The sequence below is a fragment of the Capsicum annuum genome, chromosome 3 (assembly GCF_002878395.1).
Source record: "Capsicum annuum cultivar UCD-10X-F1 chromosome 3, UCD10Xv1.1, whole genome shotgun sequence".
In the NCBI taxonomy this organism is placed as follows: Eukaryota; Viridiplantae; Streptophyta; class Magnoliopsida; order Solanales; family Solanaceae; genus Capsicum; species Capsicum annuum.
Genome location: NC_061113.1, coordinates 116,661,856 through 116,721,927, shown reverse-complemented (window position 1 = coordinate 116,721,927; position 60,072 = coordinate 116,661,856). Strand labels below are relative to the sequence as shown.

The window sequence follows — 60,072 nt, the reverse complement described above, 5'->3', positions numbered from 1 at the left end:
TGAGAAAACATGTCATGCCTCAGTCGTGCAAAACATTAGGAAAGGCAATATTAGGAGAGTAAAAATTTGCAGGAACCTTAATGTGTGTAAAATTTGCTCCAGCTTCATTAGCAACAGCCTTGGTGATACAATGCTAAGTGTGTATCAAGAGATTCCAACCAACATAAGAACAACAAGATGAACAACAAAGTGCTAGTGAATCGAAAATGGCCACACACGGCTTCACTAGGCTTGCAACACTTGTTTGAACTAGAAAAGTGAGTTTAACAACAAGAACAACAAAAACAATATTGCTAGTAAATCGAAAGAGCCCCACACGGCTTCACTAGACTTTTATATTCATCAACACAATGTTAACAAGATTTACAAAGAAAGAGATAGAAACTTGACACAATATTCATTAATCTAAGAACCCTAACAAGAGAAAGGACCCTAAGACTAATAAATATCAATACCAAGTTCTTACTTGGACCAAGAGGAACTCAAAGAGCCTCAAGAACCTAGTTTCTAGCCAAGATACAACACTAGTATCACTCTACTAGTGAGAATTTGGTTTTGGCCTCTCCAAATAATGAGAAAGAGAAGTCAAAAATTTATAAGTCTTTGTTTCTTGAATAATAGGAATGAACTAAAGCAAGACTAGCCCTATTACATGGCTTATATAGTCACTTAGAAAGGAGGGACAAAGACCAAATTACCCTTGGCATTTAAGTGGGTGGGTTTGGGGTGTCTTGGTGGGCCCCTTTATATTTTATTAAATATAGGCCCTTGGATAGGCTCACAAGGGCCTCACACATGGCCAAGAATGTGAACAAGGATTGGAGTCATTGCAACTCACGTGCTTGGCTTCATGTGAAAGGTCTCGAGCTAGGAATTCCCGTATCAACAAACCTCCTATAATACCCAGCCAAACCCAAGAAGCTCGTAATATCTGTTGGAGTCGTGGGTCTAGGCCACTTCTTAACTACTTCAACTTTATGTGGATCTACCTTGATCCATTCACGAGAAATAACATTCCCAATAAAGGTCACAACTCTTAACCAAAATTCATACTTACAAAAATTTTGCATATAATTTCTGGTCTGTAAAAGTTTGCAACACAATTCGGAGGTAATTGGCATGATCCTCCTTGCTTTTGGAGTACACCAAGATGTTATCAATGAAGACAATAACAAACAAATTTAGAAACTGCCTAAAATCCCAATTCATAAGATCCATGAAAGCAGCCAGAGCATTAGTCAACCCAAATGACAAAACCAAAAATTCATAATAGCCAGACCAGGTCTGAAAAGCAATCTTGGGAATATCAACCTCCCTAATTTACAATTTATGGTATCCCAAACGGAGATCAATTTTAGAGAAACACCTAGCACCCTGAAGTTGATCAAAAAGATTATCAATCCTAGAAAGAAGGTACTTTTTTCACTATAACTTTATTCAACTAATGATAGACTATACACATTCGAAGAAACCCATTTTTTGTAAGAAAAGTACAGAAGCACCCCACGGAGAAACACTAGGAAGAATAAAGCCCTTATAAAGAAGATATTTTAACTGGTCCTTTAGCTTCTTTAGTTCATCCGAAGCCATTCTATAAGGAGGAATAGAAATGGGATGGGTGTCCAGTAGAAGATTAATCCCAAAATCTATCTCCCTATCAGGAGGAATTCCAAGAAGATCATTAGGAAAAACTTTAGGAAATTCATTAACCACAGGGACAGATTGCAAAGAGAGACTTCTAAATTAGAATCTTTAATCCGAACTAGATGGTATAGACCCTTTAGAAATGAACTTTTGAGCTCTAAGATAGGAAATAAACCTCCCTTTTGGAACTAAGAATCTCTTCTCATATTCAATCATGATTCATTAGGAAAATGAAAATTTCCCTTTCTGGTCTAACAATCCAGAGAAGAATAGCACAAATAGAGCCAATTCATCCTTAAGATTACATCAAGATCTACCATATCAAGTTCTATCAAATCCGCTAATGTCTTCCTATGAAAATTGGACACCACACAACCCCTATAGATTTTTTTAGTAACAATAGACTCATTCACAGGAGTTGAAACAAAAAAGGGATCTGAAATACTTTCAGGACCAAAACCAAAATATAGAACCACATAAGGGGTTACATAAGATAGGGTAGAAAATGAATCAAGCAAACAATAAACATCATAGGAGAAGAGCTATAACATACCAGTAACAACTTGTGGGGATGCCTCATATTCCTAAAAAATAGCAAATGCATAGAGACGATTTCGGCCATTACCGGTACCTAAAGTAGTGACCTTAGGTGTAGGATTCAAAAAGTGGCGATTGGTACTTTATTAGCTTTAATGGTAACTTTAGCTATAGGAAAATTCCATTGCAGATGACCAGGCTGACTGCAATTAAAACACAAGTTCCTCCCTTCCTCACAATAACCATAGTGAAGTTATCCATAAAAATAGCAAGGAGGGTAAGGTGAGCTAAATAAGATCCATTGACCTGAGACTGGGCATCCTGTTCCTTAGGACCACAGCTAGCCTAAAAACAATGATCACCTGAAGGCTTAGGATAAGGAGCACTAGTTGTCGAATAAGAATTTTCTCAATTCTTCTTCTTAGTCCACTACCTACCATCTCTCCCACTGTTTTATTAATTTACACCTTGCTCTGTATATCAAAACTTATTGTTCTGCCTTTATCTAATCTCTACCTGCTTCTTTTTCTTATTCTCCACTCACTACATATACACCAGCAACCTGGATATGTCCATATCATTATTCAGCATGGCAGCCTTACACTCTAGCACCAATTCATGGGACAAATCAAAAGCAAATTTCCTTATTTGGGACCTCATATTAGATACCAACTCCAAAGCATAATGGGATAACTGTTGAAACTTCAGGGCATACTCTTTAACACTTATCTTACCCTGCTTTAAGTTTACAAACTCTATGGCCTTAGCTTCCCTCAACTCCTAAGGAAAGAAGTAACAAGAAAAATACTTGAAAACTTATCCCACATTACAGGATAAACATTATCACCCCACATCGTATCCCACTCCTCATACCACTAGAAAGACACATTCTTCAACCTATAAGCAGCAAACTCTACACCTTCTAAATCAGTAGAATACATCACCCTAAAGATCTTCTCCATCTCATCAATAAACCCTTGGGATAATCCTCAACCTTAGAACATGTAAATGTTGGGGGATTCAACCTCATAAACTGGCCAACCCTGGTGACCTCAGATGAACAGCCAAAAGGACCAATATAATTAGGTCAACAGGACTACGAAGCCACCAATTGAGCAAGCATATAAATAGACTGATGGAGCTCTACAATAGAGATGTCTTCATGAGGCAACTAAGCATAAGTATCACCAGCTCGATAAACCTAAGGAGGACTAGTAAGGATTCGTGGAACACCAGGTGGAGCGACACAGTCAGGCACAGGGATATTAGATCAGGTTTGCACTCCATAAATAGAGCAAATTCTCTCCATATTTTTCTCAGGTTGGACAGAGGTTCCAACAAAGTTTCTATGATCGTCAGATCTTTAGGGATGCATAATCTGAAACACAAGTAATCCATGAGTTAGAGGAGTTTCATAATAACTAGACTTTATAGCTTAAAATAGAACACAAGAAAGGAAAACATTCCTAAATGCCTCGTAGCCTCCCCTTATAAGTGTGGAACGCTACATACCCATAAAAGGGAATCTACTCAACATGACTTTATGGACACCCAGCAACCCTGAACCATGCTCTGATACTAATATTTTCAATATCCAAACTCGAGCCTCGTCGTGATGGGTAATCTCAAGCCCAGGATGGGTCAGAGATAACCCCTTTAGCCTTACCTCAAGAGAACATAAATGTATAATTTCCTCATTTTCAGCGTCAAAAGTTTTATATTTCTATCACATATCAACACTCTAAACTTAGAATGGTTGCATATCCTCAGACAATAAAACATAATAAAAATAAAAACGACGCTTAACTAGGAGAAACTAAGTTATTCAAGGTAGTCAGTCAATATGTAAATCTCAAAACACAACATCCCTCTCCAATCTTATTTTTCAAAACCAACTGTATGTGAACATGAAGAACAATAATGTGACATAATGGAATAAAGGTACAACAATTACATTAGCAATAGACAACCACTCATATATACAAGTTATACTACCGAAAATAAGCAAATAGCTAGCAATATGACTCAAGTGACCTCACAATAAGAATGTCCCACTTACTCATTTGAAATCCTGCATGTCAACATAGGGACGGTCAAGAGACACTCACGCTCAGAAGAGTAGTTCCAATTAATGCATGTCAAATACGATAGGCTTGCCCTTATTTTCTTTACCTTGGCATTCAGATAGTTAAGTTAGGATCGGTATAGGACTTTTCTCGGCTTGTAATATAGTCTTGGGGGATAGTATGGTATAGATGGACATATCAAGTGACTAAGCCTCCTTGAAACTACACTAACTTTGTGGTCTAAATTACTAACCAATTTCCTTTTTATTCCACTCTTATTTCTCTCTTTTTATTCTTTATTGCACATTCAGGTTAGGTGTAGTCTTTTATTCTTTTGTTTTCTCTTTTTCATCATTTTTCTTTTCTTTTCTTTTTCTATCACACCCAGCTCTACTACTTTTTCTCTTATTTTATCCTTTTTAATACCCATTTTACACTATACACCCCTATGGTAGCCACCCTCAACTTAGGTATTTTGCTTGAGTTAAGTTGCACAATGTCCAAGGAAGAGCAGGGCCAAAATAGGTTCATTGTACTATAAATGGAAAGGTGAATGGTGAAATAAGAAAAATATTCTACGAGGCTCAAAATTGGGATCAAGGGATATAATTTACACATGGAAGGTCATTTAGGCTAAAAGTGGACAAAAATTAAAAACGGATTATGATCCTTTCCTAACCGACTATCCTTCAACCTAGACAAGTTCTGAATTCGACACACAAAGGGAACTAGGTAGTATCTCATACACACATAACACAGAGTCAATATTACCAACTACTACCTATCTGGTTCATGTAATTGTTAGCAAGTGATTATCATGTCCCTAATCCTAATGTCATAACAAGATCCACAATGTTTACACATATATACATTCACGCAGTTCTAAAACACAACTTTTTGGAGGGGTATCAAAAATCAATCAAAATATGACTACTGTCCTACATACTTAGAAATCTTCTAATTATATAAACGAACACAATACGATATAAAATACAATAAGACACCAAATTATCCTAGACATGCCAGTTCTACAACCATATCACGGTCGACAGGAAATGTAGCACAGAAATAAAAACTTGCGGCGGCATGGTATGCCCATCCCTAATGAAAAACTATGCACTATCCTCAATAATCTAACATAAAGTAATATAGAGGGAAGTGAGAACATACCTAGGACGCGCTAGGCTCCCAAATTAGGAGCATCCACAAATGAGGGCATAGCAGCTAGCGGAGATGGTGGTGGTGGTGGTGCACTACTAGATCATGTACTCACTGCTATATATGTATAACTCTACCTATTAACGAATACATAATCCATCGAATCATGCCTGGACTTTTTAATGGCCTAGTCATATTGTAAATCAGGGTCCTGCAAGTCGTCTATGAGACCTCTCTTGGCCCCAACTGTTGGGACCTACTCATCAATCTCTATAAAGAAATCAAACTATCTCGGTATATACAGAGGTGATATCTGTACCACCAAAGGTATAACTGAGAGAGTGGATACAATACAACTCTTTATAAGAGAGCGTACCTCTGCTCATAATATATCAAACTTCTTCCTCATCTGGGCTAGATCCAGCATATCTATCTCTTTGTATGAGGTTGTAACCTATCGCTCAAACTCATCGAGCCGTGTTTGAAAGTTGACACGTGGCTCAGACTGTCTCCTATTGGAACTGTGCCTGCTCAAATATAGTCTTAACCCCTGATCTCATCTGCTCATAGAGAATGGTCATATCAGCCTCGATAACCCTCACTCTAGCATCTATGGCCCTCTATCTATCCACTAAGCTCTGCAAAAACTCACTAGATATAGTGATCATACCTGAAGCAGAAGCTATAGTAGATGGGCGAGTAGGCTTTAGAAGTATACCCACCAGTTTTGAGGTCGAATTCAAGGTTGAAGAAGGATTATCCGGTGTCCCATCACCCTACGTACTAGAGTCTAGAACCACTATCTATTGGTGGGCCCAAAATTTAAACTAAAAATTGGGTCCACAATTAGCCAAACTGCAGCAGCTACCTATGGCCTGCACCTACGGTCAGGCTGTGGGTGCATATATCGGGCAAAAAATTTAGCCCACTTTCCTAGAGTCCAGACTTGGTATTTTGATATTTTTTCAGCTACTTATGATAACAAAACCTAAGTTTGAGGTCCCAAAAGTCAAAATAGATGCCAAAGTCCGCAACCTTACACATTTTGTTTATCCTAAAAATTTCAACTTTCGGCTTATTACTAAACTTATTGCGCAAGAGTTGTGACCATGATGGGTTGATCACATAGCCTCCTTACCTGGAAATCGATGAATGTAGCAATTTTTTTACCTTATTTCGGGTAAGTCCAAAAGCTAAAAACCTACTAAAAAGAAAAACAACAAAATTGTGAACACTAAAAATAGTGGGTTTCCTCCCACTCAGCGCTCAATTTTACATCGTGACATGATGTGTCTATATTGCTTACTCAAACTTCACCAACGATCCTATGGTATGCCTCCATGCAGCACTTGATTTAACGTCACGGCACGATGCGGGTATTTTGACTACCCAGAATTCATCAAGATACCCATAGGAATATCCTCCAGGGTTATCAATACAATTAACCACCGATACTACCCTCATATCAGTAGGCTGCTTTATTGAATTTCGAATGTTGAATATAGCCTCCTCACCGTTGACTCTGAATTTTATCTCAGTTTTCTCTATGTCAACCATCGCTCCACCTATGGCCACAAATGGTCTTTCCAATAGAATGGACATCTCGATGTCAGCCTCATAGTCCAGGATAACAAAGTCAGCTAGGAAGATGAAATTATCCATCCTCATTATAAAATTAAAAGATATTTCCACAAACTTCTTCACTGTGCGGTCGGCCATCAATATCTACATCAAAGTCATTTCTGGAGGGTTGAATAGTAATTACTTGAATATAATCAATGACATCAAATTAATCTTGGCTCTTAAATCACACAAGGCTCTGGCAAATCGGGATGGCCCAATAGTGCATGGTATTGTGAATGCACCAGCATTACCACTTTTTTATGCCAAAGACCTAGTCGTGACTGCATCATAGTGGTGCATAACATCAACGTCCTCAAATGTCGCTCATTTCTTCCTCGTGAAAAACTATTACATGAACCTGGCGTACCAGGCATCTACTCTAATGCCTCTAGAAGAGGTATGTTCAAGCTCAATTCTTTCAATATATTAATGAATTACTTGAACTTACCTTCCTCTTTATTTTGCCTTAATCTCTGATTTCTAGCTCAATAACCAGACCCTTATATTTGTCTTTAGCGACTTTACCTCTATCACTTATTACCTTTTCAGACTCAATAACAGATGTCTTATCATCAACATTTTCTACAGTAGGTCATGGAGGATGATCCATATAGTGATACCACTCCAAATGGTAATAGCAACCATTATTTTTAGGAATTTTTATCGAGTTGCTTAAAAGGGTACCTCTCTACCTCTGGTTCAGAGTTGTCGGCATCTTCCCGAAGTGGTGCTCCAATTGCTTGATAGTAGTGGCATATGACTTGACCTTCTAGGTCAATCTAGAAATATCAGCCTTAATCTTCTTAAGGCTGATCTCTTGACTTTCCTGACCCTTCACCAGCTTCGCCAGCATCTCTTTCATTCTAGATTCTATAATTTGTCTACCAGGTGGAATGTATCTATCTACCTTCTTTATGTGTTCATTCTTTTTCCTGTTATCATCTCACTTTCTGATACGATCTCTGTATCTATCATAATAGTGCTGACCTTGGTTCCTTTTCCCTTGGGCTCAGAAACCTTCCAACTGATGATCTAGATAATTTGTTTCCTCCTCCAATTCTAACTCATAAGCTTTGGAAGCTGACCCTTGTGCTGCTACTGCATTTACCTTCTCTGAAGTCGCTACTGCAAGCTGCTTTGTAAGTATTCCAAGATTAGTCCATAGTAACACAATCTCTTACGCTACTATATCATCAACTATTTTCTATTTATAGGAAGCACCAATAGCATAAGTGCCAGATCCCCTCTCAACCTCCCGAGTTTGCCACCCTCGATTAGTAACAAATATTTGATCTAACATGTCCGAATCTTCCTCCCAGCATAGTCTCATAAAGATCCTCCATATATAGTGTCATCCATGGCTCTAGAGTTGATGGTCAGGGCTTTGTAGAATATCTCTAATAAGCTCGTCCCTGATAATTGATGATTTGGAACCATGATCAGCTTCTTCTTGAACTTGAACCATGCCTCGTACATAGACTCTGACTACAGCAACCTGAAGTTATAAATCTCATCCTTAAGTTATAGCATCTTAGATATAAGAAATCATATGTTCAAAAATTGTTTATGCAACTCATTTCATGTAGTGAGCCTCTTGGCAATTCCCCTAACCATAAACATACTTCTCCTAAAAGTGAGAAGGGGAATAACCTCAGTCTAACTGCTTCCTGATTTACCCCTAGATTTGTATATGAACTGTAGATCTCAAGGAAATTGGCAAGTTACAAGTTTGCATCATCTGTAGGCAGACCTGCAAACACACCCTTCAGATTTAAAAGTTGGATCATCGCATTCATGATATCAAATTTGATACCTCGAGGCAAAATAGGATGAACTATGGCTCCAGTCTCTGCCAGCTCAACATATCTCAAGTTTTCTTCATCATCTATATATGGTTACTCATACTAATATGATGGTATTACTTGAACACGGTCACCTCTAGCACCGTTTTGGTTTCCATCGAGTGCCGTTTGGCGGCCTAGTGCTTGTATTTACTCAGCTAGCTCTACCTCTCTAGCAACCCGCTTAGTTTCTTCCATTGACATCCTCTCAGCTTTAGCTTGATCTAATAGCTCATCATTCTATCGATCAACTATATCCTGTACTCCTTCGGGAGAAGAGGCAATACAATATGATGAACTTCTTCAGGAGGTTCATCTCTTTTACGGTCAGACATTCTACCAGGTCTTTGTAGGATCCTCTCTGGATACAGAATTCAGTGGGAGTAAGGGATTGCCTCTACTCCATCTTCTAGGCATACATCGGCATATGCCTAACTAAGAACGAAAATAAAAACCCAAAGACTGCAACAACTTCAAATCATAAATAAACATCATATTCCTCGAAAACAGTATTAAAATTTTGATGATGTCCAAATAATACCTCTTGTCAGATGATGATATGGTCAAAGTCAAAATATAGTAACCCAACATAGGTTGGGGTCGAATCCCAAGGAAACACGCGGCTTTACAGATCTCAGCAGTTCTAGTCAACGGGCAGAACAATAAAAGTACATTGGGGGTTTTGATGTAGTAATCTTGAGTAAGTAACTAAACTAACTTCGGTTGTAATTAGTGTAGGTGAACACTAGGATTGTGTTCCTCCTGGATTCTCAACTCCATAGGCCTATAGTGCTTTTTTATACTGACCTTAAACTTTGCATGTAAAATCAATAAGTTATGTACCTTCTGTAGTTTTTTGGACGAACAAAAGAATTTCTCCCTTTACATTTTGAGTCTCAGGGTGTCACGTTACTAACCCTTATCTTAATCCCAGTTAACTATTACCTTGGGAGTCACTAGTTATTAGATGAAACCTAACCATCTTACTAAGATAGAACACAGAATCATGGATCGACAGTTAAACTCCAAAATATTGTTGTCTTTATATTTTCCTAGTCACTACTCTTCTTTTGGAGTAAGCAGCAATATCTAGGCAGGATCCTAATGTGTGCACCCATTAAGAAATAATCACAATGAAGATAAAGCAATGAATGTATGGGTATTGGTTCAGAACAACGAAAGCACTTTTCCTACTTCGTCAATCCACAATGGTTTCCACAACCCTAGCTATGAGTTTTAGCCGCTCATTCTTGTGAAGAAATCAATAACATACATATTCAAAAGCATAGATGAAATAACAATGATAAAAAGTATGAAAACACGTAACCATAATTGAATTAATGAACCAAAGTCAATACAAGAAAATCTCAAGATCAAAATTGGATCTTGGAATCAAAATATGTTTGTAAATATCAAAATTACGTAACTCCTACTAAAAGACACATAAAGGGTATTTATAGTACATGAGAAAATCCTAAAACTAAAGCCCGAACAAAATAGGAGAAAAGAGGTTTGGTGGACATATGGGTGGTCAGTACCCGCGATCTGGTACCGGGTGCCGGTAGTACCTGCGGTCGTGGCCATGGGCGCGGTACAAACCGCAGGTACCGGATGGATATTTCTTACAAGTTTCAGCTCTCAGGATTTTGGAATTCTGGCACTTGCTTTGCCTACCTGTGGTCTATAGGTCCTACATGTGGTCCGTAGGTTGACTTAGTAGGTGTTGGGAGTCATCTTTTCAGCTCTTCTTTGATTCTCGAACATACTTTGATCACGATCAAGCCGAAAAGTGTCCCAAACATCCATAATTGCTCAAAAAATGGCCAAACACACATTTTTCCACCTTTTTCATGAACTTATCATTCAAAACATGATTTCTTGCAAAACATATCCAAAAACCATCATATCTAACAAAATAACCTCAGAAGCCTACATATTTTCCTCATTTTAAGCATCAGAAGTGCTATATTTCTATAGCACATCAGCCAAACGAATCCATATAACCATTAGACTCCCAAGTTCCATTTAAAATCCAAAATCATGGTCACCAAGGGCATTCCAAAATTGTATTTATCTATTTATTTATCCTTTAATGTAATGTAAAGGGTTAAAAAGACAAGTTATATTATGCAATTATCCATATTTAAAATCATGTTTACCATCTGGATTGAGGTTAATGCCATTATCAAGCCAAAAATTCATCAATTTTGGTGAAAACCATGTCACCCATTTTAACCATAATTACAATACACCAGATCAGTCCCAAAACCATCAATTAAAGCATGAATAATCCATTTAAAACATGAGAAAAATAATTCAAGTAATAACAATCAAAAACCCTCAACCCAATTTCACATTCATCAATTCAAAACACATGAATACTGAATAAATTAACGCAATAATATAAAATTTCAGTTAGGGAAAGAGTAACATGCCTAAAATACAGAAGAATCTGAAAAAGAATCAAAGTTTGGAGCCCGAAGTAGTAATTTCTTGTAAAACCCTTGAACATTCTTGGGTTGGGAGTTAAAAAAATAGTATTTGATCTTTGATGACAAAGAAAAAGAGCTAATTTGGTGTTAAAAAATCGTACAAGGTGTAAAGGACGAAAAAGTCTCTCACCCCAAGTGAAAAATAAAAACTGAACAAAAAATATATAGCAATGTGGCACGCCGCTATCACAGAGGGCAGCCAGCGTGCCACGCTCTCATCGCGGAAGCTAAGGGGCGTGGCACGCAATTATCACGGATCCTCACTACCTTGGGGTCCCAAAATAGCCCCGAACCCCTTCAAAAAAGTTCAAAACTTTTCCAAAACATCCTTTTAACACCCCTCATCATAATTCAAGTCAAAAACTAACTTTACGCACTCGGGAGGGTGAAAAATAAATTCGTCAAAATTTTATGGGGTCTTACAACTTGTCTTTGTTTATCACTTGAACCATTCTACTCATCTTTTTATCAACTGAGTCCTTAAGCTCAATAAAGCACAATACTTCAAGTTTCTTTGACCATTGACTAAGCTTATATGACACTAGCATTGTTGAGTTGAGAATATGTATGTTTGCACGCGTTTAAAAGCGAGAAAAAATGATATTTTATATTTAAAAATATTTAAAAATTTAAATATAATAATTTATTAAAAAATAGTTTTAAAAAACTTCTTCTTCTTCAATACCCTCCGCTGCCACACCCCCACCCCCAACCACCAATTTCTTCAACTTCATCTCTAACTCACTCTCCTATTTCTCTTCAAATTACCCACCACATCCACTCTCTTCTTCTTAACACCCTCTTTCTCTTTTTATTTTTCTCACCGCCCCCACCCCTTCAAAAAAAACAAATCCAATTTCATGAATATTTTTCGAATTTTCTTCTAAATTTTTTGTTTTTTAGATTTGAAAAAAGTTGAGATTATTATTTTTATTTGTTGGGTTAAAAGAGGCAGTGTAAATATAGATTTGATGGTAGGTATTGAATAACTAAAAAAATTTATTATTTTATTATTTAATATTTTAGTTAATAATTAAATATAGTTAATAAAGATAATAATGACATGACACTAATTTATGTAACATGGAGATACATGGCATTTATGCAAGGATGAGTAAGCTACACATATGGTAGGAGGGATTTAAAAATCTTATTTTGATCGGATTCAGTTGCAAAAAGGTGAATAGGAGGGTCTAAGTGACAAATGGAGATAAGTAAAAAAGGAGTTCAGAGCCAAAAAGGATAACCTTTTTATCAAAAACTTCAAAGGGGACACTTGATCTGAAAAGAAATCAAAGGAGACAAAATGCTCTTGGCTGAGCAATTTGTCCCGTGATAGTGTTGGCAGTACTAAAAAATCACTTGGTGTCCAATGATTTGCAAATCACTTGATGTCCACGAATTTACAAGTCATTTGGTGTCTAGCGATTTGCAAGTCACTTGGTATCCAGTGATTTGCTAGTTACTTGATGTCCAGTGATTTACAAATCACTTGGTGTCCAATGATTTGCTCATATTTTTTCTTTAAGTTTCTTTTTGTGTTTGAGTAATTCTTGTTTCAGCTCTAGTAAAACTCTACAATTTACTCTCGTTTCAGCTTACTCTTATTTCTTGTATTAAAAATGAATGAAGATACAGTAAAAGTAAATTTATATTGGGGCAGTAAAGTAATATACAGTAAATTTATATTAGGTGAACTATATATTATAGAACCAACTTCATATAAGACTTTACCGCTCCAATATAATTTTACTCTTACTGTATCTTCATTCATTTTTAATACAAGAAACAATAATAAGCTGAAACGAGAGTAAATTGTAGAGCTTTATTAGAGTTGAAATGAGAATAACTCAACACAACAAGAAACTGCTTATTTAAAGAAAAAATAAGAGCAAATCGTTGGACACCAAGTGACTTGCAAATCGCTGAACACTAAGTGATTTGCATATCGCTGGACACCAAGCAATTTGCGAGTAGTATCAGCACTATCACGGGACTAACCGTTCAGCCAAGAGCACTTTGCCCCCTTTGATTTCTTTCCGGATCAAGTGTCCCTTTTGAAATTTTTTATCAAAAAATTAGCCTTTTTGGCTCCAGACTCAGTAATGAGGTCTACCAAGCTATTACACCTATTCTCAAAAATAATGTTTATAAATCAACTATTGAACATATTCGCGCTTCACACGGTTGTAAAACATATTTTTTTTACAACTATAAATATCTAAAATACGTTTTTGTTGTATATCTATATCTATATTTAATATAAAATCGTGAAGAGTAATGTTGAGTGACCAAAATATCCACTAAAATTGATTGACTTATTGACTCTTATTAGTTATAATTTCCCCCATCTAAACACTTACTAATGGGTATAATTGTAAATTTATCTCTAGACTAACAAAATACTTTTAGAATAGCATAGGACTAGATTTTTTTTTTCAGATTTTTACCTTCCAAATCTCATTAATTTTAGGAGTACTCCAAAGGCCAAAAGTATTAGGGCGTCTATGACCAATTTTCATATTTTACTTTCTCATTTTCCTAATTAGTTTTAGGAGTACCCAGAGCCCAAAAGTATTAGCACCTCCAATGACCATAAAATCAACGTGTCTTTCCTCTTAAACTTAAAGTAGGTTAGAATCAGGAACTTTCTACCTTAATTAGATATCGAAATTACTTGAATTGTATTCCTAATTCAATTTGAAGTGGGAGCTAAATACTCTTATAAAATTCCCCCATTGTTGTACATTCTTCATCGCCAAGTTGTATTAAGATTAAGCTTTGATATTGCTTTTGAAAGTAGATAATAAAATGAGAAAGGACCTAAAGACACAACTAAAATTGTCCTAAATTTTCAAAACGATATTTTAAGTTTGCAGGGGGTCCTATTACCCCATAGAACTTATAAAAATCATCATTAATACCTTCTTTTGACCCTACATGACGTGAAAAGTGTACTTCACTCTCCAATAGAGCGTGAAACAAGTAAAAACTCAGATTTATTTGGAAAAACAGCATCTGTTTGTTTACAAATATTTTTTAATTATTTTATTTATTTTAATTTAAAAAAAAATTCTCTTATCTTCTTCATCTAACTCTTCACCATTTTCTTTCATTTTTCAAATTTTATTTATTTATTTATTTTCTTTCATTTTGTTCTCCATGTTTTTTTAAGTTCTTTTGCCTTAAGTATGATCGATCCATTACTATATGTTTACTATTTTTTTTTATTTTTGGTATGAAACTATGATTTTTTGGTTAGGAAAAGTATAAGATTTAATTTTAATAAAGTTTTGAGTCGGCATAATAATTTTGATTTTTAAAATTTAATTTGATGGTAATTCAATGATGATTTAGCAGTAATTAGAAAATAAATCTACCTATCTTGGATGGAGCTGAAAGATGAAGTGTGGACATTTCATCAAACTTGATAGATGTTGATCCATGAAAGATCGAAGTCGATGCGTCAATTTTACAACAATGAGAGGTGGCTTTATCCACGTTCATGCTCTTGAGAAAATTGAAAGAAGGTTGAAAAAAGTAATGTTGTTGATGTCTCAACTTTCCTAATATGTAGGATAGGATTATACAGTCGATTAGCAAGAAGGAATTAGTATCTTTAAGCTCAAATTTTGAAGATTGAAAGGTGGTATCAACCTGAAAGAGGTTCAACCTATCGATCTAAGAAAAATGAGTGAGAAGACATGTAAATAGGGAATCAAGAGTACTTAGCTGCAGATTGTAGCAGACAGAGGCAAGGAAAATGCAAAATTCACATATCTCAACGGTTGAAGAACTTATACGGACAAATATTAATTGGAATGAAAAAAGAAAAGATTGGCATCCATGGAAGATGAACTCTATAACAGAAGCAATTTAGCAAAATTAACAAGTGAATGAATTTTACTTTCCTAATTTGAGTGCTTTGTTGAGTGTATTTTGTTGTATTTGGGTAAGGCCACTTTTGGGCCTGGTCTTGAACTCGTTTATGTTTTCCTAATAAAGGGAACTCAGGCCAATTTTAATTTAAAAAATAGCAGTAATTGTAATGGTGAAGATAATTAGAGCACATCGATACAAGAAAAAAAAATTGAAGCTCAATCATATCTCTCAACTAGGGTTCGGTATTTGGTTTGTTTGCTTTGATTGTTTAATATCGGTTTAGTTTTTCAGTTTTCGGATTGACAAAAAGGACAATCATAACTAAACCAAAATAAATTCGATTTGATTCGGTTTCTACAAATTTGGTTCGATTATTTTGGACTTTTATTTTGATTTTGAAGATTAAAGTAGTGAGCCTTTCTTTATCAAAATTGGCATTTAAAAGTGGTGATTTTAAAAAAATATAATTTTGTTCAAACCTATTTTTTATTTTCAAATATAAATAATTCAACATGCATGAAATAACCATAAGTTTAACATAATGCATAACTGCATTATGCAAAAAGTTGCATTACAGTCCACAAAACATCACAAAAGTCACAAAAACTGTCCATAAAATAACTACCACAAACTGTTTCTACATAAACAGTCCATAAAACAGTCCAAAACCACAAAAATAGTTCATAAAATATTTTGATCACTAAAACAGTCCATAAAATAATTTGATTATTAAAATAGTCCATAAAATAGTAAAACAATTCATAAAATAGCAAAATAGTCCATAAAATAGCAAAACAGTCACCACCATAGTCCCATCTTCACCAAAGGTAAAGGAGATAGAACACTTGACTTCTCAATCGCAGGTAGAAAGCTTTGATCTTTTACATCCAGAACTCCTTCTTCAGCATCTACATTATCTATTTTTTTCATATTTTAATATAAGAGCAGTACAAATCTGAAAGAAGAAATCTCGTGTTAGAAGCACCTTTACATTGGGACAAAAATAATTCATCCAAATCAATTAGGAGCCTACTACCTTAATCTAATACAAAGACAATTAATAACACATTCACAACATGTAAAAGTGAAAGCATCCACTTAATTGAATTGAGAACAACATAAAACTAATAGAAATATTTAGTAAAATAATTACTTTAGTGTTTTCTACATAATGAAGCGGACTGTCTGGAGACCAACTCTTGCAATCAAATAAAGGTGTACTCTAGACAATTCCTTTAATTTTTTTAATGCATGAAATATCACTCAATCAGTTGATTAACACACATTTATACCTCAGTTTATCGTCAATTATGATAAATTAATATAATTTGTTATAAATCTCAGGCGTAATATAATATCATTAAATTTGAAAATAATCAAAGTCAGTCTAAATAGTAAAATAGACTTCACAATTTACTATAGTCTATAGTCAAGAAAATTAAAGTTTAAAAATTGAAGTTTTCATTCAAGAAAACTGATTTCAAATCAAGAAAATAGTAGAAGCAAAAGTGGAAGAAGAAGAACTCAAAAACACACTTACCCACTATCAACCACAATTCACATTTGCTTATTGACAACTACACATCGTCAATGCTAGACTCAGTTCTACTGCAGGTTATTTCTGAAAAAATATAAGACATTTGTTAGTTGATATGCAATATAAATAAGAAATTATTTTCAATGTAATGAATATAAAATCATAAAATTCTTATCAACTTCAAGTTGCTCAAGATACTCTAAAACTTCCTCAATATTAATTGAAATAAGTTCACATCTAAGCCAATCTTGAATACAAATAAGAGATTGCACTAGTTTAGGAGTCAATGAACTCCTAAAGGAATCAATAACATGACTGCTTTTGCTAAATGCAAACTCAAAAGTGACACTGAAAATGAAAATCGCTAACACATCATGAGCCATCTCCGCAAGAATGAAAAATCTCGGCTCATTAACTTTTCACCAACCTAATATATCAATTTTTTTTAAAATCTGACTCAATTTCTTCAGCAAGATATTTTTTCAACTCTGGTTTACTGCTTGAACCTCCAGTAAGTTCTTTATGCTTCTCAAATTATTATTTTGTTCTCATTATTTCTCTTTTTTGAAAGTCGTCATAACCATTTAAAGATGAAGAGTGTCCAGAATAAGAAGAAGTGGATGAACATGAAGAGTTTTTGATTTCTTAACATAATTATCAAACAAAGTTTTCATATATGTCTCCACTAAATAGGATAACTTGTCCCAATTTTTTTCAAACATGTTCATAATTACAAAAGAAACATATTTAAGTTTGTTGTGAGAATTCAACACAGATAAAATAAAGATCATTTTGTTCATTTTCTCTGGAGCATCCCAATACTTTCTAAACTTTTTCCTCATATTTGTTGCCATTTTTTAAATTAGAATCTTCATTTTCTATCATCTCTTTCAAAATCTGATCAAGCTCAACAATTTTTACAAAGTGCACACTGTTAATAACATATTCTGAACCAGAAATTTTAAAGTAAGATCATAATTTTTAAAAAAAAAAATTACCATAGTACTCACATTTTATCAGTCCTCACTTGTAAAAGGCTCCTGCATTAGTTTCATCTTCACAAGGAGAGGTACGAAGACAATTCAAAAAATCATTATCATAGAAACTATATCTTTCAAATGCAAGCTCAAAATATTGTGTTGTTTTAAGAATCAAGTATGCAGAGTTCCATCAAGCAGGAACATCTAACATAAAGATTTCTTACAAGTTATCAGTTGAGATTCATAATATTTTTTGAATATTTTAACTCTCGCGGCAGATTGTTTAACATACTTCACTGCTTGTCTCATTCATTTTGACAGACTTATCAATTTTCTTCAGCCAATCTTGCATAATAAGATTAAGAATATGTACACCTCACATGAAGATGTTGACCCTTCATTAAATTAGTTTCTCAATTACTTAATTGTTTAGATATTTCTATCACTGTAACATTGTTAGAACTAGCATTATCAATTGTAATACTAAAAACACTATCCAAACCTCATTAAAGCAAACAGTTAGTAATGGAAGCAGCCATATCAACACCTTTATATCTAGAAATCAGATAAAAATTTATCACTCTTTTATGCAATATTCAATTTGTATCTAGGAAGTGAGTTTTTAGACACATGTAATTAATCTTTTGTATAGATGTTTAAGTATCTGTCGTAATACAAACTTTTAGACGTACTTCCTTAAAAATCTTTTTCAAAACTTATTTCTCTTCATTATAGAACTGATAACTATCTCTTGTCAATGATCTATGAGAAGGAATACAAAAGTGTAGGGTTGTGACTGTTATAAAATTCTTAAAACCTTCCTTTTCAACAAAACTAAACAACAAATGATCAACAACTATCATTTGGCCTAAAACATTCCTACTTCGTCCTTGATCAAATGTCCAAAAGGTAATTTTATTTGATTGTCTTTAACACCAACATTAGGGCGTTAAGGACATAACTTTACCATATGATTATTCATCAACATAGTACCATTAGCACTTGAAGCATAAGGATAAAGTTTCCCACAATACTTATATTTTGCTTTATTAGCTCTAGTTTTTTCATCAACGATCTTGACAAACCACTGCCAACATTTTTCCCTAGGTTTCATGATCTTTTCTTTCTTTGAAGGTTCAACTTCAATGATAGTTTCAACTTCATTTGGAGATGAAATTGAAATATTTTCAATTGATTTTCCACCTTCACTTACCCTACTTTCAAGCTGTGAAAATGAAATACTTTATTTATTAGTTCTCAGACTTTTGCCTTGAACTATCAATTTAAATGAAAAATTAAAAAAATAAATACCGAATCAGACATATTTTGAAGCTAATGGGTCACCGAAATGACTAGTCATTGTCGTAAAAGTAATCGTTACCGTCAAAACTTATCTAGTTATCCTTACTTTGTTGTCACCGAAAAAAAACACTCATAGACAGTGGCTGATCGTCGGTCAATTAAGCCTCATCACTTGTCAATTGGTTACTCAACAAATTCACACAACTGTCACAGTGGTTAGTCGTCGATTCGTCGCCTCCAATGGGTTGAGTCGTAGCCATTGACGGCATTGGCGGGCTGGAGGCAACAACTACAGTGAGCCGGTGACGGACTGATGATGAAAGTTCAACCATGTGCCACTGAAACAGTATTAAAAATTGTGGATACGTGAAGCAGTAAAGGTCTTCAGCGCCACTAAAATAGTATTGAAAGTACGTAAAGCAGTAAAAGATATATATATATAATGTATTATTATATAATTTTAATTTTTCGGTTTAACCAAATTTTAAAAATAAAAATCGAATCGTTTAACCGAATTTTTAAAATTTTAAATCAAAACCAATTTCAAAAATCAAAAAAATGAAACCAAAATTAAATTTTGGTTTGACTTTTTTTATTTTTTGATTTTTTTTGTTTGAACCAAAATATATTCATCTCTACTCTCAACCCACCTTATTGTAACTTTCTATAAAGCTATTAGAAGATACAAAATAAAATAAAATAAAATAAAATAAGAGGGGCTAAGAAGGAGATAGTCAAAGCTGAACATTTATCAATGGTGAAATGAAAAGAGTAACGGGAGCTCATAGAGGAGAAGAATGAAGGAGAGAGAAAGGAAAAAAATGAAAAGGGGAAAGGAAAACAAATAAAGTAAGAAAAACATAATTAAAAATAAAATTAAATGAATTGACAGGTGGAAAATAGTAATTGGTGTGTGATTGCACTTCTTTTTTTGCAACTGATATTGACTAAAAATAGGATAGTTATTCCACTTTTAAATAGTTCAATGGTCTAATAAGATATCCGTAAACTTTAAGTGTCTACTTGCAAATCTGAGACGACTTTAGTTTGTACTTTATGTATTTACTCTAATAAAATTAGGCAAACTTCTCAAAAGGTATTGAATATGATAAAGCTTAACTTCAAATTATATTCACCACTAATTGTGTTTGGTAAGAAAAAAACAGTTTCAAAAAATATTTTTCAATTTTCATGATTGGTTGGCTCAAAATTGTCTTTAGATAATGTTTTTCAAATATACTTATTTTCCTCAAATTTAAAAAAAAATGAAGGGATCAAAATCAAGAGTTGGATCTCGAGTCGCGACCGAAAGCTAGGTCTCTCCCCGGGATCACCAGCGGGGTGTCGAGTTTGGTGATCGACGCGGACTCTAGAGTCGGGTTCATGTTGAGGTTGGGCCCAAGTCCAAGGTCAGGTTTTATTTGGGATTGGGAGTCGAGTTTTAAGGTTTGGAGTGGGTCAAGCGTCGAGTCACGAGTCAGGGTATGGATCGGGTTTCATATCCGCATCAAGAATTAGGATCTTAGGTCATGTTTGAATTGGGCTTGAGAGTCTGGTTTTAGGATTTGCAGCTGGGTGAAGAGTCGAGATACGAGTCAAGGTTCAAATTTGGGTCCCATGTCGGATCAAAAATTAAAATTTCAGGTCATGTATCGAGTCAGAGTCATAAGTCGGGTTTTGGGGTTTGAAGTTGGGTCATGAGTTGGGGTACAAATTTAAGTCTCATATCGTGTCAAGAATCAAGATCTCAAGTCATGTATCAATTTAAAGTCGGATTTCATGATCCGAGTTGAGGTAGGGATCTTATGTTAGGATCAGTAGTATATTTTTGTACCTAATAAAATATGTTCATGTAGTTATCAAGAATTATCTAATATTTTTGGATGATTGTGGTTTATTGGAGATAACATTTACAGAGACTAGTCAGATAAAATGTATGTACATGATGTCTAAATTTAGTTTAAAACGTTTATTTCGTAGAAAATTTTACAATATAAATGTATAAGAAAAAAAAATAACATGCTAATCTATTTCTATTCTATATCTATATTTATACTATATTGAAAAGTGTGAAGAATTTTGAAAAGTTTATTTAAATTTTTTGTCTTGCATTAAAAGTCTCAGTAATAGATAGAGTTTCTTTTTACAATTATTGGCCAATTATCATTTAATTATATTTATAAAACTGCAAATATGTATAAACCAAAGTTTTCCTTTTAAAATACAGAATCCTTTCAAGTGTAAACTTAATTAGGTGTAGAATTCGTCTGAAAATTAAAGGTAATATTGTTTTCCTTTTTCGTGTGAAGTTGAATTTTATAAAAACAACTATCTTAACACTAATGTTTAGGACGTCACTTATTTATTTTCAGAGTTCAGCTTTATTTTTGGAATCCTCTTTTTCCTTAAAAAACAATATTCTCTCTATTCCAAAATAATTAAATTATTGAAATATGACATACATTTTAAGAAAAGACATAAATTAGTTATGTCTTTTTATTTTTGCTCTTTTCAAACTTCAAAATATTAGTAATGATCCTCGAAAATCAACCGTAAAATTTAATTAATGAAGAGTAAAATTGAAAAAAAAAAAAATCAACATCTATCTTGAATAATAAATAATTTAATTATTTTGGACACAAAAAAATAGTTCAACAATTCAATTATTTTGGAACAGAGATTATGTTCTAATAAATTTTTGGAAAAAATAAAAAATTGACATTGGAGTCTTTGTTGACGTTGGAGTCGTATATTCGATATCGTGTTGCAGTTCTCTTTAGGAGTCTCTGGTATTTTTTTAGGCGAGAATATGATGAATTAGATGGAAAACAGTGTGATGACTACTATTGATGAGTTAGACCTTGTTGTGAAGGGAGCGCATTTCGGAATTCATCAAAAGTGTGATGTCAAACATGATGTGATTATAGATTTTAGGGGAGATAAGAGGGTCCATTGCTTCCCTGAATTCATAGTTGGTTTAAGAATCCATGATGAATTAACTGTTAATTCTTCACTAAAGAGCTAACAGTAAGTCCATTAGAGATTTTAGAGACCTTCCAGACCGACCTTATTAGCCTCGGATTAGAGGTTTGCCACAAGATGAGGAACGTGAAGCTCAGATGAACATGGAAAAACTTATTGAGAATATGATGAGTTAGATGAGATCTTGAATATGGTGAGCTAGATGAAGCAATCTTATCTCCAACATGTGTTGTTTTATACTTCGACTATATGTTCCTCTCTCTCTTCTTTTTTTCTTCTTTTGAAAAAAGACATAATTTTCATCCTAAACTATAATCAAAAAATTGAATCTATACCTAATTATATAAGTGATCTATTAACCACTTTAATTATAAAAAAGTAATATATTTTACACCCTGTCAAGTATTACACCACTTGCATGTGGTGTGGTATTTTATGCGCGCTGCCACGTCAGTACCACATTAGCGCCACGTCAGTATAATCCGAAAAAATAATAAATTTATTATTTTCATAATTTTTTATTTTTTATTTTTAATTTATTTTTTTCCCTTTCTTCTTCAATGTCTAAAACCTCTATTGTTGTCAATGTCCAAAACCTTCATTACACCATATTTACCAACATAAACTTTATCCCACCAACAAAATTACCATAACAATTAATTTCTTCTAACATTGTTCTTCATCTGTAACCCATCGTCTTTTCTAAAAAAAATAAAAAAATTCTCAGCTATAATGGTTATTATTTTTTCAAAAAATGGTCACTCGACCGTTGGCCTCTGTGTTTTAAATGATAATGACCAACATATTTCCATACATTTTCTATTTGCTTTTCATCTATAATTTAAAAAAAAAAACTAATATGGTAGCAAGCTCCATTTTTGGATGGATTAATAATTAACAGACAGAGAAGACAAAGTCGACAATGAATCCGATTTTTTCGACGAGAATTCACCGGAAAACATCTTTGCTACAAAATTTTATATTTTTTTATAAAATTTGATTTTGCACGTTTAAACATCAAATACAATTTGATTTTGTTTATTGTGAAATTGACATTGATTCGATGAAGGTGGAGGATGAATTGTGTTATTTGGGGATGGGGTTAGAATTTGGAGATGGGTGATGAAGAAACTGTGTTGGTTGGGGTGGGGGCGATGAAGAAGAAGATGGTTTGGGGTTGGGGTTGGAGTTTCGGGGTAGGGGATGATGAAGAAGATGATGGTTTGGGGGTGGGGGGTGGGGGCGATGAAGAAGAAGATGATTTGGGGTTGGGGTTGGAGTTTTGGGGTAGGGGGTGATGAAGAAGATGATGGTTTGGGGGTGGGGGTGATGAAGAAGATGATTGTTTGGGGGTAGGATGGGGAGATGGATGCTAGGGGTTAGGGGAGGAGTATTTTAATTTTTTTAATTTTTTTTTGCATTAATTTTTAATTTAAATGCGTCATTTTTTATTTAAATAATTATGTATTTTCCACGTCAGATATAGGGAGTAAAATGTATCACTTTTTTATAGTTAAGGTGTGTAATAGGTCACTTATATAGTTTAGGTGTGAATTCGACTTTTCGATTTTTGTTATTTAATAGACTGGACGCTCCTAAAATAAGTGTAACATACGCGCCTTAGAATGGGGGTCGCGGGGAGGTAATAATATCACTTTTATATAGTTAAGGTGTGTAATAGGTCACTTATATAGTTTAAGTGTGGCTTCGATTTTTCTTGTATAGTATAAGGTGAAAATGATGTTTTTTTCCTTTTTCTTTTTATTAGATATGTAATTCTATAGATTACTATTATTCATAATCATACATTGATTATTGTGTAATTTGCTTGTGCTCTTCTTCTTTTCTTCTTCGTCGCTTGTGTATATAATTTTATTAATTGATATAAAGTACATGTGTAGAGTACGTACACTAAACTAGTAATTATAAAAATAATAAATTTACTGAAAAGAAAAAAATATGAAGGGACAAAGAAGAATAAAGGGGAATAAGAATATAGCACGTGTACAGTCGTGAGCCATAGAACTCCCCCTCCCCAACTCCTCTTTCATTATAAAAACGGACAGTAAAAATATAAAAGCATAATTTAAAAGTATTTCACTTTGAGAGTGCGATCACTATCTAGAAAATTGTCACAATTTCTTAGTAATCTCATAAATGATCTGGAGTGTAATTTTATGCTTATGAACTATAAATTTTTGCTTCTCCTATAGAGGTTTAAATATTCTTTTTAAAAATAATTATAGTGTTCGAGTTACCTTGTGCAAACCTCGACTCATTTTAGAGACTTGCAAACATATTCTTGTTCAACGAAATTCCATATATGATATACAAATTCCTTACATATTAATCTCTTCTAACTTATAATAATTTAAAAGGATAGTTAAGTGAGAATATACAAAATACAGTGTCGAAACTAGATGAAATAATCTAATAGACCCTTGTATTTATTTGAGATTGTATTGTGGCCCTCCTACTCAAGTCATTATCAACTGAATACTTAAACTCAATAAAACATAATATTTTAAACTCATCCAACCATTGATCAAGCTTATGTGACATATCTTTGCTAACTCAAATATAGTGATGCATGATATCATTTATTTTTAAAGCACATGAATTTGATACATTTGATTAAAATAAATAAAAGAACAAAGTTGAAAAAGTTCTCCCGCCCCTCCCTCTCCTTCAACGTCTTTGCCATTTACGCAATGAACACCCACCCATCCTCAATAGTAACAACCCCCTTCCCTTCAGTGTCGCTTCCCCACCCACCCACACCTTCCATCTTCAGAAAGAAAAGCACAATTTTTATCATCATTAGTGAAGAAGTTGTGTTCTTCCATCTTCATAAATTATATGATTGGAAGTCCAAATAAAAAATCAACTGTCAATTTTTTGCCTCCAACATTAAAGTTCAAAGAAAAGGTGTGGGTATGAATTTACGTATAAGAAGTGATAATCAATATTGAAAAATTAAAAAAAAAAAAAAAAAAAACCTCATTAACAAGCTTGAGAAAGCTTGAAACAACAAATGGGTCATGAAAATTTCTGAAATTAATTCAAAATTTTGATTGAGGTTTATTGAATTTATATTTGTCAACTTGTAATTAAAAATTCAAGTGTAATGGGAAAATATTTAAGCTATTTGAAATGAATTTTATGCTCAATTTACAAGCAAGTATAGAAAAGGTGATCGTTAAACATTTTTCAAAGTTTGCAAAAGTGATATATTTGATTTAATTTATTTTTTAAAATTTAATTTTGATGTGACAACTAAAAAATGGTGTGAATTCCACATGTAGTGGGTGCATTATACACATCCTAAACGGCTGCAAAAAGTATTTACAATACTATATTTTTATTGAGTTTAAGGGTTCGGTTGATAAAGGATTGAGTAGGAAAGTTGAGAATACAAATTCAGACAAATATTACTGTCCACTAAATCACTTTGAAACTAAGACAAAATATATGGCCTGTTTGGAAGAAATGGCAGGAAATAAAAGCAAAAAATAATATGAACATTTGTGAAGAACGAATTACAATATCATATAGGTTCATGTAATGATATTACTCCGTTAGGTTTTCTTTGAGTTTGAATGAATCCACCAAATTTTGGGGGTTCAGGATTTTAGTGAATGCTTCCGTGGCCCAACCATCTGGCACCACTGATAGTTGCATGTTTTCCTTCTGAAATTTGGCCACGAACTCCCGGAGAAACTCCATATCCCTATATTCTATTTTGAAATGTCTTCTCTCCGGAGATGTACCTTCTTTGCTCCCGCATGAGCCTTGATGAAGTTATCTGCCAACATATTAAAGGATTATCACCAGATGGGGTTTTCTCTAAACTTTTTTAGCATTATTGATTCAACCTCTTCTTTGGTGGAATCGTTGCTATTTACGGGTTGTTCTTGCGGTCTTTGTTTCTGTCATTCATGCATATGTCGGTCATCTTGAATCTCTTCGGGATGGGCCTACTGGCTATGTAGGGTACCTTTGCATAGCTTTTCGACTCTGGACCATTAATAACTGGTAGAGCCACTGGAATATGGGTTCATTTGGGAACACTAAGCTCCGTGTAGTGAGACTTCACCTCCTTCCTCAATATCTCCACTATCATCGACGAGATCTCTATCTTAACCTTTGCCTCATTTTTTTCCCTATTGTTAGTCCCGTCATCCAGTTCTAGGTATTGGTCATCGCCGTGGGTTCATCGACTGTTTCCGCTCAAGGCGTCGGAGGTGTTTTGGACTAAAGTTATCTTCTAGCTCGTCCATCTTCTTCTTTTGCATCTCTCTATCTGCTTCACCAGTTCCTTCTATGCCTTGGTGAAATTCTGGAGGCTGTCCATGAGGCTCTTAAGGACGACGGCCATATTTCCCCCTCCGTCTGGCTCATCATCTTACGGGAGAGTGGCATGTACCTTTCTTTGGGTGTTCATATTTGTCAGGCCGAGATCTATGAGTTGTTCCTCCTTGCTTTGGTGAACCAAGCCGTTGTTCCGATCCCTAGGTGGCATTCTCACCTTGTCACCATCGTCGGGCCTTTTCGCAGCTTGTTCTGATAGACATCAGACTAGTCTTTTGAGTTGGACTCTCCCAAGGAAAGAATTCATTTGGTTTACAATCCTCTTAACATTTCTCTATTTTTTCAATATGGGACAATTGGTTCATACATTTCTCTATTTTTTCAATGTGGGACAATTGGTTCATAACAATCGCCTCCGCTCAAGAATCAATGAGCGTGTGGGACTCTCAATGAAAGCACCAATGTTATATAAACCAAACGGGAGAGCCCAACCCAAAAACTAATCTAATAGGTGGAAGAACTCATTTGGCTTACAATCCCCTTAGTATTTCTCTATTTTTTTAATGTGGGACAATTGGTTCATAATCATACTAGTTAAACAAAGTAAAATTCACACAACTGCTCTGGCCCCACGGTGGGTGACAAACTGTTTATCCTAAAATCAATAAAGTTGAATTTGCATATGAAGTCAAGAACGTAAGTGTTAAATCTAAATCTATTTTATGATTCATTTGCCAGCAGATTGATTATCTAATTAACGAAGACTGAACGAAAACATAAGACAAGAAAACTAAGGCAATAGTCAAGAGCAAACCAATGCAACAGAACCTTTGGTAGTGTTACTCGATAACTAGATTCTCCCCACGATAGCTATACGTAGGAAAGAACGAAAGAGAAAGTCAAAGCTTGGAGAACAAGTTAAAATGTATTTTATTTCTAGAGTCTGATTTCAGATGATTTATGAATGACGGCTTGCGGCCAATGAAAAGGATTTCCTAGAGAACCCCTATGGTACAACTAATGACGTAGCGTCAAGTGTTCTATGCCACCATCTTCTACCTAGGTCAGACAAGTACATTATGTGTCCATGTAATTGATAATCCTAACGCCTTTATCCCCCGTCCTTTTCCTCTCATTCAGTCCTTACGAAGGGACATGACACCATCAAATAATGTTTCTTCCAAAATGGTCTCGGATGTGTTTCCTTCCACGATGTCATTCATTCATGAGCGGTCTCCTCATTTCGTTCTACAAATCTCGAAAATCTATACCTAATACAATATTTATATATAATTTAGAAAAATACAATGGGCGATAGGGTGTAGGAGTTTTTAGGTGGTGGAGATGCGGAGTTACGAAGTGTGGGGATAAGGTTGGTAGGTGGAGAGAACACAATTAATGTGAAATGTTACTTGTAGAACTTATTTTTACTACTTTTGCTAGAGAAGTCATCTTCCTCATTTTAATGCAACTTGTTTTCGTAGAGAAAATATTTTGAGTTCAAATTTGATGCACCGTCGGTGTATTTTCTTTTTACATCGTCGGCGTATTTTCTTTTTACACCATCATGTGACTTTTACCTGTTGTAGCAGGTCATTCATTTTATATTTTTTGAAAAAGGCTCAAAAATACTCTTGAACTATCTAAAATATCTCAAAAATGCCCCTCGTTAGATTTTTGACTCAAAAATATCCCTCTTTAAATATTTGGCTCAAAAATACCCCTCCCTCTAACGAAATTTGAAAAAGGATCAAAAATACCCCTGAAGTATCTGAAATGGGTCAAAAATACCCCTATGTTATCCTTTTTCGAATTCCGTTGGAGGGGTATTTTTGAGCCAAATATTTAAAGGGGAGATATTTTTTAGCCAAAAATCTAACGAAGGGTATTTTTGAGCTATTTCGGATAGTTCAGGGGTATTTTTGAGCCTTTTTCGTATATTTTTACCTGAGAAATGAATGATCTACTGCAGCAGGTAAAAGTTACCTGATATTGGAAAAAAAAATATACCGATAATGCATCAAACTTAAATTTAAATATTTTCCTCCATACCGTACAGACCCATAATAACACTCATAGCATCAAAACGCTAATGAAGACTATGATTCGTGCTTTACGTAAAATAACGGCTTAATACATTGGCAACTAAAATTTGCCAACAAATTCATATCAACACTTGAACTGAGGGTTGTTGTAATTTAGCATCTGAACACATAATGAAGGCTTCGACACAAATTTTAAAAAAGCTTTTGCACATGTCTTTAAGTGTTTATTTGGTAGTTAAATTACAACAAAAAATATGTCATCTTTAAATATACACATCAATCTCAATTAGAATAAATCTGAGATTTTACAACTTATTGAGACACACATATAACTAAGGAGATGAACTATTTTAAGTGACTATTTTAAGTGACTAGTTTATTTATGAGGCACTCGAGAACAAGTTCGAATAATTTTTCAAAATTAAACTGAAAGTGTTTAATGTAAACACTTTTTGTTGTGTTGAGGTAATCAATTGAAACAAATCTTAGTTAAAATGTCTGTAAATTTGCTAATTAATGAGGCTATGTTAAGCCTAAAATATAATGCGTACTTCTTTAGGAAAGGAGCATGTTAAATTAGTCACTCCTATTATATTTTCCCCCATCACTTGCCTAATTAGTATTAATAAGGAAAGGAGCATGTTAAATTAGTCACTCCTATTATATTTTCCCCCATCACTTGCCTAATTAGTATTAATAGGTTTGTCAGTAACTTACTTAATTACTAAGTATTAACAAGTCCAGCACTTTGCCTTTCTCTTCTTTTTTTTATTTTCCTTTTTCAAAAAACACTCTGGCAGTAGATATTTAGTAGCCCTTTGGCCATGAAAATTACTTTTTTTCGGAGTTAGAGTTAGAGATAAAGTTGGAGTTAGAGTTGTATTTGGCCATGTCTTTTCAAAAAAAAAATTTTTAGACTTTTGAAAAATATTTTTTAAATATGATTTTATGCCCTCAACTTATAAAAATTATCAAAATCACTCAACTACTAATTTACCTACTAACATACAACTAAATGTTGAGAAAATAATTTATATGTCTTCAACTAATAAAATAATTAACAACAAACTAATTATTATGATTGTTATTCTTCTAAAATTTGAATAAAAATATCACAAGCACGAGCTAAATAAGTTTATCTAACCATAATCGATTAAATAGAGAAAAATATATCTTGATAAATATGATTGATAGATATAAATATATTTTATATATTCTTAAATTTGTTGATGAAAATTCTTAATAATTTTCACTTGAATTAATTATTTTATTGAATTTGATCTTTTTTAAAAAATTACGGAATTTAGTTAATAAGAGGAATTTGTGTAAAAATATAAAGATTAGAGTTATATGTAATAATAATGGAAGTTGAAATTGGAAGTGGAAAAAAAGGAAAACAACAAAAAGTTATTTTCCATTTTTGAAATTTTATTTCGGAATTGTTTTTCAAAATTTCATGGCCAAACACCATAATTTTCAACTCCGGAAAAAGTTTCCGGAAAAAAGGAAAAAATGTCCATGGACCAAACCATAAAGTTATTTACAGTCTGTAAACCTTAAATGCATGCCTTGTACCAAACTTTATATGTGGGGTAAGATAGTTATGTTGATGGTTGGGCTATCAAAACAATTTCAATGCAGAGAGATTGTGTAAATCGTACTTTCTGCACTTGCATATATTTGTCTAGCCATCTTCATGTTCAACTTTATTTTATTTGCTTTAGCACATAGAGAAGGCATTGCACTGTCTACAGCATTTCGTTAGCAGTCTTCACCACCATTGTAAGCATGTCTAATACTCCAGAATACATCCTTCAACATTAGAAACACATCTGGTAAGCAAAGCCCTCTTCTTTACTTCTTATCACTTTCCGTGTTGAATTTACTCGAGTGTCCTATGGAAGCAAATTATAATTAAGTGGGAGTACCTGATTCTTGTAGCATTGGTTCATATGAGTGTTGTTTCTTTGTAAGTAATGATGTCCTAGTCCTCTTGTATGTTCCACCCGGACCATTGTTGCTAACAAAGTCACTAATTTTCTTTTTCCTTCCGTCTCACTTGACATAACATTGCTAATGGACACCCTATGATCCAGTTTTACCCCCAGAAGTCATGTTCCCCACTATAAGCTATTTTGGCTTCCATATTCAAGCTTAAAGAATTACCAACCGTGTACACTTCCCTTGCTTTCTCTTTTTAAACTTTCATGTGATATACAATGGAGAGAGTCCTATGCGACTTGTTCGGGGTCATTCGCATAGATGTCCCTATGTTCGGATGGTGCTTAATATTTGTCCTTTAATGCTTTAAGTAAAAAAAATAAGTGGCCAAAAGTTTTTCCGACTTTGAAATACCAACATTTCGTGGGACATTAATTTATAATTTTTCATATCATAATATTCCACAAGTTATGCCCCCTAACACCGAGATAAAAAATCAATTTTTTTGCGACTTTAGTTATGCTCCTATCACAATATCCCACAAGTTATGTCGTAAAAGACATAACAAATTATGCCAAATAACGAGAAGGCATAATGTATTTCCCAACCAAAAACACAACACAAACCCACACGTTCTTCTTCATTCCACATTGCCTGCCAATTTTATTTTGCTCTGTAAAGGGTAGAGAACATATGCCCCAAAAGGCATAACTCCAGTTTCTGAAACTACAACAAATTCTGAGAAATACGTAACTTAATTCCTACAACACTTGGGCCAAGCGATGCAAAAGTTATCTAAACTATGTCAAGCGAATAAGGTCTGATAAGATAAAGGCACTTCAGTCCCGAAATTTTTATTACATAAAACACCAGGACAAAAATTAAAGACCATCAAGGAAAAATGAAAAACCACCTGAAAAAAGGGCAATTCCACAAAAACTTCACTTGTTCCCGCTGAAGCCCATGACCCTTTCCACCCCCTACCCCCCATATTTGGGCATCTAATCAGGGAGGTCCCAAGATAAGTTTTTGCAATGAGCCCAAGCTTCTTTCTAACATCCTTTGCCTAAGCAGCTTGATTATTCCAGAGAAAATTACAGAAATGATTAAAAAATGGGTCAGGACCACCAGTGTAATCATAATAACGTACTGCATGGCTGAGATTCACCAGCACAACTGACTCCGCATAGTAAATCACCGTGGTGGACATTGATTCTCAGGAGGGTCAGAGGAAATGGATCAATTATGATGTGGTATTAAGTTCTACCAACTTGCACCCAAAAAAAGAATAAAATCAAGTTCCATTAACTTCAGCAGTTAGAACTGACTAAACCATATCTGACAGTCGAAAAGTAAAAGACTAAACAAGCTATATTTTATTTACAAAATCTGATTAGATTTTATCTTACCAGAATTACTGGCTTTCACTTACATACAATGACAACTTTATGCCGTGGATCAATTATGTAAGGAGGGAGGGGGAATCAAGCTTGATAAGAGTACCTAGTTTAATCAAAATGAGCATGGAATAGCCGTCTCATAACCAATATGAATTGGTGTAAAGAATAGGAAAAACATGGCCTGAGCGTTCAAAAAGTTGCTCAAAGTCCTGGTATTGATTCAAGATTGTATTTCTCTGCAGTTAAAGTTTCAGTCTCTCGGGTTTCTAACATTTTTGGCTCCTTCATGGCATCGAGAGTGTTTAGATATGTATAGGAGGCACCTCTATTTGATGGAGGAGTAGGATTGCTGATTCTGCTAGCAAGGAAGCGGCGGATCAGGCCTCTGAGGAAGGGAGCCATGGTGTCTGGTTCATGCTCCAGGTAGTACATAATACCACCCATACAAGCACAAAACAAGGGCACCTGTATAACAATCAGAAATGGCATATTTGCTTGGATAAGTTCCATTTCATTATTTCTGAATTACTCACCCTTGTACTTTAAGAAACCCAATATTTCCAGAACAAACTTCCCATAAATAGTTTAATTTTTTCAATGTTTATCCACGATATGCTTTAATTATATAAGTAGGCAATTAGTAGTCATAAACTGTAAGATTAAATTTTATAAGTGGTCGACAGTGCAAACGCACCAAATTGCATGAAAGGTGAAAAAATATACCTCGGCATTCTTGATATCCGGAAGCAAATGACGGTTCACTAGTATATACCACAAAGAATCTGCAGCTCGAGGAAGAACATACAACGCAAGTTCTCCACGTCTAGCTTTCTTCTCCAGCAACACAGAGAGGCCTGAGAGAGCCCCAGCTACCCAATATACAAGCTTATGGTCCTTTGATGCCACCTTCCGGTGGGCACATATGGCAGCCTTTTATTGAGATAGAGAAATTAATCAGTAAAGCTAAGCAAGTCAACCAGCAACATCAAAAAAAGAGCCTAGGGACTCCCAGATGTATGAGGCATCAAAAACATAAACTACCTGAAAGATTCCAACAAAAGCGGACAAGAAGGTTGTCGAGCGAACAGACCCTGTAAGAGCATACCAACAGGTGCGTGTAGGAGCATCCATAAACTGGGATAAGATTTACATAAGATCAGCAAGTGTTCTTAAAAGAATTACTTCACTAGAAATTCCTTTTTTTGTATTTTAAGAAAGGTAACAGCATTACATATTCTCAGCAGAAAGACTCTGCTGGGATCCATATCACAGTTCAAAAAACAGAACAAAAGTGAATCCTTTCTTATAAGGACTACAATGTGAGTCTGCTTCTTCTAAAAGTTCTTTACATCAAAAGTTGAATAAAAATACACAGCTCATCTTAATTTTCTGAATAGAGCTACTTTTCTCTCCAAAATATCTTGCATTCCCTTCCTTCTATATAGACCACCAAGTACATTCGGGAATTGTCTTCCACCATTTCTTCTGTTTCACGTTTCCGCCAATGTTGTTTCAGGAAGCAACCAATTCTCCAGGAAGCTTTGGCATGATTCTTTTGATATTTTTCATGTTAAAAATAGTTACCACAGCTGATAAGTCACTACACAAGGCAAAAATAAATGGTTGATGCTCTCTGATTCCTTCTCATATAAATAACACTAAGAACATAGTTGGATCCCCTTTCACTTCAGATTTTCTAGGGTCCGACATGCTTCTTTTAACTACCAAAACAAGTAATTCAAGCAACCTTATACGGTAATTAACTTTCCAAATGTGCTTCCAAAGCCAGAAATGCCCAGTATCAGTAAGTGCAATGTGTAGGCAGATTTCAGTATGTAATCTCCTCTGCTATGTCGCATCAAAATCAATCTATCTTCATTTGTTGTAGTTCCTTGAAATTGCTCCAGCACCTTGAATAATTCAGCCATTGTATTAACTCACAGTCATTTAGAAATCTTGTGCAATTTAGATTCCATCCCTGTTGATCCCATTCCTCATGAATTGCTGCATCATAATACCAGACTGAGAAGTCTGGGAATAGCTCCTTCAGAATAACTTGTTCTCACAAATTATCCTTCCAGAAAGAAATCTTCACCCCATTCCCAACTTTGGAAAATGTTGCTTGCAAAATGAAGCCATAAATCCCTGTAGAACTCCAGAAACTCACTCCAACAAGGGTTGAAACTTCTCACGAGAACCATTATCCTCTTGCTCATATTTTATAGTAAGGGCTCTTCTCCACAAATCATGTTCCTCTAAACTGAATCTCCTAAACCATTTCATAAGTCAACTTCTATATGCTGCCTCAAGTTTTTTATATACAACCCCCTTTCTCTGTTCCTTTGCCAATTGAAGTTTCTACTCGACACATCACTTCTCTTTTCCACTTTTACAGGCAAAGGGAATAGACATCATCTACATAGGCAATAAACCAAGCACAATGTTTATCAAGATTACTCTACCCCACAAAAAAGAAAGGTACTGATTTTTCCACCTAGCAAACCTATTTTCGCATCTTTCCAAATATCTGGTCACTAACTTTTCGATCCCAAATGCATCCCCCCAGATAATTTGTAGCGAGAGAACCAACTTCACAACCTAGACACACTGCAAATATCTAAATATCAACCAATTGATTCACCAGAAAATGTAAAGACTCTTCGTCCAATTCACGAGTAATCCAAACACTGTTTTCAAAGACTGTCAAAATTGATCTTAAATGTCTGAGTTGCTCCATATTTTCATCACAAAATATCAGAGTATGATCAGCATATAAAAGGTAGGAGATCTCTGTGTTGTTGTACCTTCTATTTGAGACCTTAAAACCCCTTAACCAACAACTTTGATTAGCCTATTTCACCATGTTGTTAAGTTCTTCATAACATTAATGAAGAGAAAAGGTGACGGGGTGTCCATGTTTCCTTTGAGATGGAAAGAAATTTCAGAAGATCCATTTATCAGAATGGAGAAACTAACAGTTCTAATACAAAAGAATATAAATCTTATCTATTTGTTTCCAAACCCAATGCCTTTTAACACCTTCAGCAAGATAACCCACTAATGTGGTCATAAGCCTTCCAAAATTTCAATTTGCGCAAAATTACTAGTGCTTTCCCTTTTCGTCTAGTATTCACACATTCATTTTTTATTAATGTCGCATCTATTATTTTTATTCCTCCAATGAATATCATTTGTTGACGATCCACCAATTTACGCACCAGCTTCTTAAGCCTTCAGTCAATACTTTTGAGAAATCTGGTACACGCTGTTGTTCAAAGACAATGAGTCTAAATCACTCAAATCTCTTGCCCCATTCTTCTTCTGTTCTTTTTTTGAATTAAGGCCACATAAGTGGCATTAAAACATTTTCCAAAATATTCCTGAATATGAAAATCCTCCAAAGAATTCATAATGTCCTCCTTAAAATATCCCAACAAGAATAAGAGAAACACATAGGATACCCATCAGGACACGGGACTGTGTCAATTGCAAATCGCTATATATAATCAAAATATCATGATTTTCAAAAGATTTCTGTAGTTGAAATCAGGCCCCATGTCCAGGTTCAGATATAAATTCTAATAGAAGGAAAATAATTCCTCTCTGATGGCCAAAGATCTTCCACTAATTCTCCAGTGATGTCTAATCTATCAATTGTGTTGAACTTCTTTGCACACTGTCATCCTTAGGAAAAACTTAGCGTTCTATCTGCTTCTTCAACCATAGAGCTCTGGATCTCCGTCTCTAAGTAATCTCCTCATAAACAAACTGCCCATCAATAACAACTCGTCTTCACAGATTTCTTTCTTTTTTTTTTTTTTTGGGGGGGGGGGGATGTGAAGCAATAAGAAACTTCTTTGTTCTTATGCACGATCCAACTCTGTTAATTGATTAATAACGATATTTTCCTCCTTTCAAACTCCCATAGTTGGAAGAAATCATGTATTTATAGCTTTGTCTTTAGTAATTTTTTCTGAGATATGTTCTGCCCCTGCTCCTTGTCCTACCTTGCCCACAAGTGACATCAAATATCAATCTTTTGGGTTCAGTAATACGTTTTGCTTTTGGAGTTGAGAATATAGACATGCAAGTATCATTTCTCTCATCTTGCCTTCATTTATCTAATTTCATGAAGAAAGATTGAGCTCTTGATTCAAAGCCTCGAAAATCCACTAAATATTTTTCATTCATTTTTATCACATCCCTGCGCATCCATAAAGAAACTTTCATCTATACGATTTCGATCTGAGACTCCAGCGAAACTGCCACATCAACAGGCAATAAATCTGATTTTGTAGCTTCATACTTTGACTAGTTTCTACTCTACATCCACTGAATGATTGAGGAAGACTCTTCTTCTTCTTGAATAATTGCCACTTTGTCATCCTCCGTAGGTTCTGTATAATCAAATTGGGGTTCTCTTGCTCTTGCAGTTGTCAAATCAAGGCACTATAGAAGTGTCTAGAAAAGAACGTCGTTTGGGAGATTAATTGACTTGCAATTCCACCAAAAAAGGGTCGGTTCTCTGGCCCGAGATACCTGGGTCAAAAAACAGGCCCCGTCCTTAACCAAAGCTACTGTGTCTGGAACTTTTTTATTTCTGCCATGAGCAATATCAGAGTTGGCTTCAAAGTATGTTGACCCAAATCACTGGCTTGCTCTGCAGGTGTTACGTCACATGCCACTCCATTCCCTTTATCCATTAGTTTAAATTTGAATTTTCTTCAGCGACACCCACGTGTCTAGTCTTGTCTACAAAAGCAGACATTCTGTCTTCAAGTACTACATAGGGTCTTGGCTGGGCTTCCGTCTTCACCAGATATTCCATCGGAACTCACTGTCACAGGAGACTCACACCATACAGGTATTCTGTACCACCTCAGGCGGTTTTTCAAAGTTCATCTTCCTCCATCTCCATCCAACAACCAGAGACCTCTTGTAATTTCTTCAGAACTTCATGCAATCACAAGTGAGGAGGAAGTACGCCGAGTCTTATCCATGACCATTCGAAATTCAAATTTTCTGGAACACAACTGGCAGTTGGAAACCACCATTGAACTTCAGAATTTTCTGATTTCATCTCCATTCACCTGTCATGATGTGCACCACCATTTTTCTTGATGGGAACTGAAGGGAATTGGAATCCACTCATCTCATACACTAGCACTCCATTACAAAGTTTTTGATGTTATAGACCGACCCATCTTCTAACGCCTAGACTGTAGGCACCTCGACCACATCGCCAGGAAATCCCCCAACAACACATATGCTCAATAAACCATTTTCTAGAGATGACGAACTCCCTGAGATTACTACTCCATTGTTCTGTGACTGTGCAGAAAGAGTGAGTGCCTCCCCTGACCATCTACTTCTTCACAGATTCAACATAGGAATAATTCATTTTAGGAATCTGAACATCTCTTGTAGCTGGATCATTTTTTATCAATGAAATATTTTGATTTTATTGTCAAATCCCTCCATCATGCATTCAAAGTGATTTGTGGCAGAATGATGACTGATATTCTTTCTCCTTGCATTGCCACTTTACTGACGAATCTCCAATAGTTGTTATATTTCTTAGTATTATTTTTTATTTTTTTTTGAGAAGGTAACATTTTTTGTAAAACTATTTGCTGCGTAAAAACTGCAGTTGTTCATACTTACAATGGAATAAAGGAAGATGCAATAAGCTATAACCTACTTACAGAGATCCTATTACATCAACAAAAGATTCTACATCTTCCATATATTCATGTTTACACCAAAAATAGAAAAGGGCCAAACACTTCATCTTCAATTTCTGGGTAGAGCTATAATTGTCTTCAAAACACCTTTGATTTCTCTCTTTCCAAACTGTCCACCAAATGCAAGCAGGGACAATCTTCCATCTTTCTTTATGTTCTGAGTGAGTGCTATATTTGTTCCAGCATTCCAGCACTTCAATTGTATCTCTTGGCATGACCCACATGATTCCTTTTAAATTAAGGAATATCCTCCAGAGCTGTACAGTTAACTTGCAGTGTAAAAAAAGATGGTTGATTGTCTCTGATTCTTCTCCGCACATATAACATTTAGAGCATGGTGGAAGCCCTTTTTCTTAAGTACTCCATGAGTTAGAACCGCTTTCCTAGCCACGAGCCAAGAGAAACAAGACACTTTATGAGGAATTTTAACTTTCCAAATTAGTTTCCAAGGCCAACAACTAATCTGGTTGTTAGAATAATTAAATTCCTTTTAAGCTGACATGACTGAAAATCTCCCTTGTTTATCCACTTGCCATGTAAGAGTGTCTTCCTGAGAGGAGGGACCCTTGAAAAGGTTGAGGGTGTCATAGAATTCTGCCAAGTTATCTATCTCCCAATCATTAAGATGTCTTCTGAAGTTCAGGTTCCAACCATGCGCATCCCAAACTTCTCCTACTGTGGCATCTTGTTGTTGGTTCAGATTAAGACTGGCAACAAAACCGGAAAATTCTGTTCCGGTCCGTCAACTCCGTTTCCGGTTCGGTTCCGATAACACAACGGTACTGGTATACCGGTACCTAATGGTCCGGAATACGGTACCGATGCAAAGTACCGGTTCCGGTCCGTTGACGCGTTAATTTTCTGCCCTTTTTTTGAAAAAAAAAATTGGGCTTGGTATATCTGGCAACGGCTCTTTTGGCCGTTGCCACCCCCCTCCCAATTTAGCCGTTGCCACACACACACACACACCCCTTCCCACACCACCCCTTAAAATTTTCACTATAAATATCTTTCATTTCAATTCTTTTTTCACACAAATATTTTCAATTCTCATACACTCTGTTAATATTCTCACATTCTCTCTAAATATTTATAATTATTATATTAGTTGGAGTTGAAGATTTTTTGGGGATATTACAAGCTTCAATTATCATCTTTTAATTCCGGCATTTGGTATACGTCTGGCTTTTACGCAGATATTCGGTATATTCGTTCCAACTTTAATCTCTTTTTATTTACGTTAATATCTATATTTTTATTTTTTAGTATCTACATTTGTACGGAGGTTGGTGGAACAGTATAGGGAGAGGAAGAAGGACCTGCACATGGTGTTTATCGACCTGGAGAAGGCCTACGACAAAGTCCCCAGGGAGGTGCTTTGGAGATGCTTGGAGGTGAGTGGAGTACCGCTGGCATATATCAGAGCAATCAAGGATATGTATGATAGAGCGAAAACTAAGGTGAGGACGGCGGGAGGAGACTCAGAGCATTTCACTGTCCGGACAGGGTTGCATCAGGGATCTACTCTTAGTCTCTTTTTGTTCGCATTGGTGATGGATGTGTTGACGCGGCGTATTCAAGGGGAGGTGCCGTGGTGTATGCTTTTTGCAGATGATGTAGTTTTGATAGATGAGACTCGAGGGAGTGTGAGTGACAAATTAGAGGTGTGGAGGCAAACTCTTGAGTCTAAAGGGTTCAGGGTGAGCAGAAGCAAGACAGAGTATGTGGAGTGCAAGTTTAATGACGTGAGGCGGGAGAATGAGGTAGTAATGAAGCTGGAATCACAGGAGGTAGGTAAGAGGGAGAGTTTCAAGTATCTCGGGTCCGTGATCCAGAGTAACGGTGAGATTGACGAGGATGTCTCGCACCGTATTGGGGCGGGATGGATGAAGTGGAAGCTCGCGTCGGGGGTGCTGTGTGATAAGAAGGTGCCGCCCAAGCTTAAAGGCAAATTCTACAAGGCGGTAGTCCGTCCGGCCATGTTGTATGGAGCGGAGTGTTAGTCAGTTAAGAACTCCCACATCCAAAAGATGAGGGTGGCAGAAATGCGGATGTTGCGCTGGATGTGTGGGCTGACTAGAGGGGATAGAGTTCGGAATGCGACCATCCGGGAGAAGGTTGGTGTGACTCCAGTGGACTGCAAGATGCGGGAAGCCCGAATGAGATGGTTCGGACACATGAAAAGGAGGGGCATGGATGCCCCAGTCCGTAGGTGTGAGAGGCTAGCGTTGGATGGTTTCAGGCGGGGTAGGGGTAGGCTGAAGAAGTAATGGGGTGAGGTGATTAGGCGGGACATGGAGCAGTTACAGCTCACCGAGGACATGACCCTACATAGGAAGGTCTGGAGGACGCGAATTAGGGCAGAGGACTAGGGCCAGTTTGAGTCGCTAGTGTAGGGAATTACGTGGTGGGGGTTTATTCTTGTTAGGAGTCCGTGTTCCATGTTTTATTATGAATTTGTGTGCTTTCCTCTGTTTTATATTACTTATGGGTGCCGTATTTATGTTATGTAATCTTGTGCGGTGCTTTACTATGTGTTTGTGTGGTATCTCGTGTCTTGAGCCGGGGGTCTATCGGAAACAGCCTTTCTATTTCTTCAGAGGTAGAGGTATAGACTGCGTACATCTTACCCCCCCAGACCCTACTAGGTGGGAATACACTGGGTTTGTTGTTGTTGTTGTAGTATTTGTATTGCTTGTTTTAATATTTTAATTTTAATTATGGATTTCGAAAAAAATAGTAGTGGTAAAAAACCAATCTTTGGTAAGATTTTTCGTAGAAATAAAAAACTTTTATCATGGTGAAAAACCCGTAGCAGACAATTTCCAAAACTTTCAAGGATGGTTCGAGATTTGCTATCAACTCAAGCTTCTTCAGTTGCTTCAGAGCAAGTTTTTAGCGCAGGAAGATTTATAATAGGAGATAATCGATATTCCTTAGCAAGGGATAGTTTGGAGATTTCGGTATTATTTAGAGATTGGATCAATGCCGAACGAAGAAATTTTGGGCTCCCCAAATTACCACCCCATGTTGAAGCCGAAATAGATGAAATTTTTTAGGAAAATAGTGATGATAGAATGAAAGCAATGGCGGAACAAGGAAAAAGACCAATTCCGGAATATTTATCCGCCGAAGGAATAGAAAAGTTACGCCAAGAATATTATAGACAATTTAGATATTAATAAGATTCTACAATAGAGATCTAATTCAAACAGAACCCTTCCTAGAAGGTAGTTGCGTAGATTAGATTTTCTTTTAATATCTTTGTAATAAATGTACAACGTATGAAATTTGAATAAATATAATAGCTATTCGCCTAATTTTATTTTAAAATTGTCTTTTGTTTGTTGCAATTATGGAAAAAAAAAACAATACAAAACTTTATAAAGTTAGGAAAATTTTTAACTTTACAACTTAAAATTATATAAATATAATTTATTAATTTAACTTCTTAAACTTATTAAAAATATTATATTAACTTAAACTTAAGGATATATTTTTAAGTTTAAGATATATTAAAACATGTTATATTTATTAACGTAAACTTAAAGATACATTTAAGTTAAAATTTTAAACTTTTTAAGATATATTAAAACTTAAACTTATTAAAAAAATGTTAATAAATTATATAAATTATATAAGTTAAGTTTATACATATAATTTAAATTAAAATTTTGAAAAAAAAAGTACCAGTACGTTAAGTTAGCTAGCCGGCGTCTCTTGCGGTAACGGTTCCGGTGTCGCTCCGGTCCGATCTGGTTCCACACCGGCAGCCAATGGACCAGTGCGAATAGGGAGGAAATTCCGGTATTCCTGTTCCGGTAACACCGGTTCCGGCGACACAGATCGATAAGGAAGTTCCGGTACCGGTTCCGATCAAACCGGTCCCGCAGTACCGGTTCCGGTACGTTTCCAGTCTTAGTTCAGACTGAAGATAAGTGGGAAGAGTTGTTTTAGTGGACGTTGGCCTAACCATCTGTCTGACCAGAAAGATGTTTTCGAGCCGTTACCCACTTGATGACTGCACTTACTCATGCATTTTGCCCCCAGATTTCTGATTGACCTCCATAAACTTGCTCCGTAAGGTGTAGTGATTGCCTTAGTTATCCATTCCCCATCCATGTCATACTTTTGAGTGATTACCTTCTTCCAAAGAGATTGTTCATTTGAGGCGAACCTCCATAGCCATTTCATCAAAAGACAATGGTTCTGAGCTGTCAGGTTCTTGATTCCCATACCGCCAATCTTCTTGCTGATAATCACTGACTTCCATTTGACCAAATGTATTGTCTTGGTATCAGAGTTGCCTTACCAAAGAAAGTTCCTTCTAAGAGCATCTATTCTGTCCACCACATTTGTTGGAACACGAAAAATAGACATCATATAAGTTGGTAATGCATCTAACACACTGTTTATCAGGGTTAGTCTACCACCCAACAATAAGTATTGACTCTTCCAGTTTATCAACTTTTTCTCACACTTCTCTAGGACTCCATTCCATATATCTTTGGAATTGCTTTTGGCACCGAGTGGCATTCTCAGGTATATAGTTGGAAGGTCGCTTGTCCTGCCTCCAAAAATGTTAGCTAAGTTGTGAATGCCATGAACCTCATTTACGGGATATAAAAAGCTCTTGTTCCAGTTAATGTGGAGCCCATATATAGCCTCAAGAAGAATGAAAATCACCCTCAAAAATCTTATTTGACCTTTGTCAGCTCCGCAGAAAACTAATGTATCAACAGCGTATAGGTTACTAACAGCCCTTGAATCTACTCTAAAACCTGTTATCCAGTTGTTTGATTGAGCAGTTTTCATCATATCATTTAAACTCTCCATGGCAATGATGAACAAAAAAGGGGTTAATGGATCCCTTTGCCTTAGTCCTCTTTGAGAAGAAAAGAATCCAGCAGGTGAGCCGTTGACTAGGACTGAGAACTTGACGATGCTGATGCAGTAATGGATCCAGCTGACCCATTTTTCTCCAAAACCCCATTTTCATCAAAGTTCTGAGTAGGAAATTCCAATTTAGGTGGTCAAAAGCCTTTTGTATATCTAGTTTGCAAAGGATAGCAGGTTCTTTGTCTTTCGTTCTTGAATCAACACATTCATTGGCTATAAGAATGGCATCCATGATTTGCCTCCCCTTTATAAAGGCCATTTGTTTATCGTCCACAAGCTTGTGCATCACTTTTTTGAGTCTCTCAGTCAACAACTTTGAGATGATCTTGTAAATACTGCCTATAAGACTAATATGCCTGAAATCTTTCAATTCTTTGGCTCCCACCTTCTTGGGAATCAAGGCTACATATGTAGCATTGAAGTTTCTTTCAAATATGCCTCTTTAATGGAAGTTTTGAATAATGGCAATGACTTCAGTGTTTACTACTTCCCAACAATGTTTGAAAAAGGCCATTGAGAAACCATCTGGGCCAGGTGCTTTGTCCGCGGCACATGCTTGGACACTGGCCTATATTTCTTGTGCTTCAAACGGTCTCTGTAGCATCAAATTATCTTCTGAAGAGACAGTGGGACAAATTCTCATGTTACAGTGGGGTCTCCAGTTTTCTGTCTCTAGTTAAAGGTTCAGATAAAAAGAGATGATCTCCTTTTTTATATCAGCTGGGTTCCTTACGGGCTCACCATCAATTTCTAACAAGTCGATATTGTTGAACCTTCTGTGTGCGTTAGCTGTTTTATGGAAGAACTTGGTGTTGTTGTCACCTTGTTTCAACCATAATGCTGTTGATCTCTGTCTCCAAGCCATCTCCTCCTTTTTTGCTATCTCCTCAAAGTCCATAGTTAAGGCAATTTTGTTTCTTATTTCCTCCCCAGTTAAATTCCTGAGATCTTGGATTTCTTCAAGTTTTGATAATTGACTTAGCGTGTCAAGCTTCTGCATCTCCAAGTTTCCTTGTAATGTTTTGCTCCAGTCTGTAAGTTTGGCTTTCAAAGTTTTCAACTTGTAAGCCAAAACGAAGTCAGGTCTGCCAACACAATTGAAAGAGTCCCACCAATCCTTAACTCTTTCTTTGAACCCTTCCGTTTGCAACCACCAATTTTCGAATTTGAAATATGATTTGGATGGTTCCCAATTGCTGCATTGTAGTAATACAGGTGAGTGGTCAGGGGTCACTCTATCAAGAATTAATTGTTTGATATTCCTAAATTTTTCATCTCACTCATCAGAGATCAAAAATCTATCCAACCTTGCAGCAACATCGTGTCTCTCCCCTTTTTTTCAAGTAAATTTCCCACATGTCAGTTGCAAATCTAGCAAGCCCATATCTTGAATGAAATCAGAAAAATCAGTCATTGATTTGTTGATTCTATTGCAATTTTTCTTTTCTGAGGGGAATCTAACTGTGTTGAAATCTCCACATAGTACCCATGGACCTGAAAATAGACCTCTGGCAGCTCCAACTTCCTCCAAGACTTCCTCTCTAGTTTTTCTATCATTGGATGCATATACTCCTGTTAAGTGCCAAGTGAGATCCTGCGTTGTGAATTTATATGTGATGGAGTGACAACCATGATTGGCCAGACTGCTGCACTCTCCATCCCAAATTCTTTTATCCCACATTAGAAGAATTCCTCCTCTGGTACCACTAGCCTCCAATTGGATGAGATCGACACATCTGTTGGCCCAAAGGTCTCTAACTAAACCATTGATATCTCCTTCAACTTTGGTTTCCGGGAAACAATATACATCTGCCTTCCAAGTATTAATGCAACTCTTGATCATTCTCCTCTTCCTTTCATCATTCAATCCTTTAACATTCCATGAAATTAAGTTAACTTTCATTGATCAATATTGATGTGATATCCCCCTACTCTTGGTGCCATAGCTTTTGAAATTATGGCCAAAATCAAGACGTTCAGTTCCTTAGCACCTTTCACCTTTGATGTGAGCTCCAGCATCTTGTTGGTCTTCCCCCTGTTTGATTGCTTCTTTTAATCAATCTTCATGAGTAATTGATGAGCCTCCTCCTCAAAGCCCTGAAAATCAATTCCAAATTGCTTGCCGATTTTGATGATGTTTTGGTGTATCCAGATTGGAATGTCGAAATCTGGATCCTGCTTAGGTTCTTCGATATGGATGCTAATGGGGACAACATCTTCAACAGGTGTTTCTCTAACAATAGAGAGGTGCATGTTATCCGGGGCTAGTGGCTCAGAAAGAGTAGAATTTGTTTCAAAGGTGTCTTCTTTGTCGTACTTGAATTCACAACCTTCTTCGTTGCCTTTTTGTGTTACTGGAGATGAATTTCCCTTCGCCATGGATGGAGCAGTGGAGTGAGCTTCTCCCTGTTATGTAATGTTCTAAGAGGCAGTGTATTGAGAGATAGCGTTTACTTCTTCTAAAAATGGATCAGATCTGGGCTTCAAAAAGTGGGTTGCATGTGTATTTTCCACCATAAGTTGTTGGGCTAAGAAATCTGGGCCCAAAGGTTTAGAAGTTGGTGGCCTTTTAGTTGGGGAGACATTCATATGTGGAGTCACGTGTTTGACTATTAAGGTTTATTTGAAAATTACCCACATGCCCTTTCAGAAAGCTATCCTCTCGAGCCCCATCCCCTGTAGAGCTAGAACCCATTATTAACCGATGGTCCAAAGTTCTTTGCAGGCTTCCTTCACAAAGAGAGAATCTGGGCGATAATTCACACCATATTTGGATCGAGAAATTGATCCCTTCATGTTCAATATTGATAGTCTTCGGAATTGTCTCCGTTTCCTCTCACCAGAAATCTTTCCCATTTGAGGTGATTCCTAAGTTGGGTCTCCTCCTCAGTCCTTATCCATCCTCCGCAGTAATCTCCTATTTCTTTGAATACATTTTGCGACCATAAATGCAGGGGGAGTCCGACCAATCTGATCCAGACTTGTTCGATTGCTGCAGAGCAAGGGATTGATTCCACTGTTGGCGACCACCATTGTAGTCGGAGTCTGTGGAGTTTCCAACTCCAGTTGCCTCTCAAGATGTATTCAACAGTTGTTTTTGATGGAAACTCGAAGAGAAATCGATTCTGCCCCATCTCATAAATGTTCACTCTGTGGACGTGTTTCCAAGTGCTGTTGACCCAGCGCCTAATATCTGATAGGGTCGGGGTATCTGCTATTCCTCCAGGGAGGCTGCCGACGACGCTTCTCGAAATAAGCTCATTTTGTGAAAAGCTGACCCCTTCAGAGATACAGAGGATTACACTTCTTTCCTGTACTGTAGCTTTTTCCATCTCTCTTGTAGTCCATTTATTTCTTTTGGCGATTTCTGAGCAGAGCAGTCCTTCCTCTATATTTCTAGAGGGAATTGTAAAAGGCTTTATAGCTGTGCCATTAATGAACTTTGCAATATTTTTAGCTATGTTCAACCACCTTGTATTAAATGTAAGTTCAGGAATAATAATGACAGATCTTCTTTTGTTTTGCATGCTTACAATACTTATGTAACGTCCAAGTCTGTTGAAATTTCTTGAGCAAAAGAACACAGAGGAGTATTCTTGGTGCTTCCATCTTCTTACAGAATTCCCTTTTCACTTTGGAAGTTTCCTTCAGTGCAAAGCATAGCCATTCCATTGTCTTCTGACTGAAAAAGGTTCTTCTTATCATGTTGTGGTCTCGTTCTGTCCAGTTGTACCGAGTCTCTGTATGAGACTCTTCTCTAGTGATATCATACGATTTGAAACCAACAGAGAAAGAAATCACATTGTCTTCCATCTTGACTTGACTAAGTTTTCCGGCCAAAAGTTGCCGGATTATACAATCTGAGTTGACTTCTGTTGGTTGAAAAGGTTAGAAAAGGTTTACCTCGGGGGATGTGCCTGGGAGCATTTTTATCCTGAGTAGTAGTTGGATAAATGATCTATTGTTTTCCATCAAACATTGTTTCCACATGCTTCGAAAGCCAACAACAACATTGGGTCTAGGGAGGATGGGGTATAGTATACATACCTTATCTCTATTTTTGTAGGGTTGAGAGGTTGTTTCCAATAGACCCTCGGCTCAAGAAAATGTTTCTCAAAACAGGTTTGAAAAGCAAAAGAGTAAAAAGCTATAATGAAAATATCGAAGAAAAGTAAAGTATTGACAGAAAAAATAGTAAAGACAGCCCGAGTAAAATAAATAACAGTAGTAATAAATTTAAGGATAAGATAATGATATAATATTGGTAGGGAAAAGATGGAGTAAATTAGGTACTCTAAACTAGACCCATGCTCTCTTCAGAAAGGAGAGAAATCCTCGACTAACAACTTCTTGCTCAATGTTATTCTATGAATTAAATATTGCATGCATTCAACCCATTCATACCTGTTACCACTCCCCTGCTCCTGAGTATCTTTCTGTAATATTTTATCAAAAGGTTTGTCTTCCACCATGAAATAAATTTTTGTTTTCCATTGAACCGTTAAGCTAAGTTTTTAACTAATCCTTGATGAAATGATTGGAAAAAACAGTCTCTTCGAAAAGAGGATACCTTAACGGGTCGTTTGGGTGATGGATAAGGAAAGGTAACCCTGGGATAAATTTTCAATACCCTTAAGCCACTGTTTGGTTATAAAGTCTAGGATAACTTATCCCAGGATTAATAATTAATATTGGGATACGATATCCCTAGCTTTGGGTGCAATAGTAATTCCGGGATAATTTAACCCGAGATAATTTATCCCGGGATAAAATAGATAAAATAACAAAAGCATCCCCTTAATTCCTTTATACATCACTTTCCACATCCATTAATATTCATATCACTTTTAATACCATCTGTAATAACATTCACACCCTTCACTACTTGTTATTTTTATGATAATTCTTCATATTTTTCCATTAAAAATTACACCATAAACGGCGTAAAAGTTTCAGTGTTGAGGAAACTGTGAACAGTGTTGTTGAAGAAACTTTAAACGAAACTGCTGAATCTGGTGGTGAGCCACAAATATGATGCCAGTGGAGGATGTTTCCTTCAGAGCATTGAGGCAATTTTGATAGAACTGCTATTCTGTAGTGTTTTGTGTTCTTTGTATACTTACACCAACATTATCATTTGGCTAATTATGTTTGTTCTTTTTCCTGTTGACTCCAGAGTTTAGAATTGTTTTTGTTCGTAAGTATCATTCTTATTTGGAACACAAAGGCATAAAGACTAAAAGATCATAGATTTTTATGATCATTGTTAGCTTTAAAAGAACAACCAAATAAGATGGAAGTTTTATTTTTAAATACACACTCACAATCAATGGGAATGTACACAAAAATATTTAAGCTCAATAAGATGGAAGATTTATTTTTAAGAATGAAATAGCTTGCAAAGCAGAGATAAAGAAATAAATAAGGTGGAGGGTATTTTGTAAACAAACAACTTATTCATAGAAATTGTACAATGCATATTATTTTGAATACAACATACCAAACAGTCAAGAAGAAATAATCCAAGCATAACTAATCCCGGAATAACTTATACCAATATAACTAATCTCAGCATAACTAATTCCAGCATAACTTGTCTTCAAACCAAACGGCCCGTAAGAATATTACTCGAGAAATGTGCAGGGAGCATTTTTTGAAACTTCATTACTTTAGTAGCAATTCTACCACTCTAGGTTACAATAACATAAATTATGGGTCGTTTGGTAGGATGCATTAGAAAAAACGGTAAAGGGTCAAATATACCCTTGTAATATTAAAAAGTGTTTAAATATACACCTCGTTAGACTTTCGATCCAAATTTACCCCACTCATTACACGTTGACACAAATTTGCTCTTAATTTTGACAGATGGACACATATCAAGCTAAAAAGCAAATAAACACACCCCTAATTTATTTATTTTTGGAACTATAATTGATTACTTTAAAACCCACCCGTTTAACCCGATGTGACCCCTTTTTTTCCGTCTCCTTTTCTTTTAAGACCCAAATCTGACTAATTTTCTTTTTACGACATGGCGGAAAAAATGAGTTTCACCGGAATTCATCTTCTCCTTGCTCAACTCTGCTAAGGGACGCATCTAACAGTCACTTCTATCTGGTTGTATAGATGTATCATTTCTCCTTAGTGATCTATTCAACCTCTAATTTCTCCGCGTATAGAGACAGGTAACGATTGACCTTAAGGTTTGTGCTTAGGCCTTAATTTATATCCATCAGACGCTATTGTTGTTTCACTTGCAACCTAACTTAACTTGTTTTTCCATTGATAATTGAATAGCGGAAGCATCCTTAACTATATATACAACCCCTTGTATTTGATACATGAGTTTTGGTATATTGTAAGTGTGAGAATTGAAAAATATTATTGAATGATGTGATGACATAATTAATCAAGACCCTATTTATAGACACTATAGTACAATCCTTTTCCAAGTAGGATTTTGTATATACTATTCCTATTTCTACACATATTCTAACACTCTCCCTCAAGCTCAAGCTGGTGCATACAAATTATATGTACCGAGCTTGTTACAAATGTAATTAATACGAGGACCGGTGAGGGACTTGGTGAAGATATCTGCAAGTTGATTATTTGACTTAACAAATTTTGTAACAATATCTTCTAAGAGTATCTTTTCTCTGATAAAGTGACAATCAATCTCTATTTGTTTAGTCCTCTCATGAAACACTGGATTTGATGCGATATGATGGGCTACTTGATTATCTATCACACACAAGTTTCATCTTACCGGTTTCTCCAAATTTTAATTCTCTCAGCAACTGTTTGATTCAAACTAGCTCACAAGTTGCTACAGTCATTGCTCGATATTCTGCTTCTGCACTAGATCGAGTAACCACACTCTGTTTCTTACTCTTCCAAGACACCACATTACCTCCTACTAAAACACAATATCTGGAGGTAGAACGTCTATTAGAGGGTGATCCTGCCCAATCAGCATCTATGTATCTAATGATATGCTCGTGACCTCGATTCTCAAAGAATAGTCCTTTACCTGGAGCTGACTTTATATATCGCAGAATACGAACAACTGCATCCCAATGACTATCACAGGAGGAAGTCATAAACTGACTTACAACACTCACAGGAAAGGATATGTCAGGTCTAGTCACGGTGAAATAATTCAACTTTCCAACCAACCGCCTATACCTTTTAGGATCACTGAGTGGCTCCCCCTGTCCTGGTAGAAATTTGGCATTTGGATCCATAGCCCATCTCCTCAAGAATGTCTAAGGCATACTTGCATTGAGAAATAACAATACCTGATCTGTGAACAACCTCAATACCTAGAAAACATTTCAGTCTGCCGAGGTCTTTGGTCTGAAAATGTTGAAAGAGATGCTGCTTCAATTTAGAGATACCATCTTCATCATTGCCGATGATAACAATATCATCAACATAAACCACCAGATAAATACACAAATTTGGTTGAGAATGTCGATAAAACACTGAGGGATCAGCTCCACTGCGAATCATGCCAAACTGCTGAATTACTGTGCTGAATTTTCCAAACCAAGCTCGAGGAGACTGTTTCAAACCATAGTGTCCTGTGCAATCGACATACAAGGCTACTAGACTCCCCCTGAACAACAAAACCAGGTGGTTGCTCCATATAAACTTCTTCCTCAAGATCACCATGCAGAAAAACATTCTTAATATCCAACTAATAAAGAGGCCAATGACGAACGGCAGCAATGGATAGGAAAGACGGACAGATGCTATTTTAGCCATCGGAGAAAAAGTGTCAATAAAATCAAGCCCAAATATTTGTGTGTATCCTTGGACAACAAGGCGAGCCTTAAGCCGATCAACCTAACCATCTGGACCAACTTTGACTGCATAAACCCAACGGCAATCAACAGTAGATTTACCTACAGGAAGGGGACCAAGCTCCCAAGTACCACTTGCATGTAAAGCAGACATCTCATCTATCATAGCCTGCTTCCATCCTGAATGAGAGAGTGCTTCACCTATGGTCTTAGGTATGGAAATAGATGACAAAGACGATACAAAAGCATAATGGGGTGATGATAAACGATGATAACTCAAGAAAGTATAGTGTGGGTTAGCATTACGAGTGAAACGCATACCTTTTTGAAGTGCAACTGATTGGCTAGAAGAAGGCAAGTACGCGGTAGGAGCAGCGTCCGACGCATGACATGAATCATCTGGGACTAATGGTGGACACGGACGACGATGATAAGTCAGAAGTGGTGGCACTGTAGCAGGAGACGTATAAGTAACCGTTGATTCCTTAAAGGTTGGTTCGGGTAAGTTTGGAGATATGGGTAAGACCAAGGATGGTGCAGGTAAGACTGGAGATACGGGTAAAATCTCAGAGATATCAGTAAGATCAGAAGTATATAGTAAGGTCGAGATTCAAAAAAAATGACATCGGCGGACATAAAGTAGAGACGAAGATCTGGTGAATAACAACGATACCCTTTTTGAACTCGAGAGTAACCAAGGAAGACACACTTGAGAGAACGAGGGGCTAATTTATCTTTTCCAGGGGCTAAGTTATGAACAAAGCATGTGCTCCCAAAGACACGAGGGGGGATAGAGTAGAGATGTGACTGTGGAACAACATAGAATGGGGAACCTTATTCTGAAGGGAAGATGATGGCATTCTAATAATTAGATAACAAAACGTGAGGACTGCATCGCCCCAAAATTGCAGCAGAACATAGGATTCAATGAGAAGAGTGCGAGCAGTCTCAAGAAGATGCCTATTTTTCTTTCTGCTATACCATTCTGCTGAGGGGTGTACGGACAAGATGTCTGGTGAACAATTCCTTGACGAGTCATAAACTCCTAAAACTGAGAGGATAAGTATTCTAAGGCATTGTCACTACGAAAAGTACGAATAGAAACACCAAATTGAGTTTGTATTTCAGCACAAAAACTTTTGAATATAGAAAATATCTCAGAACGATCTTTTATTAAGAAAACCAAGTACATCTTGAAAAATCATCAATGAAACTAACAAAATAACGGAAACCTAAAGGAGAACCGACTCCACTAGGACCCCAAACATCAGAATGTACTAATGAGAAAATAGACTCTGAACGACTCTCAATACTACGTGGGAAAGTAGCATGGGTGTGTTTCCCAAGTTGACATGATTCGCAATCTAATGTGGATAAACTAGACAAACTAGGCACCATCTTATGTAGCTTGGATAGACTCGGATGTCCCAAACGTTTGTGAATTAGGTTTGGAGGGTCTGTAACGGAGCATGCTGTGAAGAAATTTGAAGAGGTGAGATGGTAAAGGCCTTGTGATTCATGTCCTGCGCCAATCGTCTGTCCCGTACAGCGGTCCTGCATTAGAAAAGAGTCATCAAGAAAAGTTATGCTACAATTAAGGGCACGTGTCAAACGACTAACAAATGCAAGATTAAAAGGACAACCGGGGACATAAAGAACAGAGTCTAAAGTGACAGAAAATAGGGGTTTGGCTTGTCCAATTCCTTTTGATTTTGTTTGGATCCCATTGGCTAAAGTAATAACAGGAAGAGATTGTGAATAAACAATATCAGAAAAAGAGAATCGTTACCAGAAATATGATCAGAAGCACCTGAGTCTACAACCCAGATCCAAGAGTACTAGACTGTGAAACACAAGCAAACGGATTACCAGCAACAGAAGCATCATGGGCAATTGAGGCTACTTGTGGAGCTTACTTGCTCTATACTGGAGGAACTCATCATATTCTGTTTGGGCAATATGAGCATAATTGGATGGTCGATTAGGTTGTGGAGATGTCTGCTTACTTGCTCGATTCTGAAGGAACTCATTATATTTCTTTACAGCAGCAAGATCATAATTGGGGGGGGGGGGGACCATGCAAACTATGACATATATCCTGAGTGTGTCCAACTTTATGACAATAACTACACTTCGATCAAGATTTTCCAAAACGACCTCCTCCTCGCCGATTTTCCATAGGCTGATATGTTCGTTTTTCCATGGTTTGAGATGCAAGAATAAAAGAGTCAACAGTGGGTAATGAAACTACTTTGTGACTGGGAGGCACAGCAAGACGAAGCAGACAAGAGAATAACTCATCAATTGTAGGAACCGTAGGACTAGCTAAAATCTGATCACGTATAGCATCATGGTCAGTGGAAAGTCCAGCAAGTGTAAGAACTAAAAACAACATATGTCTATGCTCTTGTTGTTTTTCTACATTCGCAGTGATGGACATCAATGTATCAAATTCTTCCATGACTGCTTGCACTTGTCCCAAGTAGACATATCGGATTCCTGTTTCTTCAAGTTGGTCATTAGAGTTATCACATCATAAAAACAAGATATATCAATAGTGTATAAAGCACGAGCCTTTTCCTAAACTAAATAACACGTCTGGAATGGACGAAACAAGGACATCAACTTGGAATCAATAGATTGCCATAAGAGACTACATAGTTGAGCGTCAACTTTCTCCCATTGCTCTTTAGCTTTCGCATCTTCCGTGCTAGACTTTCCCTTTTCATCTACCACACTAGCCTTGCTAGTTAAATGATCTTAGGCACCTTGACCTTTGCACTATAACTCAACCGAGGAAGTCCAGGCTAAATAATTTGAACTTCCCATTAAAGGTTCAAAAGTGATCATAGGACTTTAACTTCCAATTCCAATTCATATATTTTTTGAGCCAAAAATATCATGCCCAAAAGACATCTTGGTAATTTGACTTTAAAACTCCCAAAAACCAGTTGCTTGAAACGGAAAACAATTACCAAAATTATGAAGTTGCCGAATTTTAAGTTCCGGCGATCGGAATCTCCAAATACTTGACGGAATCTGGAAAAGAGTATGTGGTTAGAATCAGAATAAACCGGCGACCCCAACAGAAAAAGGAAAAACTGAAAAATTCAACCGGAGATGTGCTCACGCACCGACGCGTGAAGTAGATCTCACTGGAATTTCGGGATTCCGGCTGGCGCATGGGGGCGGGGTTTTGCCGCCCGATTGTTCCGATCCTATTGGTGGTGTTTTATTGTTCACACAACCCACAAAATTAAATATGACGCAAATCAGTCAGCGGAATTGGCGTGACTGAGGGTTTTTTTTTTCTGATGTTTCTCACCAACTCTCTGATACCATGTGAGAATTGAAAAATATTATTGAATGATGTGTTGACATAATTACATCAAGACCCTATTTATAGACACTATAGTACAATCATTTTCCAAGTAGGATTTTGTATATACTATTCCTATTTCTACACATATTCTAACAGTAAGTCAAAAGTTTTATTATCAAAAACTTCTTGCTAATTTTCCTTTTATTATTTCTGATAATTCTGTCCCCTTTCATTTTGATGGCAGTTCGTTGACAGAAGCTTTTGATCATATTTTACAGGATTGTCATAACAATACATGAATTCCGGCGAAATCAGTAAAAAAAAAAGGTTGGGTTAAATAGTGAGTTTCTAAAGGAATTGGATATTTAAAATTGTGGGGTGGGGGTGGGGGTGGGGGTGAGGGGTATTTGATTCTAAGTTTGACATGTGTCCTTCCGTCAAAATAAAGGGCAATTTATGTCAAAGTATAATGGGAGGGTATACTTGAATAAAAAGTATAACAGAAGGGGTATATATTTGGACCGAAAGCATAACAAAGGTACAATTAAACTATTTCTGATAGTACAGGGGTATATTTGACCCTTCATCGAAAAAATAATACAGGCATTAGCTTTGATTACTAATACCTTGTTTCGTACACTTTTTCAACCTATGTATAACTAATGCAAGCTATACACTCTACTTGGTACTATGCTATGTATAATGAATACATGACAAACCATGATATTAGCAATACAAGGGTTTTTAATGCATGCATTAGCATGGTTAAAGATACAATTACCCCTCAAAACCTTTTCCACATCCTTTCCAATTAATTTGTGGAGGGTATTTTGGTAAAGAAATAATTTTTTTTAGAAATTATGTAATGCATGTTATTTCTAATACACCAAACCAACCAGTACGTAAAAAATAATCTCCGCATAACCAATACCAACATTACTAATACACCCTATTCAGCACTATTCTTATACATCCTACCAAATTACCCCTTAAAGTGTAGACCATCATAATTTCCCATCACATGGTCTTTGTAATACTGCTTCCTACTGGGTCCAGGCAAGTTAAACAACAGAAGACAAATATATAACAGAATCGACAACAACATACTCTACACTCCAATTTGTTTATATAACTGCATGACCTCTAGACAGTCCAACATATATACCAAAGGAAAACTCAATCATGTCGTTTTGTGATCACATCTTGTTTAACAGAAGTACCAGCAGCTCAGTTATATGATTTTCCAGAAACAGCTTAACAAGAAATCAAAGAAGAAAGACAGGTGTAACAGAAACCAATATTAGTAAATTGTACCTTCTGCAAGCGTAGAACGACAAAGGGAACAAAAGTCAAGGAGAAGTAAAGAGGAAATGTTTTCCGGAAAGTAGCAGCCGCTGCATTAGCATCACGAACTAAGCAAGATTTGGTCCCAGGGTGAATTACAGAGCATGGAATAATAGCAGGAAATTCTTCCAACTTCATAGTAGCAGAACCCTTTGTTTTGGACAAATAGGCATGTAATGAAGCAACATCAACTGGAGAGCCTCTACAGCTATCCTTAACAGCTTTGTAGACTGGTGCTGCAACTGGCCCAGTCTTCTGAATGAAATCTCTATATGCTTTTGGAAGGCTCTCAGGACGCATTATGAAGGAATACATAACCTGCAAAACATTTTTAAGAAAAAAAACTAGATCTGTAACTACTTTGTCCAGATGTAAAAGAGAACAAGTTGTCTAGCATCATTTCAAATGAGAAGTTCAATCCCCTATGCATATTTAAATTATTAAAGAAAAGGAAAAGAAGAAAGAACAGAAGCAGAAGTTCAGTCTCCTAGGGTTAAAACTTGAATATTTAAACATTTATGATATCCCAGTCAACCCCCCCAACCACCAAATTGCGGGTAAGTACAAGGAACTAAAAATGGGTGAAGAAGGCTCTTAAACGTTCACCAGAAAGGTTAAGCAACAGGAGAACTACCTGGGCACATGACAATGCAAAGAGTAAAGAATCCCCATGACTCCAGTGACTTCCCCAGAGATGAAACCGGTTCTTGGATTTGGCAGAATTATACGCACACTGACAATTGTAAAGTCATCAGAGTACAAGCCAGTAGAAAAACAGAAACAGAAGACATCAAGTAATAACTAGCACTAGTGGCTCTCCTTTTTTTTTTTCCTTTTTGTTTTTCTTTTTTTCTGTTCTCGCCTGGGTGTGGGGAAGACGAATAGCCAAGCATTCTTGTACCTGAGATAGCCTTGCCAGAAGATACAAGGCAAGAGTCCGCCGCCTGTTGGAATCATCTAATGCTAAAATAGACAGACCTGCCACTGAACCTGCTAAAATTCTGCCCCATCATCCCCTTTAGCAAAGTCACATATATTGGATAGGATATAAAGTATCAAAAGCTTCTCAAAGCAAAACCGTAGAAAGTAAATTAAAACTTTTAAGTTGATAATTCAGCATTCTGTACTTACGCATTTAAGGGTGTCTCTTTCCTTCTCAGCTTTCTTAGCAAGCATCTTAGAGCATGATAGGAACCAGTAAATCCCCCAAAGAGCAAACCAATTCGACATGCTTCCTCTCTTACAATTAGATCCTTTTCGGAGACAAGTTGCTGCAAAAAGACAAGGATTCAGACGATGCAGAAAAAAAAGTACCCTCCCATGTATTCATTTATCAGACCAAGGATAGACGGACAGATAAACAGACAGAAATCAGCACACATGTGCTCTAAAATTGTAATATCCTCTTCCAGACAATCTTCTTTTATATTCTCTTTTATCTCTTCCCTCCGAATTTGGGGGTTGTGCATAGGATCAAATATCTGAACAATCTCCATTCAGCCTTTATGCTATTGCTAAATTATTTCATTGAACCTCCTGAGGTTTTCCAAGAAAACTTATCAAGAGGCTGCAAACATACCAAGGAGAAACAAGTTTAAACCATTAAAAGGTCAAAAATCTAGGCTTTCTAGCCCCTTCAAACTTCCAATCCTTACAAATTGCAGCAATTTAAGTATTTCTTAATTATACACCCTGAATTAAGAAAATCTGCAGCATGAAAGATTAGATCATTTTGCAATATGTTCTGTTCTTAAAACAACTGTGGAGAGCAGCACACCAAAGAGTACTCCATCAGCAAATATATTTCACCACTAAAGAGTAAATTAATTGATGTTGAGCTACAAGCAAAAGGAACAAACATTGTGACAGAGGTAGAATTGGCTCTACAAAGTGTTTGGGAGAAAATCCCACGTGGTCCACCATTACTGAAAGATCAGACTTTCCCCGCCCCCCCCCCCCCCAAAAAAAAAATAGAGAGAATGGGAGAGACAGAGAGAGATAGGGTAAGTAAAACATGCATAAAGTTTGTGTATGACTACTCCACATCAACTGACTGTTCGGATAGTGTTAAGATACACGCATGTGGGCAAAATGCATGAGCAAGGATGAGTGCGCGCACACATAAAAAAAAAGGAGAGAAAATTGTGTTTTCTCAGTAATCTTGGATTACTAAATATCCTTATGGCCGAGCATTTTTTTATAAACCCATATGTCCCAGTAGCGGATGAAATCATGTACACAATACATAACTGCCAGAATATAAACACCCTGGAGTATAATCACCGTTACTATGGTACACCAGGGTACTAAAAGAACCAACGTATCTTATCTTGGAATTGATAACCGTACCATCAATATATAAATCAATCAACTAAGGCTCAATCTGAAAATATCGAGGAACTGATATCCATTCAATGTATCCATCATTTGAATCAAATCAATCAATATTCTGCAAGTGATGAAATCTAAAAATTAATATAGAACGCGAAGCTAACTAGGACTGCATTTATACGCCAAACTGCCCCTTCTCGTGTATAACATCTTAGCAAATTATTTCATCCTGGTTTCATCAAAACTTTAGCAATTTCAAAAATTAAATTCAGATCTTGTAACCAGTTTCATTAGAACTGAAGCAATTTCGGGGAAAAAAATACTGATCTTGAAACCATACTTCTACAGGAATATCTTTCTAATAACAAAGTTCATCCAGCACCCAAGGGTGTGGCCTAATGGTTCAATGAAGTTGGGTTACGCACCACGAGGTCTCAGGTTCAATTCCCAACAAGACAAACGCTAGGTGATTTCTTTCCATTTGTTCTAGCCTTGGTGATCAGGTAGACCTGGTAACTGTTGCTGGTGGGAGGTGGCAGGCATCTCTGGAATTAATTGAGGTGCGTGTAAGCTGGCCCGGACACCACAATTATCAAAAAAAAAAAAAAATCATTCTAGATCATGATCTTCTCAAACCCAACATAGATACATCAGGGAGACAGGAAGGTGTAACAGAATCAGGTACAACCTTTAGTTCAAACAAAGGCAAGCATTCAACAAAAGCACGAAACTGAAAAACAACAACAACATACCCAGTGTAATCCCACAAAGTGATTACACAAAGGGGGGTCTGGGAAGGGTCGGTGTACACAAACCTTACCCCTACTCTCGGCCCGAAGAAAAAGCAATAACAGAAATGAAGAACTCGTGACAAAATACTACACAAAGCATAACAAAGAAATCTGAAAAGAAACTACAAAATATGATAATTGAAGTACCAGAAGCACCAAATAATGATAGAAATCGAGGAATAAGAAACATGACTACTAAAATGGAAGGATAAGCTAGACCACACCAGAGGAATCAAATTATAATAGAAATCGAGGAATAAGAAACATGACTACTAAAATGGAAGGATAAGCTAGACCACACCAGAGGAATCAAATAATAATAGAAATCGAGGAACAAGAAGCTACAAACTACAACTACTAATATGGAAGGATAAGCTAGACCACACTCTACTGCCTGCTAACCGACTACTCCATTTTATGTCATCCACAACCTCCTATTTGTGAAACTGCACCATGTCCTATCTAATCTAATCAGCTCCCCCAATACTTTTTTCGGCCTCCCGCTACCCCTCCTGAAATCATCCATAGCCAACCTAATGGTAATTGTCAATTCAAAAGATTTTATTCTATTAAAACACATTTTCCAACACACGAAAGGAACATTTGTAAATGTAACCCAGTCGAGATCAGTCTAAATTCAAAAATAAGGTCAAACTTAAAAAATCATAAATCAAATTTGGCAAATGCTAAATTAGATAGACGAGTTTGAGAAATTTGGAACCTTGAGATCAAGTAGAGAGGAATAAGACTGGCGGCGAGCGAGCTTAAAAGCGCGGAGGAGAATTCCGATTCCTACGCGGACACCGTAAGAGAGAAGAAAAGTTTGGCAAAGGTTACCGATTGCGTTAGCAACACATGATTCATCGGCATGGTCACAAGGCGGGTAGATACCCCAGGCACGACGTTGGCGGCGTTGAAGCTCTTCAATTGCCTCTCTTAAGCGATCCTCCGCCTCACGAAGACGGCGCTCGGCGGAGACACTGCTGTCGGAGGTAGAGTCGTTGGGTAATTGGGGCGGCGGCGAAGAAGAGAACGGAGGATGCATTTTGCAGAGAAGACGATCGATGAGGCTACTCGCATCTGAGAGAAAAAGACACTTGTTTTCGGGTACTTTTTTTGAAAGATGTGCAGGGATTGAACAGATTTTTTGTATTTTTCTTTTCTTTTCTGTTTTTTCTTTTCTTTTCTATTCGTAATTACCAAAACACCCCTCTGCTCCCATTTAATTACATATCATATCATATCATAATATATAATAATTCCATTATTTTATTATAATGATTTAAATATTTAATATATTCTATTAATTTATATTAATTAACTAAAACTGCATATTGAAAGTAAAAAAAAATTATTTATTTAATTGACTATCATGTTCAAAACTTATTTATTATCACAAATCACAATAACTAATAACTTAAAATATTTAAAAGAGATATAAAAAATTTATTGACTCTCATTATTTTAGCAATGCCACATAAATTGAGATAAAAGAAAAAGCACTGCAAATCATAATAATTAACAACTTCAAATATTTAAAAGATATATAAAATTTTTAGTTGACTCTTAAAATTGTATCGAAGCCACATAAATTGGGACATAGAGAGTAAATATATTATTTGATAATTACGTGAAAATTATTATAAATCACAATAATTAACAAGTTAAAATACTTTTTTAAAAATAAATAAAAGTTCTATTCAACTCTCAAAATTTTATCGGTGCAGCATAAATCATGACAGAATAAAAAATTATCTTAACTAATTGCAACTAAATATTTAAAGTAAATCAATTTTATTACTTTAATTGACTTTTATATAGAAAGTTAATCTTTTTATTTATTTATTTTAGTAAATTTAAATTTTAAAATTATTATTTTTTTCTTCCGAAAAGGTGGTTTCGACCACCTCTTACGTAATTATCAAAACAACCCTCTACTCCCATTTAATTACATATCATATCCTGATATATAATAACTCTATTGTTTCATTATGATGGTTTAAATATTTAATATATTCTATTAATTTATATTAATTAACTACAACTACATATTGGAAGTAAAAAAAAAAATTATTTAATTGACTATCAT

General features: G+C 36.0%; 1 protein-coding gene across 2 annotated transcripts; it reads right to left on the bottom strand.

Annotated features, from left to right (window-relative positions):
* Positions 1-31,694: 31,694 nt before the first annotated feature.
* Positions 31,695-59,134, bottom strand: LOC107863553. Of its 2 annotated transcripts, XM_016709518.2 has the most exons (8): positions 58,705-59,132; positions 55,993-56,132; positions 55,763-55,862; positions 55,496-55,594; positions 54,832-55,179; positions 32,783-32,875; positions 32,465-32,671; positions 31,695-32,206 (listed from the first exon to the last, which is right to left on the bottom strand). In XM_016709518.2, exons 1-8 carry the CDS (start codon positions 59,026-59,028, stop codon positions 31,943-31,945), a joined length of 1,575 nt encoding a protein of 524 aa, XP_016565004.2. In that variant the 5' UTR covers positions 59,029-59,132; the 3' UTR covers positions 31,695-31,942. The 2 variants fall into 2 exon arrangements, 1 of the variants encoding a protein (XP_016565004.2); XR_001672320.2 differs by lacking the exons at positions 31,695-32,206; positions 32,465-32,671 and adding an exon at positions 50,517-51,749 and having other exon boundaries at positions 58,705-59,134.
* Between the last annotated feature and the right edge of the window lie 938 nt (positions 59,135-60,072).

Bases quoted from the DNA above. Each gene is read 5' to 3' on its own strand.
- LOC107863553 (XM_016709518.2), bottom strand. From the start codon at position 59,028: ATGCATCCTCCGTTCTCTTCTTCGCCGCCGCCCCAATTACCCAACGAC. The intron at 55,595-55,762 runs GTACAAGAATGC...TACAATTGTCAG, and splicing joins TTCTGGCAAGGCTATCTCAG to TGTGCGTATAATTCTGCCAA. The intron at 55,180-55,495 runs GTAGTTCTCCTG...AATGTTTTGCAG, and splicing joins TTGCATTGTCATGTGCCCAG to GTTATGTATTCCTTCATAAT.